General features: G+C 36.2%; 3 protein-coding genes, 1 long non-coding RNA gene and 2 other non-coding genes across 12 annotated transcripts; 3 read left to right on the forward strand and 3 right to left on the reverse strand.

Moving 5' to 3' along the window:
• Positions 1-2278: 2278 nt before the first annotated feature.
• Positions 2279-2386, reverse strand: LOC130972607 (small nucleolar RNA R71). Its single transcript, XR_009083766.1, has one exon. It is a non-coding gene; the product is annotated as a small nucleolar RNA R71 (small nucleolar RNA).
• A 27166-nt stretch (positions 2387-29552) lies between these two features.
• LOC130967998 (uncharacterized) lies at positions 29553-33182 on the reverse strand. 7 transcript variants are annotated; one of them, XR_009081484.1, is made up of 9 exons: positions 32904-33182; positions 32480-32613; positions 31939-32063; positions 31769-31819; positions 31600-31702; positions 31240-31332; positions 30125-30407; positions 29884-30017; positions 29553-29754 (listed from the first exon to the last, which is right to left on the reverse strand). It is a non-coding gene; the product is annotated as an uncharacterized LOC130967998 (long non-coding RNA). The 7 variants fall into 7 exon arrangements; XR_009081487.1 differs by having other exon boundaries at positions 31917-32063; XR_009081483.1 differs by having other exon boundaries at positions 30125-30171; positions 30264-30407; positions 31769-32063.
• Positions 33183-35479: 2297 nt separating this feature from the next.
• Positions 35480-36193, forward strand: LOC130965972 (ethylene-responsive transcription factor CRF1-like). The gene has a single exon (XM_057890724.1). The coding sequence runs from the start codon at positions 35480-35482 to the stop codon at positions 36191-36193; it is 714 nt and encodes a 237-aa protein (XP_057746707.1).
• A 6491-nt stretch (positions 36194-42684) lies between these two features.
• LOC130965973 (lysM domain-containing GPI-anchored protein LYP6-like) lies at positions 42685-44452 on the forward strand. Its single transcript, XM_057890725.1, has 5 exons — positions 42685-43399; positions 43554-43668; positions 43758-43919; positions 44049-44080; positions 44211-44452. The coding sequence occupies exons 1-5, from the start codon at positions 42727-42729 to the stop codon at positions 44450-44452; spliced, it is 1224 nt and encodes a 407-aa protein (XP_057746708.1). The 5' UTR covers positions 42685-42726.
• A 2742-nt stretch (positions 44453-47194) lies between these two features.
• On the forward strand, positions 47195-49101 carry LOC130966718 (zinc finger protein CONSTANS-LIKE 16-like). The gene is made up of 2 exons (XM_057891539.1): positions 47195-48400; positions 48489-49101. The coding sequence occupies exons 1-2, from the start codon at positions 47357-47359 to the stop codon at positions 48747-48749; spliced, it is 1305 nt and encodes a 434-aa protein (XP_057747522.1). The 5' UTR covers positions 47195-47356; the 3' UTR covers positions 48750-49101.
• A 14202-nt stretch (positions 49102-63303) lies between these two features.
• LOC130971765 (small nucleolar RNA R71) lies at positions 63304-63411 on the reverse strand. The gene has a single exon (XR_009082975.1). It is a non-coding gene; the product is annotated as a small nucleolar RNA R71 (small nucleolar RNA).
• Between the last annotated feature and the right edge of the window lie 8678 nt (positions 63412-72089).

A 72089-nucleotide genomic window follows, 5' to 3' on the forward strand; every position in this document is an offset into this window, starting at 1 on the left:
GTGACCATAGCTTGCTTCATACCGACAATCTCCGTGGGATCGACCCTTACTCACGTAAGGTATTACTTGGACGACCCAGTGCACTTGCTGGTTAGTTGTGCAAAGTTGTGTAGTGATCACAATTTCGCGCACCAAGTTTTTGGCGCCGTTGCCGGGGATTGTTCGAGTTTTGAGCAAGCTTTTTGTCCGGTAACATCAGTGCCAAAATCCGGCAACAGCACCAAGTTTTTGGCGCCGTTGCCGGGGATTGTTTTGTGTATGGACAACTGACGGTTCATCTTGTTGCTTAGATTAGGTATTTTTCTTCAGAGTTCTTAAGAATGAATTCTAGTGTTTCAAGGTGATGTTCATATCATCACCAAAGCTGATTGATCTTCATCAATTTAGCTCGTGAATGCAATGTCCTGCTGAAGCTTGGCTAGCTATGTCTAATTCCTTTAGACTAAAGCTTTAGACTAACATTGCATGATTCCTGGAATTCTCATTAAGAATTTTGATACCTTTATTTTCTTTCCATATAATTTTCGAAAAAAAGCACAAAAAAATTACAAAATCATAAAAACCAAAAATATTTTATGTTTCTTGTTTGAGTCTAGTGTCTCATCTTAAGTTTGGTGTCAATTGCATGCATTCATTCATGTGTCTTAAGGATCTTCAAGTAATTCTTGATTATTTCTTACTCTGATCTTTGAATTCTCTGGACTTGAGTGTTTTGTGTGTCTCATATGCATTCTCATTAGTGTCAGTAGTATACAAACTGCTAAGTTTGGTGTCTTGCATGCATTGTTATTTGATTTTAGTTGCATTTTGATTATAAAAAAAATCCAAAAATATTTTTAATTTGTGTCTTTTCAAGTCAATAATACAGAGAATTGAAGATTCAGAACATACAGCAGAGGAATTACACAGAAAAAACTGGGCGTTCAAAACACCCAGTGAAGAAGGACAGACTGGCGTTTAAACGCCAGCCAGGGTACCTGGTTGGGCGTTTAACGCCCAAAAGGGTATAGTTTTGGGCGTTAAACGCCAGAATGGATACCATTCTGGGCGTTTAACGCCAGGATGGCACAAGGGGGAGGATTTTGTTTTCAAATCAATTTTTTTTTCAAGTTTTCAAAGTTTTTCAAAATCAAATCTTTTTCAAATCATATCTTTTCAATCAAATGTTTTCAAAATCAATTTCTTTCCTTTTTCAAAGATACTTGCTAACAATTAATGATTTGATTGAACATTTCAAGTATGTTGCCTTTTCTGTTGAGAAAGGTTTAATGTTTGAATCATATCTTTTATTGTTAGGTAAGTCATTAATTTTAAAAAAAATCAAATCTTTTTAAAATTGTTTTCAAATCATATTTTCTCAATCACATCTTTTTAAAACCAATCATATCTTCTTAACCTCATCTTTTTCAAAATAGTTTTTAATCAAATCTTTTTGACTTCTAATTTCAAAATCTTTTTCAAAAATCACTTGATTTCTTTCCCACTCTTATTTTCGAAAACTAATTAGTGTTTTTCAAAATATTTCACTTGATTTTCGAATATTACTTCCCTTCTTCTCACATCCTTCTATTTATGGACTAACACTATTCCTTAATGCAAAATTCGAACTCCATCTTCTTTGATAAGTTCGAATTTTCTACCTCTGTCTTCTATTTTTCTTTTCCTCTGACACCTCAAGGAATCTCTATACTGTGACATAGAGGATTCCACATTTTCTTGTTTTCTTCTCTTTCATATGAGCAGGAGCAGAGACAAAGGCATTCTTGTTGAAGCTGACCCTGAACCTGAAAGGACCTTGAAGCGAAAGCTAAGAGAAGCTAAGGCACAATTCTCTGTAGAGGACCTAACAGAAATCTTCAAAGAAGAAGAACCCATGGCAGCCGAAAACAACAACAATGCAAACAATGCAAGGAAGGTGCTGGGTGACTTTACTGTACCTACTCCCAACTTCTATGGGAGAAGCATCTCTATCCCTGCCATTGGAGCAAACAACTTTGAGCTTAAGCCTCAATTAGTTTCTCTAATGCAACAGAATTGCAAGTTTCATGGACTTCCATTGGAAGATCCTCATCAGTTTTTAGCTGAATTCTTGCAAATCTGTGACACTGTCAAGACTAATGGGGTAGACCCTGAGGTCTATAGACTTATGCTATTCCCTTTTGCTGTAAGAGACAGAGCTAGGACATGGTTGGACTCACAACCTAAAGAAAGCCTGGACTCATGGGAAAAGCTAGTCAATGCCTTCTTGGCAAAGTTCTTTCCACCTCAAAAATTGAGTAAGCTTAGAGTGGAAGTCCAAACCTTCAGACAGAAGGATGGAGAATCCCTCTATGAAGCTTGGGAAAGATACAAACAATTGATCAGAAAATGTCCTTCTGACATGCTTTCTGAATGGAGCATCATAGGTATTTTCTATGATGGTCTCTCTGAACTATCCAAGATGTCTTTGATAGCTCTGCTGGAGGATCTCTTCATTTGAAGAAGACGCCTACAGAAGCTCAAGAGCTAATTGAAATGGTTGCAAATAACCAATTCATGTACACTTCTGAAAGGAATCCTGTGAACAATGGGACCAATCAGAAGAAAGGAGTTCTTGAGATTGATACTCTGAATGCCATTTTGGCTCAGAACAAGATATTGACTCAACAAGTCAATTTGATTTCTCAAAGTCTGTCTGGAATGCAAAGTGCACCAAGCAGTACTAAGGATGCTTCATCTAAAGAAGAAGCCTATGATCCTGAGAACCCTTCAATGGAAGAGGTGAATTACCTAGGAGAACCCTATGGAAACACCTATAATTCTTCATGGAGAAATCACCCAAATTTCTCATGGAAGAATCAAGAAAGACCTCATCAAGGTTTTAACAACAATAATGGTGGAAGAAACAGGTTTAGCAATGGCAAGCCTTTTCCATCATCTTCTCAGCAACAGACAGAGAATTCTAAGCAGAACCCCTCTGACTTAGCAACTATGGTCTCTGATCTAATCAAAACCACTCAAAGTTTCATGACTGAAACAAGGTCCTCCATTAGGAATTTGGAGGCACAAGTGGGACAGCTGAGCAAGAAAGTTACTGAACTCCCTCCTAGTACTCTCCCAAGCAACACAGAAGAAAATCCCAAAAGGAGAGTACAAGGCCATCAACATGGCCGAATTTGGAGAGGAAGGAGAAGAAGTGAACGCCACTGAGAAAGACCTCAGTGGGCGTGCACTGACCTCCATTGAGTTCCCCAATGAGGAACCATGGGAATCTGAGGCTCAAAATGAGACCATAGAGATTCCATTGGACTTACTTCTGCCTTTCATGAGCTCTGATGAGTATTCTTCCTCTGAAGAGGATGAGCATGTCACTGAAGAGCAAGTTGCTAAATACCTTGGAGCAATCATGAAGCTAAATGACAAGTTATTTGGAAATGAGACTTGGGAGAATGAACCTCCTTTGCTCACCAAAGAACTGGATGACTTGTCTAGGCAGAAATTACCTCAAAAGAGACAAGATCCTGGGAAGTTTTCAATACCTTGTACCATAGGCAACATGACCTTCAAGAAGGCTCTGTGTGACTTAGGGTCAAGTGTAAACCTCATGCCTCTCTCTGTAATGGAGAAACTAGGGATCTTTGAGGTGCAAGCTGCAAGAATCTCATTAGAGATGGCAGACAACTCAAGAAAACAAGCTCATGGACTTGTAGAGGATGTTTTGGTGAAGATTGAAAGCCATTACATCCCTGCGGATTTCATAATCCTAGAGACTGGGAAGTGCATGGATGAAACCATCATCCTTGGCAGACCCTTCCTGGCCACAGCAAAGGCTGTGATTGATGTTGATAGAGGAGAGTTAATCATTCAAGTGAATGAAGAATCCTTGGTGTTTAAGGCTCAAGGATATCCCTCTGTCATCATGGAGAGGAAGCATGAAGAGCTTCTCTCAAATCAGAGTCAAACAGAGCCCCCACAGTCAAACTCTAAGTTTGGTGTTGGGAGGCCACAACCAAACTCTAAGTTTGGTGTTGAACCCCCACATTCAAACTCTAAGTTTGGTGTTGGGAGGCCACAACCAAACTCTAAGTTTGGTGTTGAACCCCCACATTCAAACTCTAAGTTTGGTGTTGGGAGGTTCCAACATTGCTCTGAGAAAATGTGAGGCTCCATGAGAGCCATCTGTCAAGCTACTGATATTAAAGAAGCGCTTGTTGGGAGGCAACCCAATGTTATATTTTATCTATTTTCTTTTGTTATTTTATGTTTTTTGTAGGTTGATGATCATGAGAAGTCACAAAATCAATTGAAAAAGCAAAAACAGAATGAAAAACAGGAAGAAAAATAGCACACCCTGGAGGAAGAATCCACTGGCGTTTAAACGCCAGTGAGGCTAGCAGTTGGGCGTTTAACGCCCAGTCTGGCACCATTCTGGGCGTTTAACGCCAGAAAGGGGCACCAGACTGGCGTTAAACGCCAGAAAAGGGCAAGAACCTGGCGTTAAACGCCAGGAATGGGCACCAGCCCGGCGTTTAACGCCAGAAATGGCTCAAAACGTGATTCTGAATGACATTTGGTGCAGGGATGACTTTTCCTTGACACCACAGGATCTGTGGACCCCACAGGATCCCCACCAACCCCACCACTCTCTCTCTCTTCTTCACCCATTCACCAATCACCTCAACTCCTCTTCCCCAAAAACCCTTCACCTATCAAATCCATTCTTCCTCTTCACCACTCACATCCATCCTTCATAAAACCCCACCTACCTCACCATTCAAATTCAAACCACTTTCCCACCCAAACCCACCCTCACTTGACCGAACCATGACCCCCCCTCTCCTATATATACCCTTCTTCACCCCTTCATTTTCACACAACCTAAACACCACTTCTCCCCCTCTTTGGCCGAACACAAAAGCCATTCCCTTCTTCCTCATTTCTTCTTCTTCTACTCTCTTCTTTCTTCTTTTGCTCCAGGACGAGCAAACCTTTTAAGTTTGGTGTGGTAAAAGCATTGCTTTTTCGTTTTTCCATAACCATTTATGGCATCCAAGGCCAGAGAAACCTCTAGAAAGAGGAAAGGGAAGGCAAAAGCTTCTACCTCCGAGTCATGGGAGATGGAGAGATTCATCTCAAGGGTGCATCAAGACCACTTCTATGAAGTTGTGGCCTTGAAGAAGGTGATCCCCGAGGTCCCTTTTTCACTCAAAAAGGGTGAATATCCGGAGATCCGACATGAGATCCGAAGAAGAGGTTGGGAAGTTCTTACCAACCCCATTCAACAAGTCGGAATCTTGATGGTTCAAGAGTTCTATGCCAATGCATGGATCACCAAGAACCATGATCAAAATGGAAACCCGAATCCAAAGAATTATCTTACTATGGTTCGGGAGAAATACTTGGATTTTAGTCCGGAAAGTGTAAGGTTGGCATTCAATTTGCCCATGATGCAAGGAGATGAACACCCTTACACTAGAAGGGTCAACTTTGATCAAAGGTTAGACCAAGTCCTCACAGTCATATGTGAAGAGGGCGCACAATGGAAGAGAGATTCAAGAGGCAAGCCGGTTCAATTGAGAAGGCATGACCTCAAGCCCGTGGCTAGAGGATGGTTGGAGTTTATCCAACGCTCAGTCATTCCCACTAGCAACCGGTCCGAAGTTACTCTAGACCGGGCCATCATGATTCATAGCATCATGATTGGAGAAGAAGTGGAAGTTCATGAGGTTATAGCCCAAGAACTCTATAAGGTGGCGGACAAGTCCTCTACCTTAGCAAGGTTAGCCTTTCCTCATCTCATTTGTCACCTCTGTTATTCAGTTGGAGTTGACATAGAGGGAGACATCCCCATTGATGAGGATAAGCCCATCACTAAGAAAAGGATGGAGCACACAAGAGACCCCACTCATCATGAGATCCCTGAGATGTCTCAAGGGATGCACTTTCCTCCACAAAACTATTGGGAGCAACTGAACACCTCCCTAGGAGAACTGAGTTCCAACATGGGACAACTAAGGGTGGAGCATCAAGAACACTCCATCATCCTCCATGAAATTAGAGAAGATCAAAGAATCATGAGAGATGAGCAACAAAGACAAGGAAGAGACATTGAGGAGCTCAAGCACTCCATAGGATCTTCAAGAGGAAGAAAGAGCCGCCATCACTAAGGTGGACCCGTTCTTTAATCTCCTTGTTCTTTATTCTTCTGTTTTTCGAATTCTTATGCTTATGTTTGTCCATGTTTGTGTCTTATGATCATTAGTGTCTTAGTGTCTATGCCTTAAGGTTATGAATGTCCTATGAATCCATCACCTTTCTTAAATGAAAAATGTTTTTATCACAAAAGAACAAGAAGTACAGGATTTCGAATTCATCTTTAAAACTAGCTTAATTAGTTTGATGTGGTGACAATACTTTTTGTTTTCTGAATGTATGATTGAACAGTGCATATGTCTTTTGAATTTGTTGTTCATGAATGTTAAAATTGTTGGCTCTTGAAAGAATGATGAAAAAGGAGACATGTTACTGAGGATCTGAAAAATCATAAAAATGATTCTTGAAGCAAGAAAAAGCAGTGAATACAAAAAAAAAGAGAAAAAGAAGGAGAAAAACGAAAAAAAAAAGGAGAAAAAAAAAAGAAGAAAGAAAAAGAAAGAAATAAAGTTGTGATCCAAGGCAAAAAGAGTGTGCTTAAGAACCCTGGACACCTCTAATTGGGGACTTTAGCAAAGCTGAGTCACAATCTGAAAAGGTTCACCCAATTATGTGTCTGTGGCATGTATGTATCCGGTGGTAATACTAGAAGACAGAGTGCTTTGGGCCACGGCCAAGACTCAATAAGTAGCTGTGTTCAAGAATCATCATACTTAACTAGGTGAATCAATAACATTATCTGGATTCTGAGTTCCTAAAGAAGCCAATCATTCTGAATTTCAAAGGATAAAGTGAGATGCCAAAACTGTTTGGAGGCAAAAAGCTACTAGTCCTGCTCATCTAATTTGGAGCTAAGTTTCATTGATAATTTGGAGTCTATAGTATATTCTCTTCTTTTTATCTTATTTGATTTTCAGTTGCTTGGGGACAAGCAACAATTTAAGTTTGGTGTTGTGATGAGCGGATAATTTGTACCCTTTTTGGCATTGTTTTTAGTATGTTTTTAGTAGTTTTAGTTAAGTTCTTAGTATTTTTATTAGTTTTTAGTTAAAATTCACTTTTCTGGACTTTACTATGAGTTTGTGTGTTTTTCTGTGATTTCAGGTATTTTCTGGCTGAAATTGAGGGACCTGAGCAAAAATCTGATCCAGAGACTGAAAAGGACTGCAGATGCTGTTGGATTCTGACCTCCCTGCACGCGAAGTGGATTTTCTGGAGCTACAGAAGCCCAATTGGCGCGCTCTCAACGGCGTTAGAAAGTAGACATCCTGGACTTTCCAGCAATATATGATAGTCCATACTTTGCCCAAGATTTGATGGCCCAAACCGGCGTTCAAAGTCACCCTCAGAAATTCCAGCGTTAAACGCCGGAACTGGCACCTAAATGGGAGTTAAACGCCCAAACTGGCATAAAAGCTGGCGTTTAACTCCAAGAAGAGTCTCTACACGAAATTGCTTCATTGCTCAGCCCAAGCACACACCAAGTGGGCCCGGAAGTGGATTTTTATGTCATTTACTCATCTCTGTACACCCTAGGCAACTAGTTTCTTATAAATAGGACCTCTTACTATTGTATTTTCATCTTCTGATCTTTGGAACCTTTTTCTTTAGATCTTTTGATCACTTTGGGAGGCTGGCCTCACGGCCATGCCTAGACCTTGTTCTTATGTATTTTCAACGGTGGAGTTTCTACACACCATAGATTAAGGTGTGGAGCCCTGCTGTACCTCGAGTATTAATGCAATTACTATTGTTCTTCTATTCAATTCCGCTTGTTCTTTGTCCAAGATATTCATTTGCACCCAAGAACATGATGAATGTGATGATTATGTGACGCTCATCATCATTCTCACTTATGAACAAAGTGACTGACAACCACTCTTGTTCTACAAGCAAACAAGGCTCTAATGTTTATCTCTTGGATTCTTTAACCGGAGTCTTCGTGGTATAGGCAAGAACTGATGGCGGCATTCAAGAGAATCCGGAAGGTCTAACCTTGTCTGTGGTATTCTGAGTAGGATTCAATGATTGAATGACTGTGACGTGCTTCAAACTCCTAGCAGGCGGGGCGTTAGTGACAGACGCAAAAGAATCGATGGATTTTATTCCGGCCTGACCGAGAACCAACAGCTGATTAGCCATATGCTGTGACAGAGCATAGGAACATTTTCACTGAGAGGATGGGAGGTAGCCACTGACAACGGTGAAACCCTACATAAGCTTGCCATGGAAAGGAGTAAGAAGGATTGGATGAAGACAGTAGGAAAGCAGAGAGACGGAAGGGAAGGCATCTTCATACGCTTATCTGAAGTTCCTACCAATGAATTACATAAGTACCTCTATCTTTATCTTTATGCTTTACTCGTATATCACTATACTCATTTGAGTCTGCCTGACTAAGATTTACAAGGTGACCATAGCTTGCTTCATACCGACAATCTCCGTGGGATCGACCCTTACTCACGTAAGGTATTACTTGGACGACCCAGTGCACTTGCTGGTTAGTTGTGCAAAGTTGTGTAGTGATCACAATTTCGCGCACCAGTCGTCCAAGTAATAAACCTTACGCGAGTAATGGTCGATCCCACGGAGATTGTTGGTATGAAGCAAGCTATGGTCACCTTGTAAATCTTAGTCAGGCAGATCCAAATGGTTATAGATGATATATGAATAAAACATAAAGATAAAGATAGAGATACTTATGTAATTCATTGGTGAGAACTTCAGATAAGTGAATGGAGATGCTTTGTCCCTTCCGTCTCTCTGCTTTCCTACTGTCTTCATCCAATCCTTCTTACTCCTTTCCATGGCAAGCTGTATGTAGGGTTTCACCGTTGTCAGTGGCTACCTTCCATCCTCTCAGTGAAATTGTTCAACGCACCTTGTCACGGCACGGCTAATCATCTGTCGGTTCTCAATCAGGTTGGAATAGAATCCATTGATTCTTTTGCGTCTGTCACTAACGCCCAGCCTTCAGGAGTTTGAAGCTCGTCACAGTCATTCAATCATTGAATCCTACTCAGAATACCACAGACAAGGTTTAGACCTTCCGGATTCTCTTGAATGCCAGCATTAATTCTAGCTTATACCACGAAGATTCCGGTTAAGGAATCCAAGAGATAAACATTCAAGCCTTGTTTGCTTGTAGAACGGGAGTGATTGTCAGGCACGCGTTCATAAGTGAGAATGATGATGAGCGTCACATAATCATCACATTCATCAAGTTCTTGAGTGCGAATGAATATCTTGGAATAAGAACAAGCTGAATTGAATAGAAGAACAATAGTAATTGCATTAATACTCGAGGTACAGCAGAGCTCCACACCTTAATCTATGGTGTGTGGAAACTCCACCGTTGAAAATACATAAGAACAAGGTTCAGGCATGGCCGTGAGGCCAGCCCCCAAAACATGATCAAAAGACTCCAAATGATCAAGGATCCAAAGATTCAAAGATCTAAAGATCAAAAATACAATAGCAAAAGGTCTTATTTATAAAGAACTAGTAGCCTAAGGTTTACAGAAATGAGTAAATGACAGAAAAATCCACTTCCGGGCCCACTTGGTGTGTGCTTGGGCTGAGCATGAAGCATTTTCATGTAGAGACTCTTCTTGGAGTTAAACGCCAGCTTTTGTGCCAGTTTGGGCGTTGAACTTCCATTCTTGTGCCAGTTCCGGCATTTAACGCCGGGTAGTTTTGAGCTGATTTGGAACGCCGGTTTGGGCCATCAAATCTCGGGCAAAGTATGGACTATTATACATTGCTGGAAAGCCCAGGATGTCTACTTTCAAACGCCGTTAAGAGCGCGCCAATTGGGCTTCTGTAGCTCCAGAAAATCCACTTCGAGTGCAGGGAGGTCAGAATCCAACAGCATCTGCAGGCCCTTTCAGTCTCTGAATCAGATTTTTGCTCAGGTCCCTCAATTTCAGCCAGAAAATACCTGAAATCATAGAAAAACACACAAACTCATAGTGAAGTCCAGAAAAGTGAATTTTAACTAAAAACTAATAAAAATATAATGAAAACTAACTAAAACATACTAAAAACATACTAAAAATAATGCCAAAAAGCGTACAAATTATCCGCTCATCACTTCCTCAGCTCTGTGCAAAATTCGGCATCCACAACAGAAACACACAACAAGACAAGGGAGTCTAGCCAATCGAACATTCCCTCAGGAACTCTGGAAGACATCTCTACAATGTTATTGCGAGAAGACATGAGGCCAACTAATCCTACAAGTAAGAAAAAAACCATGGGGTTATTACCAAACAACTCGGACAAATAAGGAAACAACTCGGACAATAACAGCAAAACATCAGATATCAGATACAGCAGTAAAAGAGAAACCCCAGGACTCACACGAAAGTCCAGGGGCACCCTTTGGAGGCAACAACAGGGCAAGAACATAGAGAAGAGAAGCCGACAATCTATACCCAAACAGTCCAAACACCTCTCAAACAAAAGGTCAGAACAAAAGCTAGAACTTTTGTACAAAAGGAGTCAGGTAGCGATGAAAAGAAACAGGAACAGCAACCAAATCCTAAGCAAAGCACACTTTCTCCTCAAAGGCGAATACGCAAACTTTTTGCAGAAAGAACCAAAGTTCTTCAGATCAAAAAGGGAGCTTGGGCTGAAGAGCTCCCACAAGTTCTATGGGCATATCGGACAACTCCACACTTCAACACAGGGGAATCACCCTTCCGGTTGACTCGCGGAGTGGAGGCAATGATCCCAGTAGAGATCGAAGAAGGATCCCCCAGAATGATCCTCTACAATAAAGAGGTCAACTCCCAAATCCAAAGGGAAAGAGCTCGACATACTCCCAGAAGTCTGAGAAATAGCTCAGATCAGGGGAGAAGCGTTAAAACGTCGCATGGCTTTAAGGTACAAATGAAAGGTAGTGCAGAGAAGCTTCGCCAATAATGACCTCATCCCAATCCGAAATGATATCGGAAAAAGTCGACCGGGAGAGGGAAAGCTAGCAGCTAATTGGAAAGGACCCTGCCAAGTCACGGAAGTACTGGGGAAAGGTCACCACAAAGTGTCCGACCTCGAGGGGCGAGAGCTACCAAGGTCATGGCATGCCTGTAAAAGGCGCCAGGCCGAGATCTAAAAGATTGCCCGACCTAGAAGGTTAAGCACTAACATGTACACATTCTTATTCATATCTTTATTTTATTGTTTAAAAGTTCGCAGATTCCCTAAAAAGTTTCCTACCAAGACGTCCGATCACGACAGGTTGGCAAGGTGAAAACCAAATTCACCGCCCGATCACGACAAAGGTTGGCAAGGTGAAAACCAAATTCACCGCCTGATCACGACAAAGTCGACGAGATGAAAACCAAATTCATCGTCCGATTTCAAAGCGACTGGTCGGCAAGGTGAAAGCCAACTTCACCGCCCGACCACGATGAAAACCGAATTCATCATTTGATTTCGACAAAGGCCGACAAAGTGAAAATCAAAATTCACTGCTCAACCAAGACGCATTAATCTGAAGCATTCATCGTCCGATTATAAAGCAACAGATTGACAGAAAGTGAAGAACAGATTCACTATACGATCTCGATAGGAATGATCGTCCGACAAAGGTGAAAACACGATTCACCTAAAGGACGATCGAACCGGGACAAAAACCACCATCTACAAATCGGCAAAGATGAACACAGAATAATGCAAGAAGTTATCAAAAGTGATCCCAAAAAGAACCTGACGAGGTCTTATGGATTGCTATATAATAACTTAAAAAGACTGGCCGACACTAAAAAGTCAGACCAAGTCAACCCAAGTTATCAGCAAATCCCTGGAAAGAGGTCTGGCCAACCATATTAAAGAGGAATTGCTATAACTTAGAAGAGATCGACCTAACGAAGTCGGTCTCCTACAAGACAAGTAATAAAAGTAATCCCTGAAAGAGACCCGACAAAGGTCCAAGAAAGAGGATTACAAAAATAACTTAGAAGAGATCGACCTAACGAAGTCGGTCTCCTACAAGAAAAAGTTACAAAGGTAATCCCTGAAAGAGACCTGAACAAGGTCCAAGAAAAAGGATTACCAAGTAACTCGACAAAGCCCGACATGATGAAGTCGGCCCAAGAAAAAGTTACAAAGGTAATCCCTGAAAGAGACCTGAACAAGGTCCAAGAAAGAGGATTACCAAGTAACTCGACAAGGGACCGACAAAAAGAAGTCAGACCAACAAAAGCTATAGCTTAGACCGACAAGAGAAAGTCGGACCAACAAAAGCTAAAGAAGGATCGACAGAAGAAGTCAGACCAATGAAAGCTACAACTTGGACCGACAAGAAGAAGTTGGACCAATGAAAGCTACAGCTTGGACCAACAAGAAGAAGTCGGACCAACGAAAAACGTGCACTAAAACGGACATAGCTCCGCCCAAAAAGCCACGGCTCCACGACAAGGCTATCAAAATTGTTCAGACTGAATAAAAAGTGTTCTATGAGAACACTAAAAAGTCGTCGGACAAGTTATCCCCAAGGACCACCTCGACCAAGCAGAAAGTGGACAAAACCAGAAGTGATTAAAAGAGGCCGGACGACAAAGTACCGACACTCTACAAAGATCCACAAAGGGGACAAAGACATCTTGCAACGGCTAGAGGAAGGCCAGAAATGCTTTGCTAAAAAGTACGAAGTCTTGAAAAAAGACACTACTTAAAAGGCAAAAGCACAAATCAAAACGGCGCTAAAAAGTCATCCAAACAGACTATAAAAAGGTTCCCCATCAGGAACACTACCTAAAAAGTTGTTGGATTATGACTAAAAAGCCCGAGCAGTGAAGACAAGCAAGTCAGAAGAAGACTGAAAAATCCCCTTAACAAACTAAAAGGGGCAATACCAGACTCGCACAATGGAGAAACTACTCAAGATCGACCAAAGTCAGGATACTTGAGCGCGACTTCCTCAAAGAGATCAAAGCTCTAAAAGAACGATCTCGCAGAAAGATCCGAACTCAAGCAGGGGCAAAATCATACAGGTCGACGTCAGCTAAAGAAGATGTGCAAGTACGATCTCAAAAAAAAAAAAGAAAGAACAAGCCAAAAAGGTTGGAAAACAACTTAGGGCTCAAATGTGCTTAGCCAAAAAGGATACAACTCCGCTCAAAGAAGGCACAATCTCAAACAGCGCTACGAACGTCATCCGAGACTAAAAAAGGTTCTATATAAAGAACACTAAAAAGTCATTGGACAAGTCACAAAAAGGCCGGATATCAAGCCGCAAGGATAGCTTCGCCAAAGCAGAGGGTTGTCAACACAAACTTAAAAGCAAGGCGTGATCCAGAAGGCAAAAAACCCACACTACCACTCAAAAGAGGTTGGACTGTGAAGTACCAAACCTCTAGAAAATCTACAAAGATTGCAAAGCAATGAAGAAACAAGCTAGACAGATGCTTGAGCACGACTTCCAAAAGAGATCGAAGCTCTGAAAAGTACGATCTCACGGAAAGATCGAACTCAAGCAGGGGCACTGTTCATACCCTGGGTCAAGCTGTCCGACCCGGGATGTTTAGCGACAAGCCGACCGACCTCTTCAGGTCAGACTATCCGACCTCTTCTCAAAGAGCTCGGTCAATGCCCGACCTCTTCTCAAAGAGCTCGGCCAAATCGCCAAAGGAGCCCAAAGCAGGCCCAAAACGAAGGAACACAGCCCAATCTAAAGGCAGCTAAAGCCCAGAAAGATAAAGGCGGTTCCGCTAAAGATAAGATGACTTCACTCAAAGATAAGATAAGATAAGATAAGATAACTATCTTATCTCCAGAGAGGTCACTCCTCACCATTATAAATACACTAGAGCACCCAGGTATAACTCATACTCTGATTCTACTCAATACCTGCTTAATACCCTTGCTAACTTAAGCATCGGAGTCCCTTGCAGGTATCCCCCACCCTCCAGGGACAAAGGATCAGCAGCACTTTCAGTCCCACAAGTCGGACACACCAGCTCCGGCGGCTATAGACCTGCCGGACACGTCGGTTCTGACCAACACAAAAGATCTCGACCAAGATTGACCTACAGTTTCAAGTAACCCTCGAAACACTTACCAAATCAGTTATTCGTATAAAATATATGTAAAAATATAAAATATAAATTAAAAATAAATTAAATGATATATATTTATATATAAATACATGATAACTAATTTTTTGTGTGCATGTAAAATTTTCAAAAAACGTTATATTACATCAATAGAAGAAGCTATTTTTAAATTTATTATTGAAATAATTATCTAAATATATAAATAAAATTGAATTGCAGTATAACATTTTTTGTATTGTCGTATATCAAAACAAAATTCAGAATTACATTATAAACTTTTTATTGGAATATATGCATATCTAAAAACAATTATATGATAAAATAGGCACAGGTAGCGAACTTGTTTTTCCCTTTTCGAGTTATATATTAATCGCAAGTGAAACTGTAAAAGGCAAGTGCTACTTGCTAGCAACACTTCGTTATTAGTTGTTACACACAATAAACAATACTAAGGCCTGATTTAATAAAGATTTTTTGAGAGGTGTAATTATTTTATTTTCTGTGTTGGTAAGTAAAAAAAATTATAAACTTGTGTTTGCCGTTTTTAAGAAGATACTATTATTTTTAAAATATTAATTTTTTTAAAATTAATTTCTTCTTTTAAAAATTAAAAAATCTAGTATAACTTTATATATTAATAAATATTTATATTTATTTTTATATTTATATTTATTATAGTCTTTTTAAATTTTAAAAATTATTTTATTAAATATTATTATTATTACTTGTATTTATTAAAAAATATTTTTAATTTAATTTACTAAATATAAATATTACAACTCTTAAAAAGTTAACTTTTAAAAAACTAATTTTCACTATAAAAAATGCTAAATACTGTTGAATTTAACGTCGCACATTAACATTAAATTTATTGGCAAACGTGACAATAAATTCGTCAGTTCAAATCCACGATGCTTTATTCACGAGTATATCTCATTTTCTAAATTGAAGTCACACATCTTAACTCCTCATTTTCAAAACACACATGCTCTCTCTAACCTCCTCCTCTCTCTCTCCCCTCTCTCTTTTTCCCAAACCACCTCTAGTAGCTCCATCCGCCGATGCCAGCTGGTGCGGTATTTTATAACCCACAAACTAACCGGCAAGTGCACTGGGCACCGAGTCGTACCAAGTAATACCTTACGTGAGTAAGGGTCGATCCCACGAGAATTGATGGATCAAGCAACAATAGCGTTTGATAGGATTAGTTAGGCAAGCAGAAAATGGTTTTGAGATATTCAAAAAGCATTAAACAGTACTTTAAAATTTTCAGAAAGCAAGCAGCAATGAGTTGGGAATAAAATATTTGAGAAAGCAGTTAAGGTTTCAGAGTTATCTAATTTCCGGATTAACTTTTATTACTAATTAATTTAATCATGCAAGATTTAATTTCATGGCAAATTATATGTGACTAGACCCTAATTCCTTAGACCTTACTAGTCTCCTCTAAAATTCATTAATTGCCAATTTTTTGGTCAATTAATTCCAATTAGAGGGTGATGATCAATTTCTAGTTTATATGCCAAAAGAATCCTAATTATCCACAAATAAGAGGATTATATGTCACGTATCCCGTTAAATACAAACAATTAAAAATTCAGTATATTATGTTTTCAAGTTGTTGTTCATGTAAAGAGCTTTTCCAAATTTTACAAGAACTCAATTAGAACATGGGTCATACTTCCGTTCCACCCATATTCATAAAATAAAGAACGAAAATAATTATTGAAATATAAATCAAGACATGAATTAAATTAAATGATCAAACGAATCAATCCATGAAAGTAGACAGAGCTCCTCACCTTAACAATGAAGGATTAGTTGCTCATGATTGAGAGGGAAAATAAGGATTTAGGAAAAAAAATGTGTGTTCCTCTAAATGTACAGAGTTTTTATTTATAACTAATCCTAATAAATTATTATCTAATTATCTAAAAATAATATATTTTCCTAAAAATCATATTTGAATTTAAATTCGAATTAATTAACAAGTCTTTCGCTGATGGGTGGGGACCGCTTGATTTGTCCATTCTGCATCTTCTAATCTGTGTTTTCTGGGCTGAAAATTGAGTCAAAACGCGGCCCAAAATCCATGCCAGCTATTTCTGTAAATTCTGCAGATCGGGCACGTCACGTGTGCGCGTCAGTCACGCGTACGCGTCGCTGGTCTTCTTCGCAAGTCGCGCGGATGCGTCGGTCACGCAGACGCGTCGCTGAGCAAATCTTCAATTCACGCGTGCGCGTCAGTCACGCGCACGTGTCGCCTTGGAAACTTCCAGATCACGCGTACGAGTCAGGCACGCATGCGCGTCGCTCCTCGCAGCCATTGGTGCGGGAAATTGTGAACAATACTTTTTCACAACTCTCATAATCCCCGGTAATGGCTCCAAAAACGTGGTAGCTCAATACCATGGCATTACACAACTTCGCACAACTAACCAGCAAGTGCACTGGGTCGTCCAAGTAATACCTTACGTGAGTAAGGGTCGATCCCACGGAGATTGTTAGCATTGAAGCAAGCTATGGTCATCTTGTAAATCTTAGTCAGGCAAACTCAAATATATATGATGATGAACGAAAATAATATAAAGGATAAGGATAGTGATACTTATGCATATCATTGGTGTATGAGCTTCAGACAAGTGTATGAAGATGCCTTCCCTTCCGTCTCTCTGCTTTCCTACTGCCTTCATCCAATCCTTCTTACTCCTTTCCATGGCAAGCTCGTGTAGGGTTTCACTGTTGTCAGCAGCTACCTCCCATCCGCGCAGTGAAAGCTAATGCACGCACTCTGTCACAGTACTGCCAATCACCGGTTTGGTTCCCTCCCCTACCGGAATAGAATCACTCTTTTGCGTCTGTCACTAACGCCCAGTAGGTTACAGGTTTGAAGCACGTCACAGTCATTCAATCATTGAATCCTACTCAGAATACCACAGACAAGGTTAGACCTTCCGGATTCTCTTGAATGCTGCCATCAAGTCCTGCCTATACCACGAAGACTCTGATCTCACGGAATGGTTGGCTCGTTTGTCAGGCGAGCACTCGGTTGTCAGGCGATCAACCATGCATCGTGCAATCGGGAATCCAAGAGATATTCACTAAGCCTCAGATGCTTGTAGAACAAGAATGGTTGTCAGTCACCTTGTTCATGAGTGAGAATGATGATGGGCGTCAATCATCACCTTCATCATGTTGAAGAACAAGTGATATCTTGGATAAAGAACAAGCGGAATTGAATGGAAGAACAATAGTAATTGCATTAATACTCGAGGTACAGCAGAGCTCCACACCTTAATCTATGGTGTGTAGAAACTCCACCGTTGAAAATACATAAGAACAAGGTCTAGGCATGGCCGAATGGCCAGCCTCCAAAGGCCTAAGATAGCATAAAACAAAGATAGCTACCAAAAGTCTCTCCAAATACAATAGTAAAAGGTCCTACTTATAGAAAACTAGTACATAGATGAGTAAATGACATAAAAATCTACTTCCGGGCCCACTTGGTGTGTGCTTGGGCTGAGCAATGAAGCTTTTTCGTGTAGAGACTCTCCTTGGAGTTAAACGCCAGCTTTAGTGCCAGTTTGGGCGTTTAACTCCCAATTAGGTGCCAGTTCCGGCGTTTAACGCTGGAATTTCTTGAGGTGACTTTGAACGCCGGTTTGGGCCATCAAATCTTGGGCAAAGTATGGACTATTATATATTGCTGGAAAGCCCAAGATGTCTACTTTCCAACGACGTTGAGAGCGCGCCAATTGGGCTTCTGTAGCTCCAGAAAATCCACTTCGAGTGCAGGGAGGTCAGAATCCAACAGCATCTGCAGTCCTTTTGAGTCTCTGGATCAGATTTTTGCTCAGGTCCCTCAATTTCAGCCAGAAAATACCTGAAATCACAGAAAAACACACAAACTCATAGTAAAGTCCAGAAAAGTGAATTTTAACTAAAAACTAATAAAAATATACTAAAAACTCAACTAAAACTACCAAAAACATACTAAAAGCAATGCCAAAAAGTATACAAATTATCCGCTCATCAGCCATCTCCTTTGATTCTTGTGCTACAGAAACTCCATCAAATTCTACCGAATGCTACCTGAAATAAATAAAATTGTACAAAACTCAAAATAGCATCCATAGTGGCTAAAATATAATTAATTCTTAATTAAACTCAACAATTTAAGTGCAAATTTACTAGGAAAAGATAGAGAAGATGCTCACGCATCACAACACCAAACTTAAACTGTTGCTTGTCCTCAAGCAACCAAAACTAATATAAGCTTATGATGTGAATTTGTATGAGAATGAGAGTTCGTTTAAACTCATGTCTCTTTTTATAGTGGGGTTTATAACTGTAATCCTGAATAGTTTTGGCATCTCACTCTCCTTTGAATCAGGAGGATGTCATTGTCATTCGGAATTAGAATCCAGATAATATTATGAATTCTCTGACCTTTATATTTCAGTTTAATCATTGAACACAGCAAAATTGACTTTAATTTATTTTTTTTCTTTGGTGCTTTGCACCTTGAGCCTAGCCGTGACTTTAAATATTTTGTCTCAAGAGTTACTTGATACAGAAACACCACAAGCACTTAACTGGGGAACTCTCTTTGAGTTCTGATTTTTCTTTCAGTTACTCCCAGACAGTGGTGCTCAAAGCCTTTGGCATACTCTGTTAAACGCACTTGGTCTCGACTCTAAGTGTTCTGTATCAAGGATTACTTGACACAGAAACACCACAAGCATATGACTAGGAAAACAACTCTTTGAGCTTTTAATCATGTCTGACCTCCCTAGTCATTGATGCTCAGAGCCTTGGACCTTGCTTTTATTTATTAATTATTATCTATTTTAAATTATTTTTTTCTTGCTGTTTCTTTTGCTTCAAGGATTAAATTTTTGTTTATTTCAGAGAAGTCATAATAATTCTCTAAATTCCTGTTCCTTATACATCAACATCCCTTGATTCAAAATTCATATCATGAATTCAAAAATCACAGAAAATACCACCACCTTTAAGTAAATCAGACTATTCTTAAAATTAACTCAATTTCTCATGCAATACATCACTTCTTTTTCTTTTCTTTTTAGATTCAAGTTCAGTGAGTGGTACATGAAACACCTTTTCAGCATTAAAGCAATTTAAAAGAAAACTAAACTAGTCCTAGGATTCTAACTAATAAAGGATCATGCAACAGACAAAGTAAAATAGCAGAAAACTGGAACTTAACATAGAAAATGAGGGGAGGAATAAAAAATGAAAGGAACTCAACCACCTTAGTTATCCTAGCGGTACTTTATTCTTCAGGTTGTGCTCCTCAATGAAGATGATTCGCCTTCCTTTTGTGCAAAAAAAAAACCAACAAGCGCAGCGTCAACACCAAACTTAAAGGTTTGCTTGTTCTCAAGCAAAGAAGAACTGAAAATAGAAGAAACAGATATTATGAGGAGAGAAAAAGAAGAGGATAAAAGAATAAGAGAGAATAAGGATTGGGGGAGGGAGAGAAAGAAAACTGGGCGGCGCCAACGACGTGTACGCGTGGCTCGCGCATTCTTCATAATGACGCGTTAGCGTCAGGCACGCGTCCGCGTGCCCTGGATTTTGTGCGATTCGCGCGAAGCCAGCCGCGTGCTCGCGCGACTCTCTGTTCACATGGCTTGGGAGCTAATTTTTCATACGACGCATTCGCGTCATGCACGCGCTCGCGTCGATGGCCATATGTGCAACTGACGCGAACGCGTTAGTCACGCGTCCGCGTGCTCTAACTTGTGCTTTTAGCACACTTCCTGCCCCAAGCCAGCACAACTCTCTGCCCAAAAACTCTTTTACGTCAAATTTGCAGGTCACGCGTTCGCGTCGGGGACGCACCCACGTGAATGGCGAAAATCACAAACGACGCGCACGCGTGAGGTACGCGGACGCATGGGTTGTTTGTGCTAAAGGCTTGGTTCCGGTGCCATTCCCGCTCAACTCTCTGTCAAATTTTATTTTTCACTTACACATTATCGACGTGTTCACGTCAGTGACGCTTGCGCGTCCTATGCGTTTTTTTTTTTTTTTTGAGCTTGAGGTGTTCGGTTCCTGGAATAACATAGCTGCATGATCAGAAAATTAGTAAGAACTCAATAAAATAACTAAGAAAACTACTACTATGAAAAATAGCTAAGGATACGAATTTATCAAGTTGCCTCCCGACAAGCGCTTCTTTATCGTCACTAGCTTAACGGTCAGCTCCTTTAAGGAGGAGGATCATAGGGGCTCAGCTCTTCACCCCTTACTTTGAACTTCTTTCCTGTGTCTTTATAACATAGCTCAATATGCTCCAGAGAGAGGATTCTGATTACTGTATAAACCCATGCTGGATTGCTGGTCAACACCACCTTTATTCCTGGGGAGAAACCTTCAGTAGAGATCTTTTTGTTTCTCCATCCTCTGGGTACTTTCTTCTTTTTGGGAACCTCCTCCTTGGTAGATGATGCATTCCCAACACCAAACTTAGGTTTGATGTCAGGAGAAATTTTATTGATTGTTGCCAAGGGAGGTTTGAGATGCAGATTCTGCTGTGTATCATCAGGGGGTTTTTGAAGGTTTGGATCAATAAGCTCAGCCTGCATGCACCTCTCTTCTTCACCTGTTGGATGTATATCTTTGAAGACATGAAAGACCAGTTACTCATTATGCACTCTAAGCACTAATTCACCCACTTTTACATCAATCAGAACTTTTCCAGTGGCTAGGAATGGTCTTCCTAGAATTATAGAGGCATTCTCATCCTCCCCTGTATCAAGAATCACAAAGTCTGCTGGGAGGAAGAACTTACCCACTTTGACCAGGATATTCTCCACTAATCCGTATGCAGGCTTCATAGATTTATCTGCCATCTACAATGCTATCTTTGTGGGTTGTGCCTCTTGGATTTGCAGCTTCTACATCACAGATAAGGGCATTAGATTTATGCTTGCCCCTAGATCACATAGGGCTTTCTCAAAGGTTGTGCTCCCAATGGTGCATGGAATTTGAAAGCTCCCTGGATCTGGCATCTTCCTTGGCAAGTTATTCTGAATGACAGCACTACATTCATTAGTCAGGACTACTGTCTCATCTCCCTTTAAACGCTTTTTCTTTGACAATAGCTCCTTCATGAATTTGGCATAGATAGGCATTTGCTCCAAAACCTCAGTAAAAGGAATATTGATTTGTTTCTGAAGATTTCCAAGAACTTTGAAAACTGCTTGTCCTTGGTCTCCTTTTGAAGTCTCTGAGGATACTGCATCTTAGGCTTATACTCAGGAGCCTTTGGCAGTGTAGGATAAGTGTCAAGAGAGTCTGGGAATGGGTTGTCTGCACGCTTTGGAGGGGCGTGCTCTACTTCTTCCTTCTTCTCCTCTAGAGCTTCCTTTTCAACTAGCTCTTCATTGGCCTTGGTCTCAGAGCCAACTACTTTACCACTTCTCAATTGAATAACCTTGCAATCTTCTCCTAGGTTCACCACTGTGTCACCTTGAAATGTACTTACAGACCTCTCAAGTATTTGCTTGCTCAGTTGGCTCACTAGCACCTCTAAATTTCTAATGGAGGCTCTAGTTTCCTGCAGAGCTTGTGCTTCCGTACTTGCCACTTGTCCACTTATCACGGAGATAGCCTTGCATTCCTCTCTTGGATTTGGAATTGTGTTACTAGGAAGGCTATTAGTGGTCCTCTAATCAATTTCATTAACTCTGGTGGCTATTTGACCTATTTGAATCTCCAGGTTCTTAATGGATGCTCTGGTTTCCTGTCTAAAACCTGTCAATATTGCTTCCAAATCATTGTTCTGTTCGAAACTGCCCTGAGAATTGTTGTTGAAGTTCTGAGATCTCTAAGGTTGATCTCTCCATCCAAAATTTGGGTGATTTCTCCATCCCTGGTTGTATGTCTTAGAATATGGGTCATTGTTAGGATTCCTAAGATCACTCCCCATGTAATTCACCTGTTCAAAAGAGGGTTGAACATAATCATAATTATCATTTTGCACAAAATGTCCTGTCATGTCATAAGAGATCTCTTGAGGTGGATTTTGGGTGTTGATAGCTGAGACTTGCATGCTACTCATGTGTTGAGTAAGTAGATTTATTTGCTGAGACATAAGCTTGTTTTGAGCAAGAATAGAATTAAGAGCTTCCACTTCCATGACACCCTTCTTCTAAGGAGTCTCAGAGTTCACAGGATTCCTGTTAGATGAGTATAAATATTGGTTGCTAGCAACCAATTCAATAAGCTCAATAGTCTCCTCCGGTGTCTTCTTCTTGTGCAATGAACCTCCTGTAGAATTGTCTAGGCACATCTTGGACATTTCACCCAAGCCTTCATAAAAGATGTCTAGTTGAGTCCATTTGGAGAACATGTCCGGAGGGCATTTCCTAGTCAGTATCTTGTATCTCTCCCAAGCTTCATACAGAGTCTCACCATCCTTCTGCCTGAAGGTCTGAACCTCCATTCTAAGCTTAGTCAGCTTCTTTGGTGGGAAAAATTTTGTGAGGAACTCAGTAACCACCTTGTTCCAAGTATCCAGACTTTTCTTGGGTTGGGAATCTAGCCATAGCTTTGCTCCATCCCTCAGAATAAACGGGAAGAGCATGAGTTTGTACATATATGGGTTTACTCCATTTGTCTTCACAGTATCACAAATTTGTAAAAAACTAGAAATAAACTGATTTGGATCTTCGTGAGGAAGACCATGATACTGGCAGTTTTGTTGTACTAGAGTGACCAGTTGAGGCTTCAACTCAAAGTTGTTCGCAGCAATAGGAGGCACCACGATGATCTTTCCATAGAGATCAGCAGTAGGAGAAGAGTAAGAGCCAAGTACTCTCCTTTGTTGCTCATTCCCATTCGGGTTTACTGCATTGGCATTCTCAGTATTAGTCGGATCCATAGTGGATTCTGCAGCCTTGTAAATTCTTGTTTGTTGTAAACGCCGCCTGAAAGTCCTTTCAGGTTCAGGATCAAAGTCTAAGAGATGTTCTTTGTCTCTGTTCCTGCGCATAAACAAACAGAAAACAAGAAAGAATGGGAATCTCTACGTCAGAGTGTAGAGAATTTCCAGTGAGGTAACCTGTGTTAAGAAATAAAAAAATACTATATAAAATAAATAATATTTATCACAACACCAAACTTAATTTCAGAAATTAAGAAAAATATTGGTGCTATTAATTTATTTAAAAAATTTTTTCTTCTTTTTTTTCCGAAAATATTTTTAAAAATAAATTTTAATAAAATAAAAAATAAAACGCCTAATCTAAGAAATCAAACAACTAATAGTTGTTAATCACAGTCAATCCCCGGCAACATCGTCAAAAACTTGTTGCGGTATTTTACAACCCACACTACTAACCCGCAAGTGCACCGGGTCGTACCAAGTAATACCTTACGTGAGTAAGGGGTCGATCCCACGAGGATTGATGGATCAAGCAACAATAGCATTTGATAGGATTAGTTAGGCAAGAAGAAAATGGTTTTGAGATATTCAAAAAGCATTAAACAGTACTTTAAAATTTTTAGAAAGCAAGCAGCAATGAGTTGGGAATAAAATATTTGAGAAAGCAGTTAAGGTTTCAGAGTTATCTAATTTCCGGATTAACTTTTATTACTAATTAATTTAATCATGCAATATTTAATTTCATGGCAAACTATATGTGACTAGACCCTAATTCCTTAGACCTTCCTAGTCTCCTCTAAAATTCATTAATTGCCAATTCCTTGGTCAATTAATTCCAATTAGAGGGTGATGATCAATTTCTAGTTTATATGTCAAAAGAATCCTAATTATCCACAAATAAGGGGATTATATGTCACGTATCTCGTTAAATACAAACAATTAAAAATTTAGTATAATATGTTTTCAAGCTGTTGTTCAAGTAAAGAGCTTTTCTAAGTTTTACAAGAACTCAATTAGAACATGGGTCATACTTCCGTTCCACCCATATTCATAAAATAAAGAACGAAAATAATTATTGAAATATAAATCAAGACATGAATTAAATTAAAAAGATCAAACAAATCAATCCATGAAAGTAGACAGAGCTCCACACCTTAACAATGAATGATTAGTTGCTCATGATTGAGAGGAAAAATAAGGATTTAGGAAAAAAAATATGTGTTCCTCTAAATGTACAGAGTTTTTATTTATAACTAATCCTAATAAATTATTATCTAATTATCTAAAAATAATATCTTTTCCTAAAAATCAGATTTGAATTTAAATTCGAATTAATTAACGAGTCTTTCGCTGATGGGTGGGGACCGCTTAATTTGTCCATTCTGCAGCTTCTAATTTGTGTTTTCTGGGCTGAAAACTGAGTCAAAAAGCGGCCCAAAATCCATGCCGGCTATTTTTGTAAATTCTGCAGATCGCGCACGTCACGCGTACGCGTCGTTGGTCTTCTTCGCAAGTCACGCGGACGCGTCGGTCACGCGGACGCGTCGCTGAGCAAATCTTCAATTCACGCGTGCGCGTGCCGTGGAAACTTCCAGATCACGCGTACGTGTCAGGCACGCGTGTGCGTCGCTCCTCGCAGCCATCTCCTTTGATTCTTGTGCTGCAGAAACTCCATCAAATTCTGCCGAATGCTACCTGAAATAAATAAAATTGCACAAAACTCAAAATAGCATTTATAGTGGCTAAAATATAATTAATTCTTAATTAAACTCAACAATTTAAGTGCAAATTCACTAGAAAAAGATAGAGAAGATGCTCACGCATCACCAGCCACCACCACTAGCCTCCAAAAATTACATGGACTAGGCTGGAACTCCTTGCGTCGCGTGGTTTGCTATGGCTCCATCGCTTTTTCACTACTGTTGTTGTTGTCATTGCTGCTCGCTGGAGCTTCCTCCTTCCTCTCTCTAAGTAGGTTGTCCTCTTCCCTCTTTTTTTATATCCTATTTTCCATTCGCAATTTTAAAAATAAAATCCTAAATGTAGCCCTAGAGGTTGGTTATCGCCACTGCCACTGCCACTGCGTTGTCTGTGCTGTCACCACCACACTAGAAAAATCCTTCGCGCCACCATTGTTTCTAGAAACTCACTAATTAATTTAAAGCAGTTAAACCCTAAAATTATTTTGAGCATTTGACTTTAACTTCGAGATTTACATAGAATTTGACTCTAAATTTGTTAAAGAGAATGTAGTAGTTGAAAATGTATTATGTTGAACTCTATTTTTATAAATTTAGTTTGATTATCATTATTAATGTTGAAGAAGTTTAAAAAATGACATCTTCGGATATTGATAAATCATGATATATATTTTTTATTTGGGTTTGGGGAATTAAGCAAGGCTACTTGTAAAATCTAAATGTCCAAAGGACTTTAGTTCTTTAATTTGATAAACGAGATTTGAGTTTTGGATATATTATTGTATTTTCTAATTTGATTTTATTTTTATGAAATTTGGTGAAATTAATATGTCAATTTTTTCCAAATTGTAGGTGACATAAATTGGTAAAAGTGTACAAAATTTAAGTGTTCTTTTCTTAAGAATCTTATTTATATAATTAGGACTTAGAATGTAGGTTGTTGACCTATTGAAGATAAAATAATTTAAAAAATTTATGTACTTAGTTAAAGGGCACTAATTGACAATTAGTTTATACCCATACTTATAGTAAAAGTTTAAACCTATGATTTGAGGTTCAAAATATCTTTATTGATTTGAAAAGAATAGATTTCATATGATTTAAAGTGTGGTTTAAGTCTTAGGATAAATCTAAGCATCATTTGGATTGATTTGAGAAAGTTTAGAAGAGAATGATATATTTAGTTATCTAACAATAAAGTATGAGATTAAATTGAGTTGTCTTTGAAAGATATACGAATCCAATTATGAATTCAAGAGTAAATGAACAAGGAATGTGATTTTTGGCATGATGTGGACCACCAATATTATTATTGAAAGTAAATAAGTTAAAATATGATTTTAAAAAGAAAATGTGTCAATATGTGATTGTAGAAAGTGTGTGATTTGAATTGTTATGTGATTGTTTAATTAGATTATGATATAATTACATTGTTTCATATAGACATAACGACAGGTAAATGTGCTCCGAACTGGCCTCATGGTCGTGATAGAAGGAGGGCGACTATGGCACTCTTGGGACTTCTCCCTCATCACCCTCTACCTCCGCAACTCCTAGGACATCATAGGCACTGAGTGCATAGAATCAACTCTTTATCACGGTCCCTAACTTCAATTAGGTGGGTCCTACTGCATCACCTCCGCCTCCACTAGGAAGCCGTCCTACTACTTTACCAGAGTGGACTTCTTCATCTCCTCCACCCATTTAGCATTCCTCTACTTCGACAACGCTACCTCCAATGACAGGAACAATAGTGCCGGAATCCTCACATGATTCCTAGCCAAATCCTCCAAAACCGTCGCTGGTCATTAGGATGATGATTTGGCTTGATGATTTGACCGCATGAGTACTATTTTAATTAGTTTCGAATAAAATTTAATTTTAAGTCCCTAAACCAAATTTGTATTTACAAATCTTAATTTTTTTTATTGATAGGTTTGCACCGGATAATAATGCATGTACATAGGAGCATACGAATGTGCTTAAACTAATGTACGATCACACCTGGCCAAACTATAAGAAGATCCTTGCTGTAACCAGAGAACGATGATTTCATAAGTGGGCATTAAAATTTCTACAAATTCAAAATTTAGTTAGTTTATATATCATTATTTTCGTTTAATTATGCATTTCATTTTGATTAACTAGTGCTAAATATTTTCTTGTACAAGAGAAATTTACATGAAAAAAGACTTATGATACCATGATCAAGAAGATCTTCGACCATCACATGGCTCGGCGGTTTCAGCAAATGCTTGAGAACGTATGTGAGAAGCGCGACCACCTTACTCAATGGATCCACGTGGACATTAAGAAGACCCTCTACATATATTGGTGGAAGACCGATGAGGAATTCAGGCATTGCCAAGCCACAAATAGGGCCAACAAGGCATCGTCCGATTCATCAAAATATACTCGCAGGTCAGTGACTTTAATGAAGACAACGGCTAGCCTGGTATGTAACTTGTTTTATTTTGTTATAATCAGTTTGTCTTTGACATATAATGTAATTATTACTTGATTTAACCTTTTATTTTAATATGTGTACACTAAGTCGACGAATCGTGATGCAACGATGACAGAGACTTTCAAGTATACCCACATATATTCGTTTTTAATTAACTGTCGTCCTAATCACTTTTGCATATAATGTGATACGCAGGAATCCTACATGCACAGTATACCCACATGTATTCATTTTCAATTAACTATTATCCTAATCATTTTTGTATATAATGTGATACGCAGGAATTTTACGCGCAGATATTGGACGCTGTGACCCAACAATCTCAGCAGAGTGGGGAGGACGACAACAACTCCTCTACTTTAGTAGTCGATCCTTATCTGGTCTGGTTCGAGATTGCATTTGAGCCGTATAAGATTCGCGTTTATGCGATGGGGTTGTTCTTCGCAGCAACCTCCGCACCTCCACATTGAGGGCTTCGTCCGCCTCTGCCACCAGCCCTACCAATTCCAAGCATACCAGCGATTTGTAGGAGCAGGTTCAGAATCTCACCCAGAGTCTTCACGACCAAACTCAACAACTACATCTGTATGAGAAGAGATATAGAGAGATCCTCACACGCATGGCAGTGAGAGATGCTCGCAATGTAGAGACAGTCCCTAAGACTGGAGCTCAGGTAGGAGCTGGAGCATATTCAGTGGATGCAACGCCAGATGGTGATGTACCAGAAGTAGATGTGTGCTGGTGGCAACGACGCTGTTGGAGGGGGCTTCTTATCCTCTGCACAAGAGTAAGGACGGACACCGACATCACTGTCTAGACCGCCGCCTTAGTAGAACTAGGAAGATGACAACGACGACTATTAGGACTTGTAGTGATTAGCGTTTTGATTTGCTTTATTTGACTGTATCTTATTTATTTGACTTTTTATTCTGTACCTATACTTGATATTTCACATTTTATATAGTTTACTATTTTCAGTAAAACCATATTTAATTTTCATTAATTAGAATTTAACTATCAATTGTTGACTATCAGGTTATAGCAGATTCAATAAAAATTAAAAAAAATAATTGAATTTACCATCAAATTTACTAAAAGAAAAATCTAACGATAAATCGATGCAAAATCATATAATATGACACCAAAGTTATCAGCGGGTAATTTTTACTAGTAATTAACTATACTTTTTGTCCACCCACTTCACAAAATCTACCATAAAATCTGTCGGTAATTACTATTGGATTATAATAGTAATTAATTATCGACGAAGATCGTATTGTTGAATTATTTTCAATGATAAATTTGATAGACGAATTATTTTCGTAATTCTACCAATAAATTTAACGGTTTTTGACAATTGCTTTTGTAGTATTTAATAACTACTCTCATCAAATAAAAACTTTATCAAACCTTAACACCTTACCGTGCACAATATTTACTACAAGAAACATCGTTAAAATCGACGGCAAAATCGACGGCTAAGCCGTCGATAATATTAAAAATCGACGGCAAAATGGACGGTGGAGGTGGTCGCTATTAAGCTTGTCGATTTTTCAAAATTCGAATAAAATCGACGGCTTGCTTAGCCGTCGATAATAATTTAATAAAATCGACATCATTTCTATCTATAATATGAATTTGATAACTTTACCTTCTAACTAAAATCAACAACGCTGCCGTCGATATTATTATATAAAATCGACGCCTTTTTTGTCAATATTCGATTCAATAAAATCGACATCATTGCCGTTGATAATATTATTATATAAAATCGACGTCTGTTTTGTCGATATTTGATTCAATAAAATCGACATCATTGTCGTCGATATTATTATATAAAATCGACGTCGTTACTGTCGATATTTGATTCAATAAAATCGACATAAGTGCCGTCGATTTAATTATTTAGATATCGACAAATTTTTTGTCTATATTTTTTTGTCTATTTTAAATTTAAAAAGCGACAACGTTACCGTCGATTTTAATAGCTATATTTTTTTAATTATTTTTTCTATTTGAAAAATAGTAAACAATTAATACAAATAAACTTTTAAATATTGAAATAAAATTTATATAGAATATTAGATAACAAGACAAATAAACTTTTAAAAATAAAAACAAAATTTATATTAAATATTAGATAATGAATTTACAAACTTATTAAAATAATAAATAATCCTCTAACTATGACTTAAGACGAGATAGATTTTCACAATAACCCTTTTTTTAGTCAACTTAATTCTTAACGAAAGCACTAATATATTAAACTACAAAACTTTAAAAGAATCATTATTACAAAAATTAACTATTATAGTTGAAGGATCAAATTCCTCTAAAGTAAAAAAGTTAATAAAAAATTACCAAAAAAAACTCATGCTAACATATAGGATATAGGACATCAATTTGACCCTAACTCTTGATTCCTAACCTGGAATGTACTCTGCAATAGGCACAGCAGACCCTGATGGTGGCTTCAATCTGTACCACAAAATGCTTATTGATATAAGAGATTAATTTTGCAATTTGTATGTTATTTTCTAATATTAGCATATAAAAAAAATTTATCTGGTTAAGGACTATCCAAGATCACAGTGGAGCACATAATACCTCAGTAATGATTCAAGCATGCTTCTGATTGAGAAAATGCATCTCTTAGAATTTCTGAAGCATCATGAAGTGATAAAATCCGCTCCCTTTTTTATGAATCCAATAATATATTAGCAATTATCTCAGGAAAAAGTCTGAAAAAGAAAATTTGAGAAAAATTAGTAATATTTCATATACTAAGAAGAGCAAGAACCATGGATCAGGATATAAAATTGGCCTCCACTAAAATTTAAACACTAACTTGCTTGCGGATTTAGCAGCCCCATCGCAGATACCAAATAGCCCAAACTGCAAATTGGGCATTGAAGTGGATTAGCTCTACTCCCTATATAATTGTGAGAAACAAAATATTGAAGGAATGCCATGAATATATACAGAACCTGATCCAGCCCAGGCAGAGGCCATTAATAATAGCAAACATCTTCCATAGCAAGCTGTTTTGCTCCTCTACGCAAAGCCATGGGATCTAATGCCATACCAACTCCAAATGGAATGCGTTGCTGATTTTGTGCAGCAACATGAACCTGCCATACAATAAAATAACATAGAAATAAGTATAGGATTGTTTTACAAAAGAAGCAAATGCCATAATCTATGGCATCCAAAAATATAGGCACAACTGCATGCTCACTCCAAGTATCACCATGATAATGTAAACAATATAGCACGTAGATTGTATAGTGAAGTTTCAATTAAAATTGAGACTTTTGAAGATCATATACAAGAATCTGCTTTTTTCTGAACAAAGAAAAAATAATCACACATAGCCTAATTAGTACCCCACTGTTAGGGGAGGCAGTATATTGGAAGAATAAAAACTGCACTCTGACTCAATCTAAAAGGAAACTACAGTATGATTCAGCTTAGCTAAATTCTATATTATAGAGTATGAGTCACCCCTCAACACCAATATAAACTTTAATTTGTTTGTGAAAAATTATGGATGATCCATTAACCACTACAAAGATTTATATATTTCAGCGAATAATAAAATGTAGATAATAATTGTTCCCACTTGAATCCATGAGTATGGTCTATGTACACCAAATTAGGGAGGGCTCCATCATATTCATCAACTTGAAATTCAAGTGGTCGTGCAATGCATCATAATATAGGCTATATCTTAAGAACTAAATGAATAATTTAATTTTTATTCGTATTTTCTGGCATTGAGCAATGATGTTAAATTGCAACTATTATCCTATAGCATGAGAGGAAAATCCTGCACATCTTGAGAAGAAGGAAAATCCTATATCATCAAGAAAACAGGTCTCTTCATCAAACAATACAATCAAGGATGAACCAGTAAGTCATGAAGTTTTAGTTTGCAGATAACATTCATATACATAAACTTACAATCATAACCTGTTGACTATCACGCAAAGCTCTTGAGAAGAAGGTATCTGCTGTAAATATAAGCTAGTCAAGTTCAAAATTCCCAAGTGGTACCTGCAAAAGAAATTCATGTGCATATAAAAACAAAATGCAATTGTGAAAGTTGTAAAACAGAACTTCTCAATAAATTACTTCCACTTGAAGAACAATTAACCAATTTACAGTTTAACAATGTGCATCAAGTTTTATTGAGGTTTTACTCGTGACTTAATTAACAAATTTAGATTGTCAAGTATTCCTAAACTGACAATGAGCAGTAAAAATGAATCATCTATTTCTTTTGTAGTTTTTTCAAATATGCCAAGGATTTATAATGCTTACATGGGGCATATCTTGAGAGAGCAATTCTCTCATTTAGCCATTGGCCTGATGCAACACAATGTTGCATTCCAATTTTTTCAGCAACTTGTTGCCATCCAAGAATCTACAAAGAGCCAAAATTAATTAACATGTTGGAAACTAAACTAGAAGTAGCAAGATATTTTTTTACCTTAATTCTCCTAATAGGACTATATGCTCCATGGTACCCATTTTGAATGTGCTTTAGTGAGCATATCCAAGACCAAGGAGAAAAGATAGAAATGACCGTTAGTGCAGTTCTAAGTATTCTAAAAACAGAAAGCAGAACCAAAGATTACAGGTATATTATATTTTAAGTACGGTTATAGTAATCTGCGAGTTTTCTCTTCATTTCGAACAGAACCCCTGCCAAGTGTCTGAATCGAATTTCCACCCTTCTCTGTGACCATCTGCTGCCTTCCAATGGCAGCAGATCTGCTTTCCTCCTGAGAGCATTATAGTGAACAAACTCATGAAGAATGCAAGTGGACAAGTAAACATAATACAAATTATTACCAAAAATTAATAAGTTTAAAAATTTGTTTGGAGAGGAAGACATCATTAATAATCTTAACTTAGAAATTGGAATGTAAATCACTTGAAACATTTCATCCTAAAATATTTCAACTGAACATAAAAACTTAAATGCTTGAATCACTATGGTAAGAAGCATTGAGGATCATCATGTACAACCATTTCGATATGTTATTTTCCAGCAATGTATATCATGATCTCCTTCTACTCTCTCATCCATAAGCACTCATGCTATGCCATTAACAAAAAATAAAATTTCCATAAATGCAGTTAATCAATGTGCTTAGTCCTTTATTCTGAATGAATCATGCTGAAGCAAAATCTGTACCTCAGCAAATGAGTTGAAGTTGTTTCGTGAAGCAACAGGTTCCATGCGTACCTTTATTTGCTCACATACATCTAAAACCGCTGCTCCATACATATCAGAACGGCAGCTTCTGCCATTGGAGAAGAATTAGGAACCTGATTTTATAGCAAGCATGAGTTGAATCAGAGAGAGTAACTAATTTTGATTGAAGAACGAAAGAGAGAGAGTAACTGATTTTGATTGAGCACGGTCAATTGAAGGCAACAGAAACAACGGCACAGAGAGACGAAGCAATTGATGAAATGTGATGAATTGATTATGCTAACTAGGTTTCAGTGATGCGATTGTTATTAACAAATGCAAATTCAGAATTTCAATATGAAAATAGTAGATACAACAACTGCAAAAATAAGTATAATAATCAGAGAGACTGAGAGGAACTTACATGAACAGGATGGCGCGGCGGCGGGCTCGGCGGAGGAGGAGAAGAAGAAGAAGAAGCTCTGCTCTCCGACGGAGGACGGCAGGTTTTCTCAATCGTCGAAGAAGAAGAAGCTCTACTGATCTGCTCTCTGCCTCTCTCCGTGACGGTGACTTCGTCTCTGGTCTCTACTCTCAAGCGTTGGAGAAGAAGAAGAAGCAGCAGCTTCACTCTGAACTTTGAATCTCTGGAGGTTTGGGGTTAATGTTTGGGAAATTGATTGAAACGAAGGACGCGGGTAATAAACGCGGGCATAACTTTTTGTTGATAAAAATCGACGCCAAATTCGTCGATTTTAGTTAAAACAAAAATTAACATATTAACTGTCAATTTTATATAATAAATTTATAGCGTCCATCCTATTATAAAAGAAGATCTCCATTGTTAAAATTTATCGACGGCAAAAATTATCGATATTATAATTATTAAAATAGACAACAGATTCGTCGATTTTAAAGAAAAACAATTATTGAAAGTTGCTAAAATAATAGACAGCATTGTCGTCGATTTTAATATTTTATTTTTAATAATTTTTTGTAGTGAGATCGACACTGTTTCTGTCTATAATATGGGTTTGAGGATTTTACATTGTTACTAAAATCGACAACATTGCCGTCGATATTATTATATAAAATCGACGCTATTTATATCGATTTTAATTTGAAAAAAGTAACGCCTTTAGCGTCTATTTTATACATTAAATCCACACCATTTATTTTATTTAAGAAAGCAATCTGAACTGTTTAAATTTATCGACGGAAAGGTTGTCGATATTTTAAATATAAAAATAGACGCCAAGTCCGTCGATTTTAAAATAAAAGTATTTTCGCCTTCCGGTCCGTTGACAATATGACAATAGTTAATAGGGATTTAATGCATCATAAAAAAATCGACGAACAGGCCGTCGATTTTATTATTTTATTTTATTTTATTTTTTTTTAAATATCGACAGCAAGCCGTCGAAAAATATTGACGAGAAAGATAGCCGTCGATTTTTTGCGTCGATAAATACGCTTTTCTTGTAGGGATTGAAGATTTTTCCTTATTTTGTTTTCTGAAAAAAAAAAAAACAAGTTCATTAATTAAATCCATGGAAACATTTAAGACAAAGCCATTAATTAATACAATTACCTGACATAAATATGCAGCAATAATGATTTATATACATATTATTTTGGTGATTATATTTAGGAGATAACTATTTATTCGATATCCAAAATATTTAGATGCTGACCAAAAAAATATTAAAAAATATTATTAATAAATAATTTTTAAATAATTTAAAAATACGATAAAAATAACTAATAAATATTATATTTTTATAAATAAAAAAATTTATATTTAACAAACAACTTATCTATTGTGATAATATTTAAATAAATATTTAAAAGGTACACACAAAATATTAGAGTAAAATTTAATTTTTAAATTTTTTTTATTTGTCAAAAATATTTGATCATTTACAATTTTTTTTTGAATTCACTTAACATGAAATTATCAAATTTTAAGGTTGAAAAAAAAACTTATTTTTCTAATAATTCTTGTAAAAAAATTGCATTAAAATCTAATATCTAAAGTCTTTTTTTAGAATATAGTTAATATCTAATTCTTTTTATTGCAGTTTTAAATCTTTCAGGAGCTTATTTATCATTAGCATTTTTTAGAATTATTTTTTTCGGCAAAGTAAACTTTGAGTGTTATTTGAATAGTTTACTCTTACATTAATGAGAATGGATCCTCTCAATTTTTTTTTTAACAATTGAGGAAATAAAGTGTAATCTCCTACCATTAATTTTATAAGTAAGACCAAAAATAAATATGAGAGAGAGAACAATCAAGAATTAGAGATCACACTTTACATTCTCAAACACACAAATTTTAAATTTTTATAAATTATAGAGACATAACATATATATAAAATATAAAATATTTTTTAGATAAATTATAATATTTTATTGATATTAAGATATAATTAATTTTTTAATATTGTAATGTCTTTTTTTATTTATATAAAATATTTAAATTTTTTTTATTTTAATAAATAATAATATATATTATTTTTAAATTTATTTCAAAAATACATGTTAAGAATAGAATTGAATATGGTGACACATAATAATATTTAGATTTATCTAAATATATCCAAAAAATAATTTTTATTAAGACAGAATTAGAGGTGAACAAATATCTAATAAATATTGTGTACAAAATATGTCTAAGACGCAAATAGAACAAGTCAACAAGGTCCATGCTTCATAGACGTTGAATATGTTATTTTCTTTCCTCTATTCATCTACTTAATTTGAGCTCTCTTCATTGTTCAATTCATATATATTGGACACACGCACACAAACGATTATGTCCCAACTTCGTTGAGTATTAAATTAAAGATCAAAGCGGTATGTTCCTGCATTTCGATTTCAATTTGGGGTATGTTCGGAGATCCTAGGTTTCGTCTTTGTTTGTATGTTATAACTTCTTTTAATTTTAAACTTATTTCTTTTGATCAGATTTTGGCGTACGGTCGTGTCTAATCTAACATGCCGGGCTCTGCTATTTCAAAACAAGAAAAATGTCATAAGAAATTAGGAAAACAAAAGGTCCCAATATTCAAAAATCAAAAAACGAAATCTTACAAGAAAATCAGAATTATATGCAGCGACCCATATGCTACAGATTACTCAAGCGACGAAGATAATGGTTCTAATAAACGAACTGTGAAGGAAATTCTGGTTCCAATACCTAGGCCTGGAAAACCAAAACCGAATCGTATGAAAATGCCTCACAACTTTTATACTCGAAGCAAAAGCAGGTCGTCAAGCATTTTCAGAGGGATTCAACGGCGGAAGAATGGGATATTTTCAGCTCAGATTCGAGATCCGTATCGACGGATTCAATTATGGCTTGGTACTTTTGATACTGAACAACAAGCTGTCATGGCTTATAGAAGTAAGCATCATGAGTTTGAAATGGCTAACAAATTGACATGTCCTGAAGCAAAAATTGATGTTTTGGTGGAGCGAGTTGCGCCACCGCCGTTGCCCATGGACAATGTGTATCTCAATTTGGAGGAACTTGAAAACAGAACAGTATACAATGGTAACTACTACTTTGATGATTGTATTGATGGTTGTTGTAGTTCTTATATGGAGATTGGAGAAGGTAGTAGCGGCAATTTGCCCCTTCCCGACGTTGATTTAGTTGACATGGACATTAGTTGGATCGACGCAGCTTTCAAAGTGGATGGCCACTAAAAATATTTGCAGCAGTAATCCATGAAACTATATATTCTCCAAAGACAGAGAACAAGTTTAAATTCTCGTTAAGATATGCTTGTCTCACATATATGGAACATAATTAATAAGAATACAAATCCGGATGCTTGGATACATTTTCACAACCTGAGGAAATTGTTTAAAGCAAGTAAAAATTCCGTGCAATTTAATTTATTAACAAGTCTCTAAATTGCAAACCACGCATCTACTATATCCGGTCCCCTCTTCTCACCACTGACAAGTGACAGTGTCATTCGAAACTTATACTCCCGCATTTTGCACGCACTAATATTTTAATATTAAATATTAAATTTATATAACCTAATCACTAATATTACAATTGATTAGGCAATTGAGTCTTTAGTTGCTTTCTTATTAATTCCATTTTTCTAAAAATTTCAGCCTTTGGTTCTTTCCTAAAACTCCCTCCTCTTTTATATTGTGGTCAAAATCTTACTGTAACAACTATAAAAAAAATAACAAGCTATATAAAAATAAAGTCACATGTGAAAAAATAAAAATAAAATTAAAATTCTATACCATACATTGTTACATACAAATTTAATAATAAAAATAACGTGATAAAATGATCAAAAAAATATATGTACAAAACATATGTAGCAGATAGAATATTATGTGAAAATAGTGGTGGAGAATCAGTACTTTCAGCAGATGAAACATTACATGAAGATGGTAGCGGAGGATCAGTACTTATAGCAAATGGAGCATTGCGTATCCAGCAAAAACAAAAAATATTTTTTCACAGAACCGAGAATGAAAATAGTATAATGCTCTCTTTTATTTTGAAGTAAAAAAATTTTTTAATGGGAGTGATAAAATAACTTTTGAAGAGAAGAAAAGTCATATTTTTCTATTTTTCAAAAGTTTTGAATTAACTTTTGCTACGGTTCAAACAGGCTCTTATTTTGGTAAAACTTTTGTTTTTATAAAATAAATTTTAAAAGTTAGTTTTTAAAAAGTTGTAGTATCTATATTTGCTAAATTAAAAATGATTTTTAGTAAGTATAAGCAACAATAAATATATTTGGTAAAATAATTTTTAAAATTCAAAAATATTATAATAGACATTTATGTAAGAATTGAATTTGGATATTAATTAATGTAGGATGTTATATTAGACTTTTTAATTTTGATAAACACGAGACAATTTTAATAATTTCACCCTTAAGGCTTAGCTTGGTAAAATTTTTATTTTTTAAAAATAATATAAAAATTAACTTTTAAAAAAAGGTTTTTTAAAAGTATAGCATTTATGTTTAAGTTATCCTCTTCGTTAGGGGTGGCAAAACGGCCCAGCTCATCCCGCCCTGTCCCGCCAAAGCCCGTCACAAAATGGGACGGGCTGATCCGCCCCGCCAAAATTATATGGGCTGAACTTGCCATTCCGCCCTGCCAAAGGGCGGATTGGCGGGTTGACGGGCAGCCCGCCTTTCTTCTTTTTTGTTAGCTTAGAGAAATGTTTGAAACCTTAAATAACATGACAAATAACACTATCTAAAATCAGATCAATAACTAAATCAATTACAAAATAACAACAAGAATAACATATTAATACAAAATAAATCAATAACAAATTAACAATAAGTAAATAATAGAGAACTGAATAGAGATTAGAATTAATAATCAGTAAGAAAAAGATATAAAAAATAAAATAAAAATATAGAACAGAATCATCCTCCCAAACTCCCACAAACAGAACCATCAATCATCAAGCATCCCTCCCACAAACAAAGAACAGAATCGTCGCTCCCAAAAACAGAAAAAAAAATAAAAGAGAAACTAAACAAAAATAGAGAACAGTTATTCCACAAAAAAATTCATCAAACAGCCTTCAACAAGCAAAAAATAAAAAGAAAAATTAAGAGTCGTCGCAGACCCGAGTCGTCCCCGCCGGTGCTTTTTGGGCTGCGCTACAAGAGAGGGAGAGTTGAGTCATCGTTGTTGCTGGTGAACTTGGATTATGGTGCTTTTCGGACGGGAGGGAGACAGAGACATGAGGGAGAGAATGCGAGAGTGAAGAGGGAATGCGAGTCGTCGCGCGCCTTCAAAATCAAGTTGCGAGGGAGAGAGAGCCAGTGACGCTGGTGCAAGGGAGAGATCCGAGTCGTCGTCGCTGCCGGTGGGAGGGAGAGATTAGGAATGATTCAGTGAGAGTTTAGAGAGAGAGAGCACGCGCCTTCCAATCGAGTTATGAGGGAGAGACAGAGATAATAATGCTGCCACGCCGGTGTGAAGAAGAGCGGGGATGTCGTCGGAGGGAGACGAAGGCTGTTGTGTGGTGACGTGAAGACTGGAGAAAGAGGGCTAGAAGGAAAGGGAGACGGAGGCAGCGCTGCTGTGGCTGTGGGTGTTCTCAAATGAAACCCTATACTCATGTTAGTTCCATATATATATATGACAGTGTAACTGACCAGAATGTCCTTCAAAAAAATTTTTGCCAGCCCACCGGGACAGCCCACCCCGCCCTTCCAAAACCTGCGGTTTGGCGGGTTTTTAAAAGATGGCAGACTCAAAATCTTGTCCCGACTCATTCTTTTTGGCGGTTTGATCCGGTGGGTTCGACTTATTTTACCACCCTTACTCTTTGTAGATTCTTTAACTATTAAGTAATAATTCTTTTTATATTATTACGTCTAATATTAAAAATAAATAAATTAAACATGACTAAAATATTAAAATGTGAAGAAATTTGATTAATATATTTTAAATTATAAATATTTAAATATATTAATATTAATTTTTATATTATTTTTTTAATACTTTTACTCCTGTTATTAAATTTTCTTGAATCCGTCACTATATATAATCGTATAACTAAGGGATAAGTATTGTTTTAGTCCCTAACATTGAGGGTCAGAATCGAAACCGTCCCTGGTGTAATTTTGGATTTAAAATCATCCTTAATGTTACATTTCATTTTAAAATCGTCCTTTCTAATAAATTTTTTTGTAAATGACAAAACTACCCTTTTTTATAAATAATTTTTTTAAATAAAAAATATATAAAATTAAAAAAAAAAGAAAAGAAAAGACACGAGGGGGAGGGGAGACACGACGGGAAAAGGTGAAAGGACGCGGTAGGGAGGGTGAGGCGAGGAAGAAAGGAAAAGGGGAAAGGGAGAGGGGGAAGGAGAAGGGGGAGGGGGACGGCGCCGGCGAAGCTTGAAGCTGCCGTCGCCGTCGTGGTCGCGAGCCAGGGAGAGAGCCTCGACTTCTGCACCGCTACTCCTTACTGCCGTGTTCTCGCCACTATTCCTTGCCGCCTCGCCGCTGCTCTTCGCCGCCTCGCCGTTTCTGCTTCTTGCTTCGATCTCTATTTCTACTTCGTCTTCTGCTTCTTCTGGGTCTGCTTGAGTGCTTCTACTTCTGTATCTTCTGTTTTGTCTTCTACTTTTTGCTTCTGCTTGAGTGCTTCTACTTCTGCATCTTCTGCTTCTGGGTCTGCATCTTCTGATTTTAATTTATTATTTTCTGATTTTATCATTATTGTGTGTTGATTTATTGAATCTGGATTTGAATAATGGATTTGTTCATCATAATCTCTAATTTTCTAATTTTTATTGTTGGTTTTGTTGTTGTTTTGATTTCTGAATTGCTATTGCTTTTTGTTGTTTTTGGTTTTGTTGTTATTTTTTATTTCTGAATTATGGGTCCTTTAATTTAGAACAGCAGATTGCAGAATAAAAGTGAGACACCAAAAATGAATTTGAGTGAAGCAAAATGAATGAATGAAGTGAGATACCAAGAAGAGGAAGGTTGAATGACTGAATCTTGAGTGTGTTAATGGCAACAAAAATTTGTTAATGGAAGAAAAATGGAAGAAAAATTTGTTCTTCTTGAAGAAGAAGAGAATTCTTCTGGAAGAAAAAGAATATTAAAATGGTGAAAAAAAGGATATTTTTGTCATTTAGAAAATTTTTTTATTAGAAATGACGATTTTAAAATGAAATGCAACATTAAGGATGATTTTAAATCCAAAATTACACCAGGGGCGATTTCAATTCTGACCTTCAACGTTAGGGATCAAAACAATTCTTATTCCTATAACTAACTATTTATACAAGCAGAGAAGATTCTGATGAAGATGGCTGTTCATATCAAATTCTGCTGCTTTCTTTTTTAATGCGAACTTGAATTCAGCAGCATGGCATAATAACTGCATGGCCATGCCATGAGGCCATGGACAATCAATTCGATTTCCAAATGGTGGACCTCTTCTCTCACGACATAAAATATAGGACAAAACACTAAAATAAGCCAAGGGGAAGAAATTTTTACGTAAATCCGCCAAACCAAAATTTAGTTCATGAATCAACCAATGCATGTTTATATGTAGTTCGAATCAATTAGATTCGAACTCAATCTACACATAATTCGAATCATATTGCTTCGAATTATACACAAAACTCACACACACACTAATTCAAATCAACTTGATTCGAATTACACACATACAATAATTCGAATCAAGTTGATTCGAATTACAACCTGATTTATTAAAAATATTAATAATTTATTAAAAAATTTATTAAAAAATAATAATTTAAAATTAAAAAAAAAATATATTTTATTTCATGTATTAAAAAAAATCTAACAAAATATTTAATTACGAGACTTTTTTTAAATATTAATGAGCTATCAATTCAAATTCCATACAATACTCTTTTGTCCATTTTTAATAGCTCATAAATATATTTTAATAATTTTTTTTAAATTATATGGTGAGATATTACATGATTCGAATTACGCATGGAAAGTTCAATCACTCTGATTCGAATTATATGGTGAGCAATTCGAATTCTATACAATACTCTTCTGTCCATTCTTGATAGCTCATGAATACTTTTTAATAAATTTATTTTAATTATACCACAAAAAATATTTTATTCTATGCAAAATAATTTAAAAATGGCTTAAAAAATGTTAGGAGTACTATAAAAATTTGCAATGACTTAGGACATTAATAATTTAGAAATTAAAGAAAATATATTTTTATCATGTATTTACCTAAATCACTAGAATATTACAAACTTTTATAGTACTCGTAACATTTTTAAGCCATTTTTTAAATTATTTTGTATAGAATAAAATATATTTTTTAATTATTTTGGATGGAATAAAATATTTTCTTTAATTTTTAAATTATTATTGACTATCTAGAGTATTTTATTTAAAATTTGTGTACATGCATGTATTTACCTAAATCATTAGAACATTACAAATTTTTATAGTATTCCTAATATTTTTTAAGTCATTTTTTAAATTATTTTGCATTATTTTTTTGTGGTTTATATAATTAAAATAAATTTATTAAAAAATATTCATGAGCTATCAAGAATGGGCAGAAGAGTATTGTATAGAATTCGAATTGCTCACCGTATAATTCGAATCAGAGTGATTGAACTTCCCATGCGTAATTCGAATCATGTAATATCTTACCATATAATTTAAAAAAATTTATTAAAAAATATTCATGAGCTATTAAAAATGGACAAAAGAGTATTGTATGGAATTTGAATTGATAGCTCATTAATATTTAAAAAAAGTCTCATAATTAAATATTTTGTTAGATTTTTTTTAATACACGAAATAAAATATATATTTTTAATTTTAAATTATTATTTTTTAATAAATTTTTTAATAAATTATTAATTTTTTTAATAAATCAGGGTGTAATTCGAATCAACTTGATTCGAATTATTGTATGTGTGTAATTCGAATCAAGTTGATTCGAATTAGTGTGTGTGAGTTTTGTGTATAATTCGAAGCAATATGATTCGAATTATGTGTAGATTGAGTTCGAATCTAATTGATTCGAACTACATATAAACATGCATTGGTTGATTCATGAACTAAATTTTGGTTTGGCGGATTTACGTAAAAATTTCTTCCCCTTGGCTTATTTTAGTGTTTTGCCCTAAAATATATATAGAAAAAAAACTCTGTTACATGGCGAATAATAATGTTGCAGTTATAGCATATAGCCAACAGAGTTTAACTAGGAGATTGTTTTTTTAACCAATATCAATTAATTTTTTAATTTTAAATTTAAAATCTTAGATTTTAAATTTTAACCGTAAATTCTATATCCTTAAAAATTATTTAAAGAATAATGTTATATTAACTGATTTAAAGTTGATTCCTATAGTTATTTCTCTGGAATATATATACATTGACATGCATACATTGAATTTAGGCCATCACGTGTTTTCACCTAACACTTGGGGACCAATTTAATTATTGATGACAGAACTAATAAAAATTAGAGTAATGCTATATATCTATCTAAATTTTTTTTAATCAAGTTTAATTAAATTAAACAATAAAATTTAAAACAATACTAACAATAATCGATATATTAGACTAATTTAATTGAATTTAGTTTACAAAAAAAATTTAGATATACATCATTATTCTAAAAACTAATATATTTTTTATCTCTCTTAGATAATTCCTGCACATACATACACTCATCATTCATCAACGAAAAGAATGATGAGAAACAATGTGCAGCAGCAGCAGCAGTTCAAAGATTCAGCTCTTAAGATGATCTCATTGTGCTCCCTAATTATTGTAGGTGTAGTTGAAACAAAATCAACAATAGAACCATGCAACTCCTCCCAGGCATGCCCCTCACTTCTCTCATACCTCTTGCCATGGGACTCAATGCTATCCGAAATAGCAACACGCTTCAACGTGAACGTCTCAGATATCATGGCCGCAAACTCTGCCTTCCCAATAACAGCATCGTGCGGCAACGAAATCGTGAGAGCAGGATCAACGGTGAAGATACCAGCCACGTGTCAGTGCGTGGATGGAATCAGAAGGTCGGTGTCAGCAGTGTACAGGGTGAAAGCATCGGACACACTGGAATCGATATCAGAGGGTTATGGAGGGCTTGTTACTGCAGATCAAATTAGGAGTTTCAACAAAGGCGTGCCTTTGGTGGATGGAGATGTGGTAGTTATACCGTTGCCGTGCAGTTGCATGAAGAACCAGAATAATGGGGAAAGTGCGGTTTATATGTCCTATGTGGTTCAGAAAGGGGAGACACTGGGAAGCGTGGCAGCTTATTTTGGTACAACTGTTTCTGATTTGGAATTTGTTAACGGTCTTGGACAACCTACCGTTCTACCTGGCGATATTCTATCGATTCCTATTCCAGGTACCTACCTAAAAATCTTATACAAAGTTACATTAAGAACTACTATATTTACTTACACGCCAAACATGTCAAATTATTTAATCGTTGTGTGAGTAATCACACCTATAATGATTGATGACATATCTTGTGTAGAAAATTGTAACGTCCTTTGCAGCATGTTCATCAGCTACTCTGAATTGGTACAATGAGAGTTTGATAGTCCCAAATGGCTCATATGCTTTAACTGCCACCAACTGTATTAAATGCACTTGTGCTCCACAGGGTCTCAAGTAAGCAACCATATGCAAATTCACTCTTAGTAAACAATAACGGATTTTAATGCTTGTTGATCGATAAGCTATGTCTTGAATATGGCTAGGATGCAATGTTTTCCTTCTGGAATGGATGTACCTTGCTATAATTTACGTTGCAAGGGATCCAATCTTGCTATTGGGGATGAACATCTGGAATATTCCAATGCTGGATGCAATGTCACCCAATGTGTGTACCGTGGCCATAGGGGTGGAAAAATTCTGAGTAGGTAAGCAAATAAATTCAATAAACCTCTGCATAGCAGAATCCTAAAGACCTACCCAAAAAAAATTTCTATTTTGGCTTCAATTTTTTTTGTCTTCTTGTAGCAACACGTTCTTTGTTTTGAATTTTGCAGTCTGATCAACTCTTCTTATCTGCAATGTCCGGGTAACTTCTTCATATATAGCAAGAGCAGCAGAAATTTCAGAATTCTGATGTGAAATGTTTTTTTTTTATTTTATCATTCTTTAATGTCTTTATTTTATTAATTTTATTTTATCTGTGTTCTTTTGGGCAGATAATAAAAGCTCTAGTGGAGCAACATGTTGGCAACCCTCAGCACCATATTTGGCAGACCCATTTGTTTTGTCTCCAGGCCCAAGCCCAAGCATATTCCCCTTGCCTGTTTCTGAGGCTGCTCTAATGACTCATGCCTATAACTATGACTATGACCATGAGAGAAGGCTCCATCTGTTCTCACTCATCTGTCGTATGCTACACTTGTTATTCCCAATGCTTCTACTTTGTTTTTTAATCTGATCAAGTGTATGTTGATGATGCTGATTTGTAATGAATAAATCGTCCTAAATCATGTGGTATGCTGCACTTGTTCTTCCCAATGCAATGGTACTAGTGTAAACACAGATTCCTCTGCATCTCACATTTGACATTTCATTATCCACTTGTGTTTCTCAATTCTGAGTATTGACCTGATAATAAAATCCAATAATGTTTCAGAGAAGGAAAAATTTAGAGGTGAGTAATTTTATTAATTTTTGGTCAATTTTATTAGTTTTTGGTCATTATGTAACTAGTAAAAAAAATGGATAATCTCACATTATTAAAATTATTATTGATGATTATTTAATAACTATAAATCACAAAAATTATTGGTTCTCTAATACACTTCTTCAGAGAATATAGAAAAAGCTGACTACCTGCTTGAAATAGTACTAGTAGAAAATTCAAATAGAATTATCATGTTTCATACATGCTAACAGTATTCTGTTTTTCGAGTTTTTATTTAAGTATAGAAAAAATTTTAAATATACTACCAATGTTTTAATAATTTTTAATCGTTAATTTTAATTATAAAAAATATATATAATATATATAATTAAAATTAATTTATTGAAATACTGATATTCCGATATACTTTTACGTTTTTCGTAAGTATAATTCTACATTTCGTTATAAGATTAGATTTTCATTGAAATATAAACGACAAAAAGTACAAATAAATTATACTCATAGGAATAAGAAAAATGTGTATGTGTTTATTTAAGACTCATCATCATAATTTATATAGTGACCTCTTAGTTTAAATAGAATTTTGTTAATTGAAGTATAGCGTCTAAGTATAATAATAAGGGTAAACTACTAAAACATACTTAAAAGTTATTTATATTGTTGATAAAAAATAATTTTAAAAGATAAAAAGACAAATAAATTATTAAAAGATTTAAAACTATAATAAAAATATCAAATATTAAATATATATTTTTAAAATAAATTTTACAAATTAGATTTTGATATATTTTTATAAATATAATTAAAAAAGATAATTTTTTTAAAAATTTGATAATTTTATACCAAAAAAATGTTTTTCGATTTTTTTGCTGAATGATTGAAAATTTTTTAGATTTTTTTGTTATATTTTTAAATTGTTCAAAACTTATTTATCGTTTATATATCAGAACTATTTTTATCATTTGTACGAATTTTTGGATATTATATTAGTTTACCCTAACATTACATAATAAAAGTATCAGGACAGACATAACTTATACATAAGTACCAGGTTTCGAAGCTAGACCATACTTTTTTTCTTTTTGTTGGTGTCTGAAGGTAGACCATATTGATTCTGATAAATACGCGCAAATATGACTAAGAAATAATAACTACAAACACTGGTAGGCTTGGATAAAGTTGATAGTTATGGCTTATAAGCATCATCACAAGCAACAGGTTTTGGCAATAATATCTTGCCCCAATTCTAGCAAGAATATCTATCTGAACGATAAGTTGCATTCATGAGGTCGTTTGAACAAAACACAGGTGTCATCAGATAATTCGCTTCTACTTTTCCATCACTTCAAGATTTTAAAATGTATACCCATACCATCATCACATTGATATTTACATTATGCTAAGATTCCTAATTAATATTTAGCCACATGGCACTAGTTATTGCATAGTAACACACAAAGCTAAGTTTGTTCTATCTTTACTTGCCTTTGTCCCCTCTTTTTTTCTCGTCAGCTGTTAACTTCCCTGATAAGGATATGTAGACAATAGAGAATTTAGTGACATGAATACATGTTGGAGAATTCTGCATATCCGATGGAACCCCCAAAAAATTGAATCTATATATATACATACACATCCATCATGTGGCTTTGGTATATTTAAAATTTACTGTGAAAATAAATATATAATAAAATTCATGGCGATCTATTATTTGGATTTTGAACTGACTCCTATAATATCAACGGCCACCTCGGTTGATTTGTATAGGTTGTGTAGACTTATGTGCTTTCTGTTACATCAGTATTGCCTTTCATGCATGCAATTCTGAGTTAACCATAAGCAGATAACATATCGGCAGAGAAACTAATTTGTTACCAAATAAATGAGTTATGAGCTATGACCAATTTGTAAAATTTGAACCCAATGGTAAGAAATTTATCCGTTTCTTGACATTAGGATATACACAACAATCTTAATTATCCCCTTTTAGTTTCACCAATTAGATCAACTTCTGTAGAGCAAAGAAAGGAAACTAATAATGATGAGGCAATGAATACTATGTGTATGTGGTTTTGAAACATAAAAATTGAAGGTGAGTCAAGCACGAACATTATGTAAAATAGGCAGGGAAGGCGAAGAGAATCTAATGGGTGAAAAGAAGTATGAGAAAGAGAGAGGGGAAGCGAAAGCAACATGAGTAGGGGACCGCAAGCAGGAATTTTAAAGTCTTAGGCGGAATTATTGAATCAATAGGGTGGATCCCAACAAAAGCGTCTTACTCAGAAATTTAACTCTCACCACTGCCCATAACACACAGTCGAGTAAACACTTAAACTTACCAGGTGCAGCTCCAAGTGGGGCCCATGTGAAATCCCGTTGTTACGAGCACAACCAATCACAATTCAAAGAACAAGATGAACATGAAATCACCAACCAATGGGATGTTGGATGAGCCCGAATTGCGGGGACCATTAGCAAAATGACCAAAAGTGCATAGGATGGTATAGGGTTTCTCCCACACCACACTGTCAAGTCTCAACACACAAATAATTGAATTGAAGTGAATCATTTTTGGGGGTACCCCAAATAAATAGACTAAACACCTTGCAAAGTTCCTGTTGCAATTGCAACTTGCAATCACTAACTAACTGCCATTTTCATTGCTCTGACAAGTTTATTATTTTTAGTTCTTCTATGAGCATAGACATGAAAGAAGCAGCTGCAACTGCAACAACTGCAAGTGCCTTGGGTGCCAAGACGGCCAGGGCTTGCGACAGCTGCTTACGGAGGAGGGCACGGTGGTTCTGCGCTGCAGATGATGCCTTCCTCTGCCATGCCTGCGACAACTTGGTCCACTCCGCGAACCAGTTAGCGAGCAGGCACGAGAGGGTTAGGCTTCAAACGGCGTCGTGCAAGCTCACCAACAAGGTAACCACCGCACACGCATGGCACAGTGGGTTCACGCGCAAGGCAAGAACACCACGCCACAACAACAACAAGCACTTAGCCTTACAACAAAGGCTTAAGGACCAAGTTTTATTCAACACCGCTTGTGTTCTTCCCGTTGTGCCGGAGCTTGGAGTTGAAGAAACAGCTCTTCTGGATGATCTTGAGAGCGAGGAGCAGCTGCTGTGTCGCGTGCCCGTGTTTGACCCTTTCGATGCAGAGCTTTGCAATGATGTGTACAGTGAAGTCAGGGACGAGAAGAATCACGAAGAACGAGGTTGTTGTGATGACTTGGAGAGCTTCTCTGAGTTTCTGCCATCGGATATGGATCTTGCTGAGTTTGCTGCTGATGTTGAAACCCTGCTTGGAAGTGGGATTGATGAGGATTCATTAGGAATTGATTGCAAAGAAGAAGTTCAAAGAGAAGATGCATGCGTTAGAGCCGAAACCACCATTAATATTAAGGAGGGTGCAATGGTAATGGTAAAGGTGAAGGATGAGGAGCTTGATTCAGATACAGCAAGTCATCTTCAGTCAGTTTTTGACATCACAAACGATGACGAATTTGATTGGAATATCGAATCGGTGCTCTTATCGGCGGAGGAAAAGGCGACCACTGCCGCACCAGTAAGTAATAATAGTGATAGTGTTGGTGAAGAGAAAAAGAGGGACATATTTTTGAGACTAAACTATGAAGAGGTTATAAATGCTTGGGCAAGCCAAGGTTCTCCGTGGACAACAGGAACCCCTCCTCCGTTCAACCCTCATGATCATTCCTGGCTAAATTTCTTGGTACTTATTAGTGCTTCTCTCCATCTATGTATATGTATTTTTGTACTAGTATTTGATGCAGATGCGCATACATATTTGTGAATTTCAGGATCCAAGTGGTGGAGATGTTCATCAGTGCTCTTCTTATGGGAATGGCAGAAGCGTGAGGGGACATGTTGGAGATGGGGGAAGAGAAGCAAGAGTATCTAGGTACAGAGAGAAGAGAAGGACTCGTTTGTTTGCTAAGAAGATAAGATATGAAGTGAGGAAACTGAATGCGGAGAAGAGACCTAGAATGAAAGGTAGATTTGTCAAGAGATCATGCCTTGTTGGAGGAGCCACATCTTCCTTTCAACCCTCCTATAACTGAGCGAGACTGACATCAATCAATCATTCAATCAAGTTCCTTGTTTGCTTTTTCTGCAAATCTGGAATGCTTCTGTAACATAATAATATCACTACTATTCTAGGTCAGGTTTGGCTAAAGTTGTTGCTTGGGATTGAATCTCTCTATCTCTAGCAGGTCTCTTAGTTGGGTAATCAGATTTAGGAATTCGGGTATTCGATGTTGATGCATGCATTACCCAGTTAACTTTCTAGCTAGGCTACTGATATTTAACAATGTTTACTACATATATATATCAAGTTCAGATGTTAATTGTTGAATTAGTTTGTACATTATCTACATATATATATATATGCTTGTGACGATTTCGGTTTAATGTACTCCTTTGTCCCATGTACACGAAGAAGTAAAAAACAGGAGGGTGGTTGTTATATTAATTAGAAAGATGAACATGCTTACATACTAAGTTTAATTTCAGCAATGCGAATCCACCAAACTAGTTTTCACAATAAGCTATATGCACATGTGGATTAAATTTTGGCCAACACTTAACTATCAAAAGAAAATTGAATGATTCTACATCATTAGATACAAGTTCACACTATTAAAAATATCATTGATGGCTAATTGATAACTAAAAAACACAAAATCTATAAAAATGATGGGAATTTAAGTGTGCAATCTTTTTTTAAAAGAAATTGATAGTCGTCAAATTATTAAATATGTTAAATTATTTAAAAAATTTTAATTAATGTCACATAAAAATAACGATATTTTTATCTTTAAAAATTTATTAGAATGACAAAGTTACGAATGGTTGGATACAAATGAATAAATACTAAAAAGATAATAATATAAAATTATTTTATTTATTTTAAAATTTATAATTTTATATATATAAAATAACATCTATAATCATTTATGTATTTTGAAAATAATTAAAAAAACAAAGAATAAAGAAATGAATGCATATATAAAAAAGTTATGATTTCTCATCATTCTCAAATTATGGTTCTCAAACATTATTCTTCCAGTTATTTGGTTTTAGTAAGAAAAAACGGAAACATCTAAGTTCTAATCATTATAATATTTAATTTGTACAATCTACAAAAGTTAATTAAGGAGGGAATGGTTATAATGGAAGCTATAACATTATAATAAAGTTTCGCTAGGTTATGTGAATAACGTGAATAACGTATTGTATTTTAGATTTATTAAACATTTAATTTTATTTTTACTAAAGTGAAACTCGCGTGATGTGCATAGAAGTATATTAATTATAGTTTTAACGATTTTGTAGGTTGTTATAATTTTATAAAATTTTTAATTAAATTTTTATATTTTTTTTAATTGAGTATTTATACTATATTTTTTTAATTTAGTTCCTATTAACGTTAAACGCCTAAAAAATATTAGTACATTATACATTTACTTATATATCTTTATCTTCATCTTCATCTTCATCTTCAGAGACTCTCAAGTTTCATCAATAGCTTTCTCATTCCCCTTCCTCTTAATATTCAGTCTCTCTATCATTTATCTCTCCACCGCCCGATGCCAACAACATCCTCGCCGACTCAAGCTTCTTCTTCATGGCTCTTATGGCAGCAGAATTTCTCTTAGTTTTCTATTATTAGAGAAATTATTTTGATTGATTAGACATTATATAGAAATTCAAATATCTTCGCTGCGAAGCTGTCAAAGAATCTTGGAATGAGGGGCATCATTATGACATCTTGATTTTTTTACGATAGATTCGCGTATGTAAATTTTACGTTTTATTCGCATAATGCTTATGATAAGTTTTTCTGCAATTCTTAAATAAAATGAAAAATAATGTGATATTAATATTATGTTATTATTTAATTTTATTTGATGATAGACGGTCACTTGATATTGGCCTCGAAATATTGTAAAAACTCGACTTTACTAATGTCATTTACATTAGTAAGTTACTCAATCCTTATTTTAATTAAGTACCACCACTTGATCATATAATTAATTGAGTTTTTACCATGTCCAATTACCTTAATTACCTTTAAAGATAATTAAAAATTAACCTCGCTGACTCACCAGTTTAAAATCGCAGCATGCAACACTTAATGCGCCACGTGTCGTGACGCATGCCTCCTTCCCCTTGATTAAGTGATACTTAGTCACTAATCAAGCTATATAAAAGTACAAAATTCTCTCTCTTTTCTCAAGGAACATTCGAGGCATGCATGGAGAGAAAAGGGAGGATTTTGGTTGATTTTTGATTTTTCGAGCTTGATTTCTTGAGATCTGTGATACCATAAAATTTTTGATATGATATAAGTGACCGTATCTTCCTCCTCTACGCGGTGACGTGCGTTTTGTTCAGTGAAATCGCAAAATGGAGCTGCCTTTGTCAGGAACCAGTTCGGCCGAACCAATTAAGGGAGGGAAAGAACCACCGAATTTTTTACGTTTTTGCTCCGTTTGACCGATCAGAAACTTTCTCAGGTATCTTTTGTGTGTGTTCTGCGCTTCACAGAGGTAGAGTTTGACACTTCAATCGGTCAAAATTATGATTTAATTGATATACGTGATTGGATTATTGTCCGTTGATGTTTGTTGTTTAAATATGTGATTATTGGCTGTTAAAATTTTAACTGAATTGCTGCTAGAATTGTTGTTGTGATTTGGCCATGTTGAAAAATTGAAAACTGAGATATTGTTGTTGAATAATTGGCTGAAATTTGAGTTATATAATAGTATGTAACTGAGTTTTGTCGGTTGGATGTTGATTCGGGATTAAATATAACCAAAACGAATATTTTGAACAGAAATTTCAAGTAAAAAGGAGAAGAGGCTTACTTTGAGAAAGATTTAATGAATAAAAATTGTTTATTTATAAATATGTGAACTTTATTAAAATTAAATTGAGTTTAGTTTTTTAAGAAAAATAATTGGTTTGAAATAAAGGGTTTAAAGTGGAAGAAGGTTTTAGAAAAAATATGACTCTAATTGAACAAAATAAGTTTTATTTTAAAATGGAAGAATCGTGCCCAATTTACTTATTTTAATGAATTTTTAAGTATTTGAAAATTGTACAATATTTTGAAAAATTATAAAGTAACTAGTGATGACTGGGTGATTTTATAGAAGTTCAAAGTTATTTAGAGTGATTTTTAAAATACGTAATTTTAATAAAAGTAACTTACAGAATATGCCATTTTTTTTCAAATTTTAAGCATATTTATGTATTTTAGTCCAATGGGCATATTTATACATTTTTTCAAAAGTATTTATAGAATTTAAGCATAACTCTGAGATATTTAGAAAAATGATTCTAAAGTTAAATCTCATGATCCGTTCTATTTTAGTTTATTATTTTAAGAAAATAATGAAATTCTGGATAAAGAATTATTATATCTTGAAAGTTATTTGATTATGTGATGAAATAATTTTGGTTGGAAGTGCTACACCAATGACTCTTCTTGTCATCGATTTATCCGACGATTTTTCGAAAAGCGGTATGGAAGCTACAACCCAAGAGTGTGACCCGTCACTTTAATCGTGGGAGCGGTATGGGCGCTATAGCCCAAGAGCGTGCAGGCGCTATAACCCAAGAGTATACTAGACACTATTTTCCAAAGTGATGGCAACGAGAGACAATGTCTATAAGGATGTAATGTCGGTGTGGGTCGAAAACCGACAGATGAGCTCATTACCCGCACTTGGGCTAGACATGCATCATACTTGGTTTCGCATATCTCTTGTAAGTGTTTTATTTGTTCTTGTAATTGTATGTTATGTTGCTATTTGCTTTTATTTGTTGTTTGCTCTAAATTCTTTTGTTGTGATTTGATTGATCTGGGACACGAGGCCGTTATAGAAAAAACAAATTAACTTGTTTCACCTCGACCCTACTAAGAACTCTTCAGTTCTTATTCCCTGTCTTCCTACCCCCCTTCAGATGGAGACGAATGTTATCTTCTACGAGATCGAGCAGCCTTATGTGTACGAGGATCCTGTCCTTTTCAGCTTCTACGTGGTGGCCGCGGAGCCTCGAGTTCGTAAGTACGTAGTTAGAGATCATCCCTTTCAGCACTCGCTAGTTTCACCTCTCTTTGATCATGATGCATTGTATGTTTTTCCGCTATCTTGGTTACATCCCGATTCTGTCCATTATCCTTTTGATCACATGCATGGAGGTCCTGTTCCAGCACAACAAAATGGTCAGGCAGTGCCTCAGTCTGACCCTGTCGTTGATGACTACATCCCTGAGTCTCCTCCAATAAGTTTGGACATGTCGATAGAGTCTCTTTCTACTCGTTCCTCTTACCCTTTCACCATATAGCCTATCAGGACTTTTGCCGCGACTTCTGGTTAGCTCTCAGTAGTTTGAGTAGATTTCTCCTAGTAGTACAGTTTTTGCAGGCAACAGCAGTGATGGTAGTCCCTAGAGTACATCAGAGATCGTCATTATTTCTGATGACAAGGACATCGAGAAGATAGAGGTTGTGGATCTAACTTCTGAGGATGATGAGGATCCTGAGATGGATATGGAGATCGTGGACTTGACTTCTGACAGCGATTAGGTAATGACATCAACATCTTCTTTTGGCAGCTCTCTGGTTTAGTATTTCTTTTGTCTTAGACTCTCACTTTTGTTTTTCGAGAGATTAGGTTAAAAGGCTATGCTAGTCTGGGAGTCAGATTGGGGGCTTCCGATATGGGCCAGACTTCGGAGATGTTTTGAGTTTTATATATATATATATATATATAACTGTGAATGAGTAACTAACTTTTCATAAAAATTGAGTTTCGTTAACCCAATTTCAAGCTTGATATTATTAATAATATTGTCGGTGTACTTTCAAGTTGGTAACACTTGATGTTTCAGTATGAGCATGCTATATTGAAATTGGGTCATTACAATCATGGTCATCATGCATAGCATTCTGCCGCCATATCTTAGTGGCCCTCCTCAGAGATTCCTCCGCCGTGTCCAACTACTCTAGCAGCCATCCTATCACACCACCACTCCCCACTTCCCTTCTTGAATCCGCCGTCCTGTTCGATGCACGACTCACAAGGTTTCTCATGTTCGCGATCTCCAACTCCAACAAAGGCGATGCCTTGTGGTCTTTGAAGTAACCTCTGTCATCCTCACCTACTCAAGCTTCGTTTCCATGGACTTTACCCTCCAAGTTGTGGCAGAATCTCTCTTGGAGTAGTCCCCTTCCGTTACCATCTTCGTCCCCACTAACTCTGCCTTCAAGAAGTCTGGTCAGCCCTCTCTCTACCTCTTCCACTTCCACCTTGCTCCTCTTCCCTTATCTCCGTAGAGCCTCCACCTCCTCCCAACCGGTACCAAGATCCCAACCATGCTCCCTGACTAGTCCCTCGTCATGTCCACATCTCCCTCTGACCGCATTACCTCCCTCAACATCCTTGAACCACCTCATTCGTAGTTGAAAACTTTGAAATTTGCCACAACATATGAAAGGCTCAATTATCAGTCGCAACCGATACCTTCAGATTCCTCTTCGAAAAAACTACGATTCCGACCATGTGGTTCAAGAACTATTCTCTCCCTTCTGCACACAAACACAATTGAGCCAAGAGCTTGAATATAAGCTCCGTTAGGTTTTTCTCCATTGGTTTATCAATGGAGAGTTCGATAAGTTTGGCAATTGCACCGGATTTCATGATCTTCGTTTCTTTCCAAGGGTTATTTTCAAATTTTAAAAATATAGAGGTGTCCTCAGTTAGATTTTCAACTCTAACAGTGAAAATATTCATTTTTTTAAGAGAATATTTTGCTATCTCAAACGTTTTTGTCATGGTAGGGACTAAAATGAAAAAAAATTATGGTATAAGGACCCAGTTGAAAAGAAAAAAGTATAAGGACCTAATTGAGAATTCGGTAAAACTATAGGACCTGCAGAATAATTAAACCTTCATTATACTATATAGTGCATTCTAATAAGTGTTATATTATTTAAAAATTAATTAGATAATATGTAAACTAATGTTAAATTTGAATTGTTTTATGATAAAAATATTTTGTAGAATGCTTATTTGATAATTTGTATATAATTTCATATAATTATTCAACTAAAATATAATATAAATTAAAATATAATTTATTATTTTAAAAATTCATTTATTTTTAAAAAAGACATAGGCTTTTTATATTAGAGTTATACAAAACTACATTTTCATTTATTGCTTCCATTTTTATATATTTGCTTTAGTTGTCATATTTTGAGTTTTCATATAGTATTTTTTGGGTTGTAAATAATTAAAAAAAATAAAAAATGAATGAGAGTGAAAAATATAAAAAATATAAATTAGTTTTATAATCATGATATGTTTAAATATACCTAGTAAGGAAATATGTCGAATTTGAACTTACTTGGGTTTAGAAAGATAAATGAGAATAAAAAATATAAAAAATATAAAAATTATGTATTAATTTAATAATCATGATATATTTGAATGTATATAGTAAGAAAATGTGGCAAATTTAAACTTACTTGAAAGAGTTTTCGCTAATTATTAGTATAGGAGATTAAGAAATAAAGGATAATAGAATCTTATGTAGTAAGAGTATTAACATGTATAAGTTATAAAATTTTAATATTTGTAACTAAAATTTTTATAATTATTATTATTATTATTATGACACTTTTTATTGTATATTTATTGTATTTAATTAGTACTTTATGTTTTAATTGAATAATAATAATAATAATAATAATAATAATAGAAAAGAATTTTTCGTTTATTTTTTTAAAAATTTTTTTACTAAAAGATGATTGGTTAATTTCCAAGTTTTGGCAAATAAACAAAATTGCTGACATGACATTGTTAGAAGGAGAAATATAGCTTAAACACAATATAAAAAAAACTTAGATATCAACTTTTATATAATAAGAATAGATTCTTCACCCTCGCTTTTACTTAATTTCACCACTCTTAACCTTAAACCTTTTTCAACGCAACTATCCCACCGCCCCTCTACCCTAGCACGCAGCCAGTGTCGTCAGCAACGAAGCTCCCCAGCATGGCCCTTGCCCGCCGTCACTAACCCCATGAGGAGAATTGTTGTTCCATCGTCACCCCAACGCCACACTACTGCCCCCTTGTCAACAATGCATTGTCGCGTTTCATCCTCAACCACCGTGCTCCGTTGCTCTTGTCGCTAACCCACTGAAGAGAATCACAGTTCTCCCATTATCAGACGTTGCACCACTACTGCTGTGTCACTGCCATGCAGTCGCGTCTTCTTTCCATCCTTTTGTGCACCACTGTTCTGCCCATTTCGAAGCCCACAAAGTGACGTCGCACCGTCGCCAAGCTAGAGACCTTGTTCCGTGCGCCGCTGCTCCAACGCTACACCTTTGTCTTTGCTTCCATGCCGCTGTGTCGTGTTTTTGCCACTTCCATCTGATGATTAGATTTTTGACGGTTTAGAATTTTATAAATGAAATCTCGTTGCAAGTATAGTTTCTAAACCAACACTAATCCTTTCATACAAAAATTTGTTTGTCACAAGTAAAAAACCCCTAAAATCTATAAACCGAAGTATTAAACCTCGGTTCGTTCTCCATAGAAATTGTAATGAAGTGTCTTGCCATTGGTTGTGAGTTATATTTGGGGTTTTTAAGATTTTAGACAAGAATTATAAATGGCAAGGAAAGTAAACTAACAACTAACAAAGCTCTTGACAAGATATGAGAACTAGAAGTCCTATCCTAGTTATCCTCCTTAATTGTGATAACAAATTGTCCATTGCTCCCACTTAGTTAACCTCTAACCATGAAGGAAAGTCAAGTGGATGAATCAATTTGATTCCTCAAGTCCTAATCAATTCCTAAAGGAAAGACTAGCTTTAGAGGCATTCAAATCAATTAGCAACTTCTAATTATCAATCAACAAAGGACTTAGATAACTCAAGAGTCACTAATTACTCTACCTAAGCCAAGAGGAACAAAATCTACACTAAAATAAAAAGAAGCATTTTATCAAACACATAAGAGGCATAGAAGGAAAGCACATGAAATCTACAACAAGAATGGAATCTAATAGCAATTATTGAAAAAAATTAACAACAACAATCAAAAGAAACACAATTATTATGAATTACCTCTAATTGAATTGAAAGAGAATAGAAGGAACAAAAGTAGATCTACAACAAAGTACAAGAACAACATTAAGAAAATTGCAACAAAAGAATGGAAGAATGATGAATGTGACAACAAAGAATTGAAAGGTAGAAGTAGAAGAAGATGAATGAAAACCTAGATCTAAGAACTAAAACTAATTCTAATCCTAATCCTAGAGAGAAGTGAGAGCTTCTCTCTCTAAAACTAACTCTAAACTAATCCTAATGAGTGTGAATGATGGAATCTCAGTGAGTGAATCCCCCTTTGCTCTTCAATACTTGGCTTTAAATAGCAGTTTAGGCGCCAAAGTTGGTTAGGATTGGGCCCCACAACCCTTCTGAATTCGCTGGCCACGTTTTTATTAAAAAATCATATTCCAACACCGACGCATACGCGCATAGCACGCATACTCATCCATGGGGTAATTCCCAATGTGCACGTAAGCGCCTGGTGCACGTGCGTGTCCATGGGCGAGTTCAGCTCTTTGGCTTTTCATGATCTTCTCCACTTTGTATGCTTTCCTCTTCACTCCTTTGATCCATTCCTAGTTTTTTCAATATGAAATCACTAACAAACACATCAAGGCATCTAGTGGAATCAAAGGGAGATTAAAATCATCAAGTTAAAGGCATAAAAAATATGTTTTTACATCTAAGCACAAATAAGGAGAGAATCACAAAATCATGCTAATTCATTGAATAAATGTGAGTAAAAGATATTAAAATCTCCTAAAATCAATACAAGATAAACCCTAAAAATGGGGTTTATCACCATCGCGTGCCGCTTTGCTTCATTCACTCAAATAGTATGGCCCAAATAAACATCCACATCTTAGTGAAAAGAATAATCCGCATACATAGTAAAATAAACATCTTGCGGAGCATGTGTACGTAAAATCAAGCAAATAAAGTAAAATATCAATGATATACTCAAATAAACATCCACTTTAAAATGAAAAAAAAAACATCCGCATACATAGTAAAATGAATATCAGACTTAATTGATAAAAAATAAATAATGAGACTGTAGCTACAGAGGCATTAGGATTGTGAAACAGCAGCGATGGTGACACATAATTGCGAGAGAGCAGTTGCAGCAAAAATTAAAAAAAATTGAAAATTATGATTTAACTTAATTAATTTAAATTTTAATTTTTTAAAATTAAAATTAACTTTTTTAATCTATTATTTACGTTATTAAGAAAAAAACGTTATTCTCCTATATTTTATCTTAAAATAATAGTGGTATTAAAGTTAATTTAAGTAATAATTAGTATGTCGATTCCATGAGGTTTATTATTTGGTTTAATATTTGGTACTTAAATTTTATCTAATTTATTTTTAATTACAAATTTAAAATATTTAAAAATGATTTATTTTTATGTTTTTTAAATTAAATATTAATTTTTAAACACTTTTTTAATATCTTAATTACTATCTTTTAGACACAACATCAATTAAGTATATTGATTTATTCATATATATGCACGATGTATAAATTGGATTAGATGAAAACGGATCGACTGGTGCTAAATTGCCAAATCCATCATTTTCTAAAAAAATAAACAGAAGAAGCACAACATCATAATGACCTCCTTGTAAGGTGATATGTTTAAATAAATTAGTAAAAAAAAAAGTGAGAATTTATCTTATTTAATATTTAATAATTATTATAATAATAATTAATAAATATTAAATAAAATAAATTTTAATTAAATTTTTATCTCTCTTACAAAATTGAATAGTTAAAATTTTAGTTTAGCTAACCTGTATTTTTAAGACACAAATTAAGATTGTTAATAATAGAAAATTTTAAATAATTTATTTTAATAAATACATAATAAATAAATTAAAAATTTAGATTTTACAGCGTTTTTTATAAATTTTTTTTAATTAGTAACTTTATCATGTATCTTAAGAGTATATAGTAGTTAAATTTTTATAATTTAATGAAAATATTTGATAAAAAAATTAGCAAAAATAGTACGAATTTATCTTATTTAATATTCATTAATTGTTGTAATAATTAATAAATACTAAATAAGATAAGTTACGACTATTTTTTTCGTCTTTTTAACATTATTGATAATTTAATTAAAAAATTTTCATGTGTTCCATTCACTTTATTGGAACAGCTGTAACACCCTAACTATCAAAATGTCACGCTTTCAGTTGCGCCACTCTGATAGCTCGAGTATTATGACGACTCTTATAATATTTAATACTAAAATATAAGCCTGTTTAAAACTTAAAAACCGCATAACCTTTCATAAACACTTTTTTCGTGAAAACATAAATATATATGTACATACAAACCAAATACAATACCTTAGGATATGTATGTATATATATATATATATATATATATATATATAACACTAGCTTACAACCATACATATCACAATTTTTAATCCCTCTTACAAACTTAATAAAGATAAAGGCAATGGAAAATAATAGCTAAGATAATACAACAATACCGAATAAACAGAAAATAAACATAACTCTTCTGAAACTCCGTCGTCCATATCCTAAAAGGGAATAACCTGTAGGGGAGTGAGAATGTCGTCCTCGCTTGTTCTTACTATAGGATTACAAAAATTGCTATAACAAGATACTTAAAATAAAATTTATTCTTAGAATACAGTGATCATTGCTCGTCTTATGAGTCTTTCCAAAAACCTTAGGTACACATTCGAAATCCAGAAAATCCCTTTTTGAAGACTTGGTAAATTTCTCAAATAATTTAAAACAAAATTGATGAGCGGATAATTTGTACGCTTTTTGGCATTGTTTTTAGTATGTTTTTAGTAGTTTGAGTTGAGTTTTTAGTATATTTTTATTAGTTTTTAGTTAAAATTCACTTTTCTGGACTTTACTATGAGTTTGTGTGTTTTTCTGTGATTTCAGGTATTTTCTGGCTGAAATTGAGGGACCTGAGCAAAAAATCTGATTCAGAGACTGAAAAGGACTGCAGATGCTGTTGGATTCTGACCTCCCTGCACTCGAAGTGGATTTTCTGGAGCTACAGAAGCCCAATTGGCGCGCTCTCAACTGCGTTGAAAAGTAGACATCCTGGGCTTTCCAGCAATATATGATAGTCTATACTTTGCCCAAGATTTGATGGCCCAAACCGGCGTTCAAAGTCACCTTCAGATGTCCCAGCGTTAAACGCCGGAACTGGCACCTAAATGGGAGTTAAACGCCCAAACTGGCATAAAAGCTGGCGTTTAACTCCAAGAAGAGTCTCTACATGAAAATGCTTCATTGCTCAGCCCAAGCACACACCAAGTGGTCCCGGAAGTGGATTTTTATGTCATTTACTCATCTCTGTACACCTTAGGCTACTAGTTCTCTATATATAGGACCTTTTACTATTGTATTTTCATCTTCTGATCTTTGGAACCTTTTTCTTTAGATCTTTTGATCGCTTTGGGAGGCTGGCCATTCGGCCATGCCTAGACCTTGTTCTTATGTATTTTCAACGGTGGAGTTTCTACACACCATAGATTAAGGTGTGGAGCTCTGCTGTACCTCGAGTATTAATGCAATTACTATTGTTCTTCTATTCAATTCCGCTTGTTCTTTGTCCAAGATATCACTTGTTCTTCAACTTGATGAATGTGATGATCCGTGACACTCATCATCATTCTCACCTATGAACGTGTGACTGACAACCACCTCTGTTCTACCTTAGATTGGGTGGATATCTCTTGGATTCTTTAACCGGAATCTTCGTGGTATAGGCAAGAACTGATGGCGGCATTCAAGAGAATCCGGAAGGTCTAACCTTGTCTGTGGTATTCTGAGTAGGATTCAATGATTGAATGACTGTGACGTGCTTCAAACTCCTAGCAGGCGGGGCGTTAGTGACAGACGCAAAAGAATCACTGGATTCTATTCCGGCCTGACTGAGAACCGACAGATGGATAGCCGTGCCGTGACAGGGTGCGTTGAACATTTCCACTGAGAGGATGGGAGGTAGCCACTGACAACGGTGAAACCCTTGCATAAGCTTGCCATGGAAAGGAGTAAGAAGGATTGGATGAAGACAGTAGGAAAGCAGAGAGACGGAAGGGAAGGCATCTTCATACGCTTATCTGAAGCTCTCACCAATGATATACATAAGTATCTCTATCTTTATCTTTATGTTTCATTCATCATCTATACCCATTTGAGTCTGCCTGACTAAGATTTACAAGGTGACCATAGCTTGCTTCATACCAACAATCTCCGTGGGATCGACCCTTACTCGCGTAAGGTTTATTACTTGGACGACCCAGTGCACTTGCTGGTTAGTTGTGCGAAGTTGTAGTGATCACAATTTCGTGCACCAAGTTTTTGGCACCGTTGCCGGGGATTGTTTCGTGTATGGACAACTGACGGTTCATCTTGTTGCTTAGATTAGGTATTTTTTTTCTCAGAGTTCTTAAGAATGAATTCTAGTGTTTCAAGGTGATGTTCTTATCATCACCAAAGCTGATTGATCCTCATCAATTTAGCTCTTGAATGCAATGTCCTGCTGAAGCTTGGCTAGCTATGTCTAATTCCTTTAGACTAAAGCTTTAGACTAACATTGCATGATTCCTGGAATTCTCATTAAGAATTTTGATACCTTTATTTTCCTTTTTCACTTAATTTTCGAAAAATCCAAAAAAAATTACAAAATCATAAAAACCAAAAATATTTCTTGTTTAAGTCTAGTGTCTCATTTTAAGTTTGGTGTCAATTGCATGTTTCTGTTCTTCTTGCATTTTTCGAAATTATGCATGTGTCTTCATTAATCTTCAAGTTGTTCTTGATGATTTCCTTGTTTTGATCTTTGAATTCTATTGACTTGAGTGTTTTGTTATTTCTCATGTGCATTCTCATTTTGTTAGTGTCAGTAGTATACAAACTGCTAAGTTTGGTGTCTTGCATGCATTGTTATTTGATTTTAGTTGCATTTTGATTATTCCTCATTATTAAAAATCCAAAAATATTTTTAATTTGTGTCTTTTCAAGTCAATAATACAGAGAATTGAAGATTCAGAACATACAGCAGAGGAATTATACAGAGAAAGCTGGGCGTTCAAAACGCCCAGTGAAGAAGGACAGACTGGCGTTTAAACGCCAGCCAGGGTGCCTGGTTGGGCATTTAACGCCCAAAAGGGTAGTGCATTGGGCGTTAAACGCCAGAATGTGCACCATTCTGGGCGTTTAACGCCAGGATGGCACAAGGGGGAGGATTTTGTTTTCAAATCAATTTTTTTTCAAGTTTTCAAAGTTTTTCAAAATCAAATCTTTTTCAAATCATATCTCTTCAATCAAATGTTTTCAAAATCAATTTCTTTCCTTTTTCAAAGATACTTGCTATCAATTAATGATTTGATACAACATTTCAAGGATGTTGCCTTTCTGTTGAGAGGGATTTAATGTTTGAATCATATCTTTTCTTGTTAGGCAAGTCATTAATTTTTGAAATCAAATCTTTTTAAATTGTTTTCAAATCATATCTTTTCACTCATATCTTTTTAAAACCATAACTTTTTAATCATATTTTTTTTATCACATCTTTTTCAAAATAGTTCTTAATCATATCTTTTTTATTTCTAATTTCAAAATCTTTTTCAAAAATCACTTGATTTCTTTTCCACTTTTAGTTTTCGAAAATTATCAATCAATTTTTCAAAATGTTTTTAAATTTTTTTTTAATTAATTTTCGAAAATTCTCTTCCCCTCTTCTCACATCCTTCTATTTATGGAGTATTACTCCTCCTCAATTCACAATTCAAACTCTACCCCACTAAGTTCGAATTCTCTACTTCTTCCTTCTAATTTTCTTTTCCTCTGACACCTCAAGGAATCTCTATACTGTGACATAGAGGATTCCATATTTTCTTGTTCTCTTCTCTTTCATATGAGCAGGAGCAGAGACAAAGGCATTCTTGTTGAAGCTGACCCTGAACCTGAGAGGACCTTGAAGCGAAAGCTAAGAGAAGCTAAAGCACAACTCTCTGTAGAGGACCTAACAGAAATCTTAAAGAAGAAGAACCCATGGCAGCCGAAAACAACAACAATGCAAACAATGCAAGGAAGGTGCTGGGTGACTTTACTGCACCTACTCCCGACTTCTATGGGAGAAGCATCTCTATCCCTGCCATTGGAGCAAACAACTTTGAGCTTAAGCCTCAATTAGTTTCTCTAATGCAACAGAATTGCAAGTTCCATGGACTTCCATTGGAAGATCCTCATCAGTTCTTAGCTGAATTCTTGCAAATCTGTGACACTGTCAAGACTAATGGGGTTGACCCTGAGGTCTACAGACTTATGCTATTCCCTTTTGCTGTAAGAGACAGAGCTAGGATATGGTTAGACTCACAACCTAAAGAAAGCCTGGACTCATGGGAAAAGCTAGTCAATGCCTTCTTGGCAAAGTTCTTTCCACCTCAAAAATTGAGTAAGCTTAGAGTGGAAGTCCAAACCTTCAGACAGAAGGATGGAGAATCTCTCTATGAAGCTTGGGAAAGATACAAACAATTGATCAGAAAATGTCCTTCTGACATGCTTTCTGAATGGAGCATCATAGGTATTTTCTATGATGGTCTCTCTGAACTATCCAAGATGTCTTTGGATAGCTCTGCTGGAGGATCTCTTCATCTGAAGAAGACGCCTACAGAAGCTCAAGAGCTAATTGAAATGGTTGCAAATAACCAATTCATGTACACTTCTGAAAGGAATCCTGTGAACAATGGGACAAGTCAGAAGAAAGGAGTTCTTGAGATTGATACTCTGAATGCCATATTGGCTCAAAACAAAATATTGACTCAGCAAGTCAATTTGATTTCTCAAAGTCTGTCTGGAATGCAAAATGCACCAAGCAGTACTAAGGATGCTTCATATGAAGAAGAAGCCTATGATCCTGAGAACTCTTCAATGGAAGAGGTGAATTACCTAAGAGAATCCTATGGAAACATCTATAATTCTCCATGGAGAAGTCACCCAAATTTCTCATGGAAGAATCAAGAGAGACCTCAACAAGGTTTCAACAACAATAATGGTGGAAGAAACAGGTTTAGCAATGGCAAGCCTTTTCCATCATCTTCTCAGCAACAGACAGAGAATTCTAAGCAGAACCCCTCTGACTTAGCAACCATGGTCTCTGATCTAATCAAAACCACTCAAAGTTTCATGACTGAAACAAGGTCCTCCATTAGGAATTTGGAGGCACAAGTGGGACAACTGAGCAAGAAAGTTACTGAACTCCCTCCAAGTACTCTTCCAAGCAACACAGAAGAAAATCCAAAAGGAGAGTGCAAGGCCATCAACATGGCCGAATTTGGAGAGGAAGGAGAGGAAGTGAACGCCACTGAGGAAGACCTCAGTGGGCGTGCACTGACCTCCACTGAGTTCCCCAATGAGGACCCATGGGAATCTGAGGCTCAAAATGAGACCATAGAGATTCCATTGGACTTACTTCTGCCCTTCATGAGCTCTGATGAGTATTCTTCCTCTGAAGAGGATGAGTATGTCACTGAAGGGCAAGTTGCTAAATACCTTGGAGCAATCATGAAGCTAAATGACAAGTTATTTGGAAATGAGACTTGGGAGGATGAACCTCCTTTGCTCACCAAAGAACTGGATGACTTGTCTAGGTAGAAATTACCTCAAAAGAGACAAGATCCTGGGAAGTTTTCAATACCTTGTACCATAGGCACCATGACCTTCAAGAAGGCTCTGTGTGACTTAGGGTCAAGTGTAAACCTCATGCCTCTCTCTGTAATGGAGAAGCTAGGGATCTTTGAGGTGCAAGCTGCAAGAATCTCACTAGAGATGGCAGACAACTCAAGAAAACAAGCTTATGGACTTGTAGAGGATGTTTTGGTGAAGATTGAGGACCATTACATCCCTACTGATTTCATAGTCCTAGAGACTAGGAAGTGCATGGATGAATCCATCATCCTTGGCAGGCCCTTCCTAGCCACAGCTAAGGCTGTGATTGATGTTGATGGAGGTGAACTGATCATTCAAGTGAATGAAGAATCCTTTGTGTTTAAGGCTCAAGGATATCCCTCTGTCACCATGGAGAGGAAGCATGAAGAGCTTCTCTCAAATCAGAGTCAAACAGAGCCCCCACAGTCAAACTCTAAGTTTGGTGTTGGGAGGCCACAACCAAACTCTAAGTTTGGTGTTGAACCCCCACATTCAAACTCTAAGTTTGGTGTTGGGAGGTTCCAACATTGCTCTGAGAAAATGTGAGGCTCCATGAGAGCCCTCTGTCAAGCTACTGACATTAAAGAAGCGCTTGTTGGGAGGCAACCCAATGTTATATTTTATCTATTTTCTTTTGTTATTTTATTTTATTTTGTAGGTTGATGATCATGAGAAGTCACAAAATCAATTGAAAAAGCAAAAACAGAATGAAAAACAGGAAGAAAAATGGCACACCCTGGAGGAAGAACTTACTGGCGTTTAAACGCCAGTAAGGTTAGCAGTTGGGCGTTTAACGCCCAGTCTGGCACCATTCTGGGCGTTTAATGCCAGAAAGGGGCACCAGACTGGCGTTAAACGCCAGAAAAGGGCAAGAACCTGGCGTTAAACGCCAGAAATGGGCACCAGCCCGGCGTTTAACGCCAGAATTGGCTCAAAACGTAACTTTGAATGCCATTTGGTGCAAGGATGACTTTTCCTTGACACCACAGGATCTGTGGACCCCACAGGATCCCCACCAACCCCACCACTCTCTTTCTTCTTCACCCATTCACCAATCACCTCAACACCTCTTCCCCAAAAACCCTTCACCTATCAAATCCCATCTTTCTCTTCACCACTCACATCCATCCTTCATAAACCCCCACCTACCTCACCTTTCAAATTCAAACCACTTTCCCTCCCAAACCCACCCATACATGACCGAACCTTGAGCCCCCCTCTCCTATATAAACCCTTCTTCACCCCTTCATTTTCACACAACCTAAACACCACTTCTCCCCCTCTTTGGCCAAACACAAAGCCACTCCCTTCTTCCTCATTTCTTCTTCTTCTACTCTCTTCTGTCTTCTTTTGCTCGAGGACGAGCAAACCTTTTAAGTTTGGTGTGGTAAAAGCATTGCTTTTTGTTTTTCCATAACCATTTATGGCATCTAAGGCCGGAGAAACCTCTAGAAAGAGGAAAGGGAAGGCAAAAGCTTCCACCTCTGAGTCATGGGAGATGGATAGGTTCATCTCAAGGGTGCATCAAGACCACTTCTATGAAGTTGTGGCCTTGAAGAAGGTGATCCCCGAGGTCCCTTTTTCACTCAAAAAGAGTGAATATCCGGAGATCCGACATGAGATCCAAAGAAGAGGTTGGGAAGTTCTCACTAACCCCATTCAACAAGTCGGAATCTTGATGGTTCAAGAGTTCTATGCCAATGCATGAATCACCAAGAACCATGATCAAAGTGTGAACCCGGATCCAAAGAATTGGCTTACTATGATTCGGGGGAAATACTTGGATTTTAGTCCGGAAAATGTAAGGTTAGCATTCAACTTGCCTATGATGCAAAGGAGATGAACATCCTTACACTAGAAGGGTCAACTTTGATCAAAGGTTGGACCAAGTCCTCACAGTCATATATGAAGAGGGCGCACAATAGAAGAGAGATTCAAGAGGGAAGCTGGTTCAATTGAGAAGGCATGACCTCAAGCCCGTGGCTAGAGGATGGTTGGAGTTTATCCAACGCTCAATCATTCCCACTAGCAACCGGTCCGAAGTTACTCTAGACCGGGCCATCATGATCCATAGCATCATGATTGGAGAAGAAGTGGAAATTCATGAGGTTATAGCCCAAGAACTCTATAAGGTGGCGGACAAGTCCTCTACCTTGGCAAGGTTAGCCTTTCCTCATCTCATTTGTCACCTCTGTTATTCAGTTGGAGTTGACATAGAAGGAGACACCCCCATTGATGAGGATAAGCCCATCACTAAGAAAAGGATGGAGCAAACAAGAGACCCCTCTCATCATGAGATCCCTGAGATGCCTCAAGGGATGCACTTTCCTCCACAAGACTATTGGGAGCAAATTAACACCTCCCTAGGAGAATTGAGTCCCAACATGGGACAACTAAGGGTGGAGCACCAAGAACACTCCATTCTCCTCCATGAAATTAGAGAAGATCAAAGAATCATGAGAGAGGAGCAACAAAGACAAGGAAGAGATATTGAGGAGCTCAAGCACTCCATAAGACCTTCAAGAGGAAGAACAAGCCGCCATCATTAAGGTGGACCCGTTCTTTAATCTCCTTGTTCTTTATTTTCTTGTTTTTCGAAAATTTATGCTTATGTTTATCCATGTTTGTGTCTTATGATTATTAGTGTCTTAGTGTCTATGCCTTAAAGTTATGAATGTCCTATGAATCCATCACCTTTCTTAAATGAAAACTGTTTTTATCACAAAAGAACAAGAAGTACAGGATTTCGAATTCATCTTTAAAACTAGCTTAATTAGTTTGATGTGGTGACAATACTTTTTGTTTTCTGAATGTATGCTTAAACAGTGCATATGTCTTTTGAATTTGTTGTTTATGAATGTTAAAATTGTTGGCTCTTGAAAGAATGATGAAAAAGGAGACATGTTACTGAGGATCTGAAAAATCATAAAAATGATTCTTGAAGCAAGAAAAAGCAGTGAATACAAAAAAAAAAGAGACGAAAAAAAGAAAAAAAAGGAAGAGAAAAAGAAAAAGAAAGAAAAAAAAGAAAGAAATAAAGTTGTGATCCAAGGCAAAAAGAGTGTGCTTAAGAACCCTGGACACCTCTAATTGGGGACTCTAGCAAAGCTGAGTCACAATCTGAAAAGGTTCACCCAATTATGTGTCTGTGGCATGTATGTATCCGGTGGTAATACTGGAAGACAGAGTGCTTTGGGCCACGGCCAAGACTCATAAAGTAGCTGTGTTCAAGAATCATCATACTTAACTAAGAGAATCAATAACACTATCTGGATTCTGAGTTTCTAAAGAAGCCAATCATTCTGAATTTCAAAGGATAAATTGAGATGCCAAAACTGTTCGGAGGCAAAAAGCTACTAGTCCCGCTCATCTAATTTGGAGCTAAGTTTCATTGATAATTTGGAGTCTATAGTATATTCTCTTCTTTTTATCTTATTTGATTTTCAGTTGCTTGAGGACAAGCAACAATTTAAGTTTGGTGTTGTGATGAGCGGATAATTTGTACGCTTTTTGGCATTGTTTTTAGTATGTTTTTAGTAGTTTGAGTTGAGTTTTTAGTATATTTTTATTAGTTTTTAGTTAAAATTCACTTTTCTAGACTTTACTATGAGTTTGTGTGTTTTTCTGTGATTTCAGGTATTTTCTGGCTGAAATTGAGGGACCTGAGCAAAAAATCTGATTCAGAGACTGAAAAGGACTGCAGATGCTGTTGGATTCTGACCTCCCTGCACTCGAAGTGGATTTTCTGGAGCTACAGAAGCCCAATTGGCGCGCTCTCAACTGCGTTAAAAAGTAGACATCCTGGGCTTTCCAGCAATATATGATAGTCCATACTTTGCTTAAGATTTGATGGCCCAAACCGGCGTTCAAAGTCACCTTCAGATGTCCCAGCGTTAAACGCCGGAACTGGCACCTAAATGGGAGTTAAACGCCCAAACTGGCATAAAAGCTGGCGTTTAACTCCAAGAAGAGTCTCTACATGAAAATGCTTCATTGCTCAGCCCAAGCACACACCAAGTGGGCCCGGAAGTGGATTTTTATGTCATTTACTCATCTCTGTACACCTTAGGCTACTAGTTCTCTATATATAGGACCTTTTACTATTGTATTTTCATCTTCTGATCTTTGGAACCTTTTTCTTTAGATCTTTTGATCACTTTGGGAGGCTGGCCATTCGGCCATGCCTAGACCTTGTTCTTATGTATTTTCAACGGTGGAGTTTCTACACACCATAGATTAAGGTGTGGAGCTCTGCTGTACCTCGAGTATTAATGCAATTACTATTGTTCTTCTATTCAATTCCGCTTGTTCTTTGTCCAAGATATCACTTGTTCTTCAACTTGATGAATGTGATGATCCGTGACACTCATCATCATTCTCACCTATGAACGTGTGACTGACAACCACCTCCGTTCTACCTTAGATTGGGTGGATATCTCTTGGATTCTTTAACCGGAATCTTCGTGGTATAGGCAAGAACTGATGGCGGCATTCAAGAGAATCCGGAAGGTCTAACCTTGTCTGTGGTATTCTGAGTAGGATTCAATGATTGAATGACTGTGACGTGCTTCAAACTCCTAGCAGGCGGGGCGTTAGTGACAGACGCAAAAGAATCACTGGATTCTATTCCGGCCTGACTGAGAACCGACAGATGGATAGCCGTGCCGTGACAGGGTGCGTTGAACATTTCCACTGAGAGGATGGGAGGTAGCCACTGACAACGGTGAAACCCTTGCATAAGCTTGCCATGGAAAGGAGTAAGAAGGATTGGATGAAGACAGTAGGAAAGCAGAGAGACGGAAGGGAAGGCATCTTCATACGCTTATCTGAAGCTCTCACCAATGATATACATAAGTATCTCTATCTTTATCTTTATGTTTCATTCATCATCTATACCCATTTGAGTCTGCCTGACTAAGATTTACAAGGTGACCATAGCTTGCTTCATACCAACAATCTCCGTGGGATCGACCCTTACTCGCGTAAGGTTTATTACTAGGACGACCTAGTGCACTTGCTGGTTAGTTGTGCGAAGTTGTAGTGATCACAATTTCGTGCACCAAAAATCTTTTTTCTTTCTTGTAAAATCTAAAAAGTTTTTTCTAAACAGTATGAATGACCAACATGTCCCAAACATAGGTTCAATTAAATCTATGTTGTAAGAGTTTGATTTTTCATACTTTTCTAGACTACAACCATGAAAGCAGTTACCTACGCGGTATAAATGACCATCCCATTCCAAGCATAGGTTCATTAAGTCTATGCTGAATCGGTCAGATACTTTATATAAAACTAGAACTCAATATACCAATCACGGCCTCAAGCCCATCCAATCCAACACGGCCCCCAACCCAAACAACTCAATCATCAACCAACTCATCATAAACCACCCAATCAAATACAATCACAATTAATGTAGTTCAAACACAATCAATAGCAATTACAACAAGTATAGCAGTTAGCAATTAACATAAGTATTCACATGGGCAAACCAATTACAATATGCACACCCAAACAATGTCATATAAATGCAAATGATGAATGTCTGCCCTACTGGCTGTGATATCACATTGTCGGTTCAACTGCCAACCCTACACATCCCCATGGAGATGTTGCCCTTCGGATTCATGGTGTGGAAACCCCCGAGATATAGTGCTCGGATCATTATCCAGGGTTTTGCGCTTGTACGCTCTGATGATCCGAAGGGATGCGAGCGGGATCTTTTGCCACTGACCTCACATCTAAGCGCAAGCAAGACGAACCACCACCCTTACGTCGCCACCGCTACCTCGACAGGCGGGATCCAACCACACCCTGCCGGGCGCATAGCGTCTCATAATCTTAATATAAACAGTAGTTTAGTGGTTTTTCATAAACATTTTCAACACATCAATCAGGCTTAATATCTTACTTCAAAATCATTCTTGGCCAATTAACTTTTAAATACAACCGTATCTAACTCAAATCTTGGCAAGAATTCACTTTTCAAAATGGAGCCACTTTCCACGTCTTTCCAACACTTCCGAACAATCTCAAAACCATGCCAAATTCAAAATCATCTTTCAAAAGACTCAAAATCATTCATTTCTAAATTAGGATTTTGGTCATAAAATTCCTCAACAGAGTCTCAAGACTTCAGAGGAGAGTAACCTAACTCATTTCTTAAATTCATTGAAAACTTCCGAAACCTTAACTTCTTATTTTAAATAAATAAAATTGAATTAAACCAAAACCAAGTCATGTGTCCAATTATTCCGAACCAATTTCAAAATCAACTCACTTAGACCAAAACCAAGTCATTTGAACCGAAAACCAATTTTAGTTTCATTCTTAAATCTGTTTCCAAAGGCTCGGGAATGGTATCAGTTTTACTAAGTCAAAGTTTCCTAAAATACTTCAAACTTTTCTTAAAACGTCGTAAGGTGAAATTAGTTAATCAAAATCCAAGTTCCTTTTAAATCCATTAAAACTCCTTCAAATTTGCTTATTTAATTAACTCCCAAAACATAATTATTTTCATCTTTAAATTAACTTTAAAACCTAATTCTTTTCTAAAATAATTTACATTCAAAATATAACAATTTTCTTAATAAAAGAGTTCAAACCTATTTTATATATTCGTAATTCAATTCAAGGCATAATTCATTCTTTTCAAAAACTTCGTTTGAAATAAAGTCTCAGATTTTATAAAAATTTCGGTAATATCTCCCCTAAAACTTGGACTTTGCTACCCTTTCTGGGTCCCAACAAAACCAATCATCAACTTTTTCCAACAGGTTCAAGACCAAATCAGTTTCCAATAAAACAAAAACTCAACTTTCAGATTATCAAAAATCATTCAAATCAGCCAATCCAAAAATCTCCAATTTATCAAAATCAGACATTGTTTCAATCAAACAGGCAACCATATTCATTCAAGATAAAATCAGACAATTCATAAGACTCACATAACCACCAGAAATACATTTTGTACATCATATCTATTTATAACAATTTCTAATTTAAACAAAATTAGTTTGTATAAAAGCCCCTACCTTGATGTCGCAATTGCATAACTTAATACAAAAATCCCTTTATTCTCAATCGTGGTAGCAGCAGCGATAATTCCCAATGTAACCGGGATAGAGACAATGGTACCAACTATGATCACACTCACAGTAACAATTTTGACACTCCTGACAGAATACAGCAGTACTAAAACAAGGATATCGACTATCATAATTAAAATAAGAATATAACAGAGAAACAAAATGCTAAATAGAACAAAAGTGAAAGCGTTATAGCGTTATGAACGGGAGAATCAATGTCAGAATGAAAAAGGATGGCACAGTAGCTTGTCTTCTCCGGTGACCAACTCCAGCTGCGATGATTCCAACAAACCCAGCAGAGTCAAGAACTTCATAAACAAACACAGGGCTGTTACAGAACAAATAAGATCCAGAGGTGGTGCTAATGGTAGCTAGGCACGATTAACTCACCATAAATTCCGACAGTGACCATGAATTCCGGCGGTCTGAACCCCTTTTCTGACGGCA

Source organism: Arachis stenosperma, chromosome 3 (assembly GCF_014773155.1).
Source record: "Arachis stenosperma cultivar V10309 chromosome 3, arast.V10309.gnm1.PFL2, whole genome shotgun sequence".
NCBI classification, from domain to species: Eukaryota; Viridiplantae; Streptophyta; class Magnoliopsida; order Fabales; family Fabaceae; genus Arachis; species Arachis stenosperma.

Coding starts and splice junctions, on each gene's coding strand:
- LOC130965972 (XM_057890724.1), top strand. CDS start 35,480: ATGCCGGGCTCTGCTATTTCAAAACAAGAAAAATGTCATAAGAAATTA.
- LOC130965973 (XM_057890725.1), top strand. CDS start 42,727: ATGATGAGAAACAATGTGCAGCAGCAGCAGCAGTTCAAAGATTCAGCT. Junction 43,400..43,553: donor TCTATCGATTCCTATTCCAG/GTACCTACCTAA, acceptor CGTCCTTTGCAG/CATGTTCATCAGCTACTCTG. Junction 43,920..44,048: donor GGTGGAAAAATTCTGAGTAG/GTAAGCAAATAA, acceptor TGAATTTTGCAG/TCTGATCAACTCTTCTTATC.
- LOC130966718 (XM_057891539.1), top strand. CDS start 47,357: ATGAGCATAGACATGAAAGAAGCAGCTGCAACTGCAACAACTGCAAGT. Junction 48,401..48,488: donor ATTCCTGGCTAAATTTCTTG/GTACTTATTAGT, acceptor TGTGAATTTCAG/GATCCAAGTGGTGGAGATGT.